This window comes from Odocoileus virginianus, chromosome 17 (assembly GCF_023699985.2).
Source record: "Odocoileus virginianus isolate 20LAN1187 ecotype Illinois chromosome 17, Ovbor_1.2, whole genome shotgun sequence".
NCBI classification, from domain to species: domain Eukaryota; kingdom Metazoa; phylum Chordata; class Mammalia; order Artiodactyla; family Cervidae; genus Odocoileus; species Odocoileus virginianus.
In genome coordinates, this window is record NC_069690.1 from 24,196,443 (window position 1) to 24,268,531 (window position 72,089).

Sequence of the window (72,089 nt, forward strand, 5' to 3'; positions counted from 1 at the left end):
CTGGGGACCTAGTCACATCACCCACTGCTATCAAATCAAGCTGTGATCTTTCCTTGTTCCTCAGGAGAAACCTTGGCAGCATGGGGCACCAGCCTTAAACATGAAATGTTGCACTATTCTCCTCTTGCAGACCCTCTCCCCTGAGGCACTGAGTGTGTTCCCCCTTAGAGTCCAATAGAAGTAAGTTCCGCAGCGTTAGCTCTAGATGTTGGATCTGGGCAATCAACTGCTGGCCCATCACCTCCCAGCCCTCAGGAAGGAGGCTACACACCACATGAGTGTAGGGGCTCAACTGCCTTCCCCCAAAGAGGCTGCATCCCTGGGTCTTTCCTGATTCTGAAGTGGGCAGAAAACCCAGAGACATTTACATCAAGATATGCTGGAAGCTGTACCTGCTTTGATCCCCTCATCTTGGGCACCTTTTCTGTTTTCTTCCTTTTCTCTCCAGAACCTCACTAGTGGCCCTTCTGGGTGTTGCTTTGCCTCTGACAGTGCACCAGGAGCCTCTCCTTAGAGTGCGTTTCTGGTCCGTAGCCCTGTTGTGATAGCCCCCAGTCTGACGGTTCTCAACCAGCAGTTCCAGTCTCCAGGGGGCACATCAAACTCCAGAGTGCAGTTTTGGTTGGACAAAAGATGAAGAAGATGGCGAGTTGTCCTGTAATGTTCTCAACAATTGTCTCTTATCCTGTGGGACTTCAAATTCCAGCTGGACATTCCTGAAGGTGCCAGACTTGTTCACATGTATCTGAACCTAGTACATGAGTACTTTTTCTCTGAACTTTTAATCTGCAGTGAATAGTCCAGGAACACAACTGCAGTGTCAAACCAGGGAATTTTGTTTCTTGTTTTGGTAATGAACATTACCAACATTCACCATCTTGGAAATTTTGTTCATCATTTTGGGAATCATTACTGATGGTAATGATGTTCATCTGAGTCACCAATGTAATACTCCTGTGTGCCTCTGCATGTGTATATGTGCATGTAAACATACGAGGCTGCTTACTTCATTAGGTCTTCTAGGGCAATTATGCCCAGCATTTACATATCAAAATGCATATTGTTTTATTATCATTCATTTCCTTCCACACAGCCTGAATACTATGGGTGCTGAATTAGTTTGAGTTTTAAAAATTTTGAGGTTGGTTCTGTTTTGTCTCTTTTCATTCTAAAGATCATAGAGGGTAGACTGTTTATGGCCACAAAATCCTGCCTCCAAGTGTGCATGTCCTTTGCAATGGGATGCTGCCACTCTTCCTGTTCACAGGGGAAGTCTGTTTCCTCATCTCCTGGAATCTGGGGTGGCCCCGAGACTAGCTTGGATCAACAGATTATGTAGAAGGGATATTACATAGCTTTCAAGGCTAGATCTTAAGCTGCTTTGCATTGTCTGGTGTCAGCCTCTTGGAATACCATCCAGAGACCACTAGGCCAGGTGTGACTTTCCACAGTATGAACTGACATGCACTTGCTGACAGCTAATACAACTGCCAGAGATGAACAAAGCCATCATGGGAAAAAAATTCAGAATCCAGAGTCTCTACAACGTAGTATGCAATGACCAGCAGACAATTAAAATTTGCTGGATACAAAGACACATAAAATGTGCAAATAGTCAAAAGAAAAAACAGTTAATAGAAACAGACTTCAAAATGACCCAGATGTTGGAAGTAGTTGACAGGTCTTTAGAAAAGAAACTATGAAAATAAAGATTTAATCATAATGAGCAGATAGAAGAAAGGAGATTAAAAAAAAAAAAAAAAAAGAACCAAATGGAAATTCCAGAGTTGAAAACTAAAATATCTGAAATGAAAAATTTGTTTATGGGTTTAATAACAAACTGGAGATGCCAGAACAAAGGGTGAGTGAAACAGAAGGTGGATCAAAAGAAATTACCCAATCTGAAGAACGGAGAAAAAAATTAATTGAAATAAAATTGAACATGGTCTCAATGACCTATGAGACAATATCTAATGGCCTATTGTATGTGTAATTGGAGTCTTAGAAGGAGGAAAGAGAGAAGATCAGTCAGAAATAAACATATGGAAAAAACAATGTTGGAAATTTTGTGGAAACATAAACTTACAGATCCAGGAAACTCAGCTAATCCCACAGCTGGATAAATATAAAGAAAACTGCTACCTACACACATTGTCGTCAAACCACTGAGAACCAAAGAAAGGAAAAAAACTTGAAATCAGAGACAAAAACTTCTTTACATCCTGGGGAACAATGATACAAATGAGAGCAGACCTCTCATCAGAAACAATGGGGATCCTAGGACGATGGAATGTGTCTTTAAAGTCAACTCGAAATTCTTTATTCAGTGAAAAGTACCCTATTCATGTAAAAAAAAAAAATGAAGGCAATAGAAAGTCATTTTCAGCTAAAGCAAAGATGAGCAGACCTGCATTTCACAAGATGTTAAAGGAAGTTTTTCAAATGAAGGGAAATGGCACCAGATGGGAACTCGGATATAAAAGAAAGGATGAAGAGCATTGATGATGGTGAAATGTCAGTAAATATAAAAAGGCAATACTTTTCCCTTTTTTGTTGTTTTTAAAAGACAAGTGACTGCTTCAGGGGAAAAGTTTAGCATTATATCATGGGGCTTGTAATGTATGAAAATGGGAAAAAAAAATGAAAATGGTGCAAGAGATGGGTAAATATAATTTTATTGTTGTAAGGTGCTTACACTGTGCTTACACTGAAAAATACCCTGGGTTTGCTGGTGTCCTAGTCTGAGTGATGGGGACAAGCACAGAGCAGGCAGCCCCATCTCTGGGGGGAGATGGAGGAGAGGGCAGGGGGCCAGGAAGCCCCTAGAGCAAATGCTCTGCTCAGGACCGAGATGTTCCTTGGGCTTAGGGTAGACATTTAGGGTTGCTAAGATGAAAAGACTGCATGAGCTTTTCTCTGCGTGGGCACAGAGAAGAGCTAAGTCTTGAACTTTTAGAGTTAACGGTAAACTCTGAGATGAAAATCTCCCTTCCTTACATCTTACAGATGGAGAACCTGAGACCAGGAATGATGAACCACTTTGCTGTGAAGGATTGGCTAGGTAGTAACTGTGTCCAGGATTTGAATCCTTGTCTTCAGGTCCTGAACTCTGCTCTCTCCCCCACGCTACTTCCCTAAGCCTCTCCAGGTCTTCCCGGGAGGGCTGCCCTCCTGGCCAAGCACTCTAGAATCATCTTTGGATCCTCATAAGAGAGACTGCAGGACTGTTAATCACTTAATACCTAGAGAGCAAACAACGTGGTACCATTGACTGGAGGAAAGCATTCCCCAGGGCTCCCAGTACAACTGAGAACCCAGCACGCAGCCTTTATCTCGTTTCCATCAGCATAACCTGCTAGGAAGAGAACATCAAGGCTTCTCCCTGGCACCTTATCACTAATAAGATCAGTCAGATCAGTGGGGTGTGGGGAACCGTGGTGTGAATGCTCAGCGTGGATGGGAGGATGCTGTTACCGTAGCTGCAGCTCATCTAGCTGCCAATCCCATCAGCAGAGGAGAAGCTTTGCTCTTCAGAAGGGGACAATCCTCCGGGTCTGTTTCACACTGAGGCAGGGCCTCTTCCCAGCCTGCTTCACTCTCTGGAGGTGAGGGAGGGAGCGGCAACCCCCCTAGGCTGGGTCCAATTTGTTCCCCACTTGTAGCCTTAGGAAGGCAAAGTGGGGACACTCAGAGCCATACAGAGATTCCACTGGGCTTTTGTCTCTTTACTTCTGGAAGTGTCTCTCATCGTAAATTTTCACATATTGCATATTACATGTGGATTTTTTTCTTACTATAAATAACTTTAAAGGACATTTACAATTTTGCTTTTGAACTGATTGGTTCACAAGTAACTAATTTAGTGTTGGTTATGGAAAAATCCCATGGACAGAGGAGCCTGGTGGGCTCTGATCCATGGGGTCACAGAGTCGGACACAACTGAAGCAACTCAGCGCGCGTGCACTAGCTTTCTCAGACATTCTCCTGAATACTGGGCATTCTTGCAAGGTGACTAAAACTAATCTACACGTTGTTTTCAAATGTAAGGAAACCTTTTACATGTTAAAAAAATTATTTATTTATTTGCAGCATGCCAGATCTTTTAGTTTTGGCATATGAGCACTTAGTTGCAGCATGTGGGATCTAGTTCTTTGACCAGGGATTGAACTCAAGCCCCCTTCTTTGGGAGTGTGGAGTTTTAGCCACTGGATCCCCCAGGGAAGTCCTTCCTTTTGCACATTCTAAATATAGCCACTAATGAAGTCAATCTCCAAGTTCTGTCCTGTAAATTTTTAGCATTCTATTAAATTTGTGTTTTTGGTTTTCTTTTCATATTTTGGAACCAATATCTTTTTTCAGGCCTTAAGGACTTTCACAGGCTCTAGGCTCTCCCCTATCACACCTAGTGGATAAGATGACCTCATCTCAGTTCTGCCCCTTGTTAGCTGGTCACCTTGGGGGAGGAGGGCCTGGCCCCTTCTGAGCCTTATTTTCCTCCGTGGGTCTTTGAGGAGCAGAGTGAAGCTGCCACTGCATCCTCTGTTCCGGGATGTCATTTTGGGAATAGGCTGGATAGCAGGTAGAGCCAATCCAGGTGAGTCTAGAGTTTTGACATACAAAACCTAGGGGGCCAGATTCCCCCTACTTGGCAGGTGAGGGGTTAATCAGGCTGGAATCTGAGCCCCAAACTGGGGCCTCCGTTGCCTGAGCAACAGGTGCCTGCTCTGTGCTGTGACTCAGATGGATGTGGGCTTTGTGAGTGGGCTCCAGCCCCCCAGGACTTCCTGCCTATGACGCTGGCTCCTGATTCAAGGCAAGCAGCCTGAGTCACTGCTGGAACTTCTCCCGCCTCCTCCAGCCAGTCATGGGACCTGCCTCCCCCTCCTAGGTGCTGGGACCGTGGGAGAGGACTCTGAGCACAGCAGCCCTGGGATGAAGGATGGGAACACACCCTTCCTGGCTTTTGCGGGTATGCAGGATGCAACCCTCACTGCTCATCCCCTCACTACAGACCAGAGAATCCCCACCACCCAACACTGTGTCCAGCGGAGCAGAACTTCTCACCACTTCTCCAACATCTGCTCTCCTGCTCCTATGCTGTTGTTTATTCTTTTTCCTCCTGCTTTATTCATCTGGGATCCCGCGGTTGACCATGCCCCTTTCCCTGGGAAGACATCCTTTTTCTCTTTGCCTCTATAACTCCACGCTCATCCCTCTGTCTCAGGCCTTATCTCCTGTCTTGTTTGAATTTTGGCCAGTCCTGCCTTCTCTGTGAAGAGCTCTCTAGGAACCTTTTGGGCCACAGACAGTGGGATGTGTTGCTCTTTGTCCGTGCATGCTAAGTCGCTCCAGTTGTGTGTGATTCTTTGCGACCCTGCACTGTAAGCCTGCTGTTCACCCAAACCCACTTCCCTCTTTCTCCTGGCCACACAGATGGACTACATTTCCCAGCTTCCTTTGCAGTGGCATTGCCCTTATGACTGATTGTTCTAACCACTGGAAGGTGACAGCGGATACCCTTGCACTTTCTGGACTAAGACTGTTTTTTCTTTTCTTCTTGGACACACCACGTGGCTTGTGGGGTTAGTTCTCTGAACATGGATTGAACCCTGGTCCTCGGCAGTGAGGGTGTTGAGTCCTAAACATGGGACCATCTGGGAAGTCCCAAGACTTTCTTTTCTTACTTAATGTTATAAAGGTATAATTTATGTACAATGAAATGCACGCTTTACACGTGTGCCATTTGACGGGTGGATGTCCCCACTACCAGATGGATGTAGACCACCACCACCACCACAATCAAGTTATAGAATAGTTCCATCGTCCCAAGGGTTTTCTTGTGAGCTTTTGCAGTAGACCCTCCTCCCACCCCAAACATAGATATCACAGATCTGCTTTCTTAGATCTTAGGTGCCATTTATATGACATCTTAGACTATGATGTCAACCAACCCTAGACTGGTTTGCATAGTTTAAGATGTCATATAAATGCAAATCGCACAACATGAAATATCTGGCTCCCTACTTTTGCTTAAGATAATGTTTTGAAATCCATCAATGTTGTTGTATGTAGCAGTAGTTTTTTTGTTTTGTTTTATCTTTTTGCTGAGTAGGATTCCATTATATGAATCTGCCACAGTCCCATTAATTTTAAGCATTCTGGTAGGTGTGTCATGGTAGTTTTAATCTGCATTTCCTTGATGACTAAAGCTATCAAGCATCCATTTGATGCACTTCTTGGTTGTTTGTATATCTCCTTTTGTGAATGCTTTAAAAACATTCCCTCATTTAAAAATGTCTTCTTATGATTGAGTTCTAGAAGGTCTTTATATAGTCTGGATGCAAACCCTTTGTCAGATATATGGATTACAAAAATGATCTCTCTGTGGCTTGTCTTTTCATTTTGTCAATAGTATCTTTTGAAAGGAGAAAATTTCATTTTATTGCAGGCCAATTAATTGGTTTGTCAATTTTTTTTTTTTTTGATGATTTGTTCTTTCAGTATCTTGTTTAAGAAATCTTTGTCCCAAGTCACTGGATGAAAAACTTAAGAAAACAGATGTATCTTTCCTCCCTCCTTTGTCCTCTTCCTTTGGCTGGAAGCAGATAAAAACAAGGACCTAAAGAGACGGAGAAGCTTTAAGATGAAAGGAGTTGGGGATCTAATCACTGCATGAAGTAGAGTCCCCAGCCAGGAAGGACCACCTTCCTCGGACTGGCCACAGAAGGCAGAAAGGAACGCCTGCTGTGTTTACACCACTAACATTGTGGGTCTACTTTTTACGGTAGATCGGCCTGCCTGGAACTTATATCTCTCCAGTTGTGCAGACAGAGTTCTTAGCCCAGCAGTCCCAGCAGAGTTACTGCCAATGATGAAAGGACCACCGCCACTCATCACTCCTCTCTGTTCCTAAACGTCCCCATTGACCTTCTCCAAAGAGAGCAGATGGTGAACTCCGAGGAAGATTTGCACCCATCTTCACTGAAGGGTTAAGGTGTGGTACCTAAATAGCATTGAGCTGCGTGAGGTGAGGACAGATGGGGTGCTGTGTTCCCCCAACCCCTTGTGAACCCAAAGTGGAGACGTTATGACCTTCAGCCAAACTGTTATCCTCTTCCTCACTATCTGGTCCCCCATTCCCATCGGTTTGCCTTTTGAGTCTGTATGAATGCACATTGCCTTTAATTTCTGGGGACTGTTCCAACTCTGCCTTCTGTGCTGTTATCAAGTCTCTTAGGTTGGGTCCAGTCTTACTCCCCATTGGATAGGGTGTTGTTGTATCAAGTATTCTTATCAGGTCTGCCTTTAGTTTCTTTTATGCTTTACTTTATTCATTTGAAGTTGTATTTATTAACTATAGGACAGAAGCAAAATAACAATCTATAGACTATATGTAAGCTATAAAAACTATTGATACAATGAATACTGTGTATCATCACCCAATATATGGAAAAAAGATTATAAATACCTTTGAAATTCCCTCTTTGTCCTTATCACTTCCCATCCCCTTCCCTTCCCTCCTAGGGGTGATAACTATCCTGAATTTTATGTTTATCATTCTCTAGCATTTGTTTACAATTTCTCCACATGCTTGTGTCTATTTTTTAAAAGTTTTGGCTGCACCTCGCAGCATGTGGGACCTTAGTTCCTCGACTGGGATCAAACCTGTGCTCCCTGCATTGGAAAGCGGAATCTCAACTGCTGGACTGCCAGCAAAGCCCAGCTTATGTCTTTAAATTGTAATATATGGCTAACACTTTCATCAGTAATGTATGAGCTTAATGAGGAATAATTTACATATCCTAAAATCCACCTATTGTGATGGTATGGTTCAATGATTTTTGGGGGTAAATTTGTAAAGTTGTGCAGCCATCACCACTCTTGTTTTAGAATACTTCCCTCTCTCCAAAAAAGATTCCTAGGGCCCTTTTGCTGTCATTAAAAAAGAATACACTCTAGTGGGTATGAAATGTATCTCATTGTGGTTTTAATTTTCATTTCCTAATGAATATTGATACTGAGCATTTTTCATGTCAGTGACTATTCATCTGTCTTCTTTTGTGCCATGTCTTTTCAAGTCTTTGGCCCATTTTTAAAGTTGCATTACTTGTCTTTTTGTTATTGATTAGTAGGATTCCTTATAGATTCTGCACATGAGTCCCTGGTTAGAGATACGTATCATGAATATTTTTCTCAGTTTGTAACCTGTTTATTCATTTTGTTAATAGCATATTCTGATAAGCAGAAATTGTGGTTCGTTTGACTTGTTAATTTTTCTCTTACGATGCACACAGTGAAAGCTGTACTTCTGACATTTCTGGTTAACAAATGTGTGAGCCACCTCCCAACCCCACCCCCACCAAGTAGTTCTCTGTGACATCGGTTGGTGTCCTATAATTTAACTCAGTTCTGACACTCACTGTCTACCTGGAGATAATGCCAGGTTCTACAGGGTAAGGGTTCAGTCCTCCAGGACTTCCCTGCCCAACTTCAGATGCCAGCTGGAAGTCCAGGTCGTCCCCTGTGCTTCTGATGACTCTATCAACTGGAAGTTTCCATGACCTCCTTCTTTAATTAATTTTAATGAATTAATTTGCTAGAGCAGCTCAGGAAAACAGTTTACTTACTAGATTACTGGTTTGTTATAAAAAGAAAATACAACTCAGGAATGGCCAGATGGAAGAGATATACAGAGCAAGATATGTGGAAAGGGGTGCAAGCTTCCATGTTCCTTCCAGCATCACTCCTCTGGCACCTCCATATGTTCATCAACCCAGAAAACTCCCAGGATCTTGTACCTTGGGGATTCTTATAAAGGTTTCATCAAGTAGGCATGACCAATCATTAACTCAATTTCCAGACCCTCTCCGGATTATGCAGGTTGGACCGGAAGTTCTACATTTCTGATCATGGCTTGGTCTTTTGGGTGAACAACCCCATCCAACAGTCCACCAAGAGTCACCTCATTAGAACAAATGACATTCCTATGGCCCAGGAAATTCCAAGGAATTTAGGATCTCTGAGCAGGAAGCAGACACTTATAAGTACATATTTTTTATCGTCTCACATTTTGTCTACCCAAGTCTCAAAGATGTCATCTTGTGTTTTCTCTGTTTTTTCTTCATGGTTCTAGCACTATATTTAGGTCTCTGATCTATCATTAACTCCGTTTTTGCATATACAGTGAGGTAGGAGTTGAATTATTTTCTTTTTCATATGGATATTCAGTTATGCTTTCACCATTAAAAAGAAGACTTTCTCCTAAGGAATTGACTTGTTCAAAACCTAATTGACCATGCATGTGGGTTTATTTTTTTTTGGATGTCCTATTCTGCTCTATTCACCTTTTAGTTTATTCTTGTACCAAAACCATACTGAATTGAATACTGTTGCTTAATAGAAAGTCTTGAAATTAATTTATAGCTCCCAACTTTGTTCTTTTTCGGTACTATTTTGGTTCTTCTAGGTATCTTGAATTGTCATATAAGTTTTACAATCAACTCATCAGTTTCTTCAAAACTCCTTTTGGAATTTAGGATTGTGAGCTATAGATCAATTTACAGAGAGCTGACATCTTAATAACATCAAATTGTCCAATTCATGAACACTATATATCTTTACATTTATTTAGATCCTTAATTTCTCTCCCTGGTGGCTCAGCTGGTAAAGAATCCACCTGCAACGTGTAAGACCTGGGTCCGATCCCTAGATTGGAAAGATCCCCTGGAGAACAGAACAGCTACCCACTCCAGTATTCTGGCCTGGAGAATTCCATGGACTGCATAGTCCATGGGGTTGCAAAGAGTCAGACATGACTGAGCAACTTTCACTTTTAATTTCTCTCAGTAGTCTGTGGTTTTCTGTGTAGTGGTTGCACCTGGATCATTAGATTCATTCCTAGGCATTTGCTTCTATTAATTACATTGCAAATGATATTTTAAAAGTTCTCCTTTTCCATTTTTTGTTGCTAGTACATATAACAATAATTGACTTCTTATATAGTGACATTATATGCTGCAAAGCCAAGAAGCTTATTTATTCTAGTATGTTTTTTTTGTAGATTCTATGTATAAACACAGTTTTTCTGAATAATGGAAGTTTTGTTTTTTAATTTCCAATATTTATTATTTTTATTTATTTTCCTTTCCTATTACAGCATCTAAAGTTTCCAGTACAATCTTAAAGATAATTATCTAATAATTTTGCTATTGATCTTATAGGAAAAACATTCAATGTTTCACTGTTAGGTACAATGCTGTTATCTTTAGGTATTTTAAAAAATGCCTTTCTTAAGGCTTAAAGAAATTTAATCTTAAGTCATTAAGGAATTTCTTAAAGACATTCTTTCATTATTTCCTTTTAAAAAACATAATGGGTGTTGAATTTTGTCTAATGCTTTTTGTGAATCATATAGCCTTTGATTTCCCCATATATGACCAATGTTGTGAATTGCCTTTTTTCCTTTATTCTGTTACTTTTGTGAATTTCATTGATTTTTCATTAATTTCATTGACATTTTTCAAAATTTTTAACTTGATTTTTTCCAGACATTTTCCAAATGTTAATTAACCTGGCATTCCTGTGATAAACACTACTTCGTTGTTATGTGTTTTTATATTTTATATATAATATATATTTTACCAGTATATTTAATATTTTTATAAGGATTTTATTTTCCCCAGTCGTGAAAAGTATTTTTCATGGTTGGTGATCTATAGAAATCTGTAGAAATTCTTTTTTAAAATAAAACTTTTGCCAATTTTTGGTGTTAGAACTATTCTGGCTTTGGGAGTTTGCTCAATAGTGTTATTATTTTTTTCTTAAATGTTTGATAAAATTCATTGGTAAATCAATTTGGACTTGGAATATCTTTGTGGGAAAGCTTTTGATATGTTATACTTTATTTATAACTTTATTTATATACTAAATTTTATTTAGTATATAAAAGGTTTTTTAGATTTATGCTTTCATGTTATGTTAGTTTTTGGTGAGTATGTTTTTCAAGAAGTTTGTCTATTTCACCTGTCAATTTATTGGCATAATGTTGTTCATAATATTCCCTATTGTTCTTTTAATAGATATAGAATCTGTGGTGATATCCTTTTTTAAATTCTTGATATTGTTAATATGTGTTTTCTCTCCTCTTTTTTTAAAATTAGTCTTCTCTGGGAGGCTCTAAATTTTATTAACCTTTTTCAAGAAACAACTTTGGCTCTGCTTATTTTTACTATTGTTTTGCTCAATTTTTATATAATTGGTTTTCTTTCTTCTTCTTATTTCCTGTTTTCTGCTTACATTGAGTTTCATTTGGTCTTCTTTTTTTGCATCTATAGAAGCCGAGATCATTGATTTTATGCCTTTTTTCTTTATAAGTATAGGTGTTTAGAGGTCTGACTTTTCTTTTAACCTCTGCTTTTGCTCTGTCCCCCAAATTCTGATGAGTTTTGCTTTCATTATCATTCAGTTTGAAATATTTTCCAATTTCCCTTGTTATTTTTTCATTGACCCTTGGGTTATTTAAAAGTGTTTTGTTTAATTTACATTTGGTGATTTTCTAGATGGCTTACTGTTATTACTTTTAAATTCAATTTCATCACATCAGAGAATAAGCTTAGGCTTTCAATCTGAAGAAAAATATTTGAGACGTGCTTTATGACCAAGTATGCAGCCTGTCTCAATGGATGTTTCTTGTATCCTTGAAAAGAATGTGAATTCTGTTGTTAGAGTGATCTCTGAATGTCAGTGAGGTCACAGTGCTGGGTGTGTGCATGCGTGCACAGTCACTTCGGTCGTGTCTGATTCTTTGTGACCCCATGGACTGTAGCCCGCCAGGCTCCTCTGTCCATGGGATTTTCCAGGGAAGAATAGTGAAGTGGGTTGCCATACCCTCTTTCAGGTGATCTTCCCAACCCAGGGATCCAACCCGTGTCTTCTGCATCTCCTGCATTGCAGGTGGATTCTTTACCGCTGAGCCACTGAGGAAGCCCCAAGTTGGTGGATGCTGTGCTTAGTCGCTCAGTCATGTCTGACTCTTTGCAAACCCGATGGACTATAGCCCACCAGGCTCCTCTGTTCCTGGGGATTCTCCAGGCAAAAATACTGGAGTGGTTGCCATGCCCTCCTCCAGGGGATCTTTCCAACCCAGGGACTGAACCCAGGTCTCCCTCATTGCAGGCGGATTCTTTACTGACTGAGCCACCAGGAAGCCCAAGAATACTTGAGTGGGTAGCTTATCTCTTCTCCAGGGTATCTTCCCGACCTAGGAATCGAACTGGGGTTTCCTGCATTGCAGTAGATTCTTTACCACTGAGCCATCAGGGAAGCCTCAAGTTAGTGGATAGTATTGATCAAGTCTGTATTCTTACAGGTATGATGAGTGTGAGGATAGATTAGGACATGCTCTGTTTTGGTGGGATTTGCTGATGATTTATTTGCAGGGAACTGAGTTTTGGTGTAAACACTTATTCAAGATTCATACATGTCACGATAAGAGTTGATCTAAACCAGCAGATGAACAGAGTGAGCCTAGGCTAAGATTGCTTGGTTTGTTTAATTCACCTACTTGCTACAGACCCACTGTATGTCTATCCTATCTCTGGGGAGCTCAAGGAAAGATGGTAAGCTTTCATCAGGAGGCAAGGTATTGCCCTTATTGCCCTGTGATTAAGCAAGCCCAACTCCCATTTCCTTTAGAGCTGAGCATGCTCAATGAGGCAGGGTCCACTCGAGTGGCTTAGATGAGGGACTTGATTGCCTTGGCACTGAGCATGCTCAGTGGGCAGTGATCTGCTCACCTCTAATAGTTGATGTTCTGCGTGATTGTTGGAGTCCAGGAGTTGTTAAAATTCCATTGTCACAAAGTGGCAGAGTTTAGCATTATCAGCACCAAGCGTTCATTGTTCAGATGGGGAACCTGAAGACCAAAGAAGGACAGGGAGTTGGTGAAGGTCATACCATAAGTTGGTGCCAATGCAGGAATAAGTATTCAGGTCTCTTGTTTCCTCTCCAGGGCATGGCCTATTACACTATTTCAGCCATGGGCTGGAACCTGAGAGAGTCCACCATGGCTGACTTCTTAAGGGTATTTAAACAGAGAGGATCCAGATGCAGTTTTCCTTTGGCTTCTTATTTCAGGAAACCTTCTCTCTTTTCCCCCCAACATCCCTGTGAAAAGAGCAGGTGGGAGGAGAAGGGAATGGCCATGGCCATTTCGCTGTCTCTTGGCAGTGTTGGAACCCCCATGAATTGTTTCCTCTGGGGACTGGTTTGTTCAGGGCTGAGGTCACAGTTTGGGAATAGGAGCAGAGGGGAGTGCTGCCCAGAGATTTGTGGCTTAATTGCCCCGAGTGATTGAGAAGGCGAGGATGAGCAGGAAACCCTCTGGGGGAATGGGTAATTGTTTGTGTACAGAACTCATACTGCGCTTGTTACAACATGTTTGCAAGCTGTCATGTATCTATCGGTGGTGAGCGTGCATACGTGCATGTTTTAGTTACAGCAATTTCTTCATCCTATCTCTCAATCTGTCGGAAAGTGGTGTTGCCACAAAGGCCTGATGGTTTGTTTTTTCTGCTTAAGCAAAACGTAAATTATCTGGCCCATTAATATCTGGGTGCTTAAATCTGTTATTAGAGGAGAAAAGTTAAAATCCTGCACCAAGATGAATGTTTGCTTTTAAGGTGATTAATAATGAGCAGCTTCTGGCACATTCATCACTCTGCTAGTGGCCTCAGTCGGGAAAGAAGGAAGGAAAAAGACCAGGAATATTGTGGGTCTGCTGCTCAGTGCCTCACCCCAATGACCCTTTCTATCATCTCCCTTCCTCCGGAACCTTCACTGGCTCCCTACTGTCTTTGCGGTAAAAGCCAAATTTCCAGCTCTAGTGATGGCTCCATCCTATCTGCCTTCCTGGAGCACCTTCCATGTGCCCAGCCCTGCTCTGTGGGGGAGGCAGGAGAAGGCGGGGAGGTACCTCTGCTCTCAGAGAATTTTCTGGGCACTAACAGAGACAGGAGCAGCTCACGGAGAGGCATCAGTGCCCTCAAGAGAGGGTGAAGGAGTTTGGTGTTAGATTGGTAGAAACCGACAGCAAGGGCTGTCAGAGCCAAGAGAGGGAGAAGTCGGTGTACTGGGCTGGATGGTCAAGGAATGCTTCCTGGAGGGGGTGGGCCTCACCTGGGCCTTGGGAAATGAGAACCTGTGGATAATCACAATCAAAGATACTGGTTATTAAGTACCAACACCTCACCTGTTGTGCTGTTCTCAGACTCATCATACTGGATGGACTTAGCATGACCAGGACCACCAGGTATCTGGGGGAAATCTAGTGACAGAAAAAGAGGGAGGCAAACAAAATCACGATAAATGTATAATGCAACCCCCACTACTACCATCATCCTTTAGTGGAGGAGGTGTCTCTTGTTTTTAATCTGCCGAAGACTTATCCTCCCTGGGAGACTCTCTTCTTCCTTCCCCTGTAGTTCTGGTGGAACTGTCAATCCCAGTGTTTCCTGTACAACTCTGCCCACAGGGATTGGTTCAGAGGGAGGGCATGTGACTCAAGCAGGACCAATCAGATTTCTCCTATATGGGATGGTCAGATAAAATACAGGATGCTCAATGAACTTTGAATTTCACATGAAAAACAAATAATTCTTGTAAAATAAGCCTGTCACTAAAGTGCATGGGGCACATTTATACTAGAAAACTGCTTATTGTTGATCTGAAATTCACTCATTGGGCATTCTGTAATTAGAAAAAGTCTGGCCATCTTCTGTGGAATTTGCTCCGGTACTGGGGGCAGTAGGGTCTCCCTTTTACAGTTTGAGTTTATATGTGACTTCCCATATTACCTTCTCTAATTGGATCTCCACATTTTTCTCTCTTATATTTAGTGCCTTTTTGGTGCTTACCACACTCTCTAATCTCTTGAATGTAATTTTTTGTATATACGTTTAATATCTATGTCAGGGGTCCCTGATATAATGTGAGTTCCACAAGGCAAAGGTCCTATCCAAGTGGACTCCAACTGTCCGTCAAGATTTATTTGTGAGGATTCTTGAGTCTTCATTTGATAAGTTTCTCCAGAGAGGCTTTCTATTTGCTTTGACAGTGCCTAAAATCATTCCTTGAGGTTTTTGAGACCTCACAGGTAGTATAATTTTTTTTTATTTTTTAGGTAGTGTAAGTTTGGATCTCAAAGTTGTGGAAGAGGTAGCTTGTATTTACAAGAAACTTTTCCCCTTTAACCAGTGCCAGGGTCAAGAGAGATGAGTTTCCTTGCTGTCTCTTGTGGAAATCCTGCCTTATTTCTTATTCACTTTCTGAGTGTGTAGCCCTTTGGGATCGAAGCTTTAAGTAGGGATTTCAAATCAGAACTCCTGCCTTGGGCTGTGTTTGGGTTTTATCTACCATCCCCTCCAACCTCCTGTGGTCTTCAGTGAAGAACTTCAAAGTCTCTGGGGTTTAGCAGAAACCCTCAGGGAGAAAGCCGACTTTAACACTCATTTTCTTTCCAGACTTCTTATTTCCCTTTATTTTAGGGCTTTGTAGATTTCTTACTTTTGTGCCAGCTCAGTAATGCATTTAAATAGATTAAAAAAAATTCATCCAACCATTTAGTAGTTTCACTTGGGAGAGTCCTTCATGGAAATCAGATCGGTGCTGCCGTTGGAAACAAACCATCATGTTATTTGTTATCAACTCAAGCTAATTTCTGATTAAAACCACTGTGTGTGTGTGTGTGTGTGCGCGCGCGCGCCCAGTCAGTCCTGTCTATTTGCAACCCCATGGAACTGTTCCCAACAGCCTCCTCTGTCCCTGGAATTTTCCAGGCAAGAATATTGGAGTGAGCTGCCATTTCCTTCTCCAGGATCTTCCCGACCCAGGGATTGAACTCATGTCTCTTGTGTCCGTTGCATTGGCAGGCAGATTGCTTACCACCAGGGCCATTTGGGAAGCTACCATGAGCTTTGTCAATCCAGGTGTCCTATTTTTTCCCCCTCTTTGGTGAAGGGAAGGGCTCTCTACTGCCAGCGCATGAGCGTGGGGTGGGGATACCTGGTCCAGTTCTCCTTTCCATAGGGGAACGTGGTCCACCTGAATGACCACTGAACCATCCCTCAGATCACAAGGCAGTTTCAGGTCTGGTGACTCTTGTCAGTAGTGTTGTATCTCTCTAGGGGCTGTACCAGCACCCACCAGGGCCTGGAGTCACAGAGAAGTACTCATTCCCACCAGGCAGAGGGTGGACAGCTCTGGACAGGGTGGACGAGGACCCTCAGTTGGGGGTCCTTGTCTAGTGACTGATACAGGGGCTGGCCCTGATCACCTGGATTCTAGGGAATGGCAGGGATGAGGACAGTCTTGGCTGTGGGCCTGCAGCTGAGCTGAGGCTCTGAGAGCTTAGGGCTTGACGTAAGGGCCCGGGAACCTGGTGAGTGAGTAAGTCTAGGGGTCAGAGAGTCCAGCCTGTGGCCTGGGGCAATGAAGGGGGGCTGTTCTGAAGAATCAGATGTTGCTGGCTCAGAAAGTGAGCACAGACCCTGTAGTAACTGAGGATGTTCATAGACTGGGGGAGGAGGCGCCTTCTATCGTTCTCTGGGTTTCTTTGAAGGTCAACCCAGGATTCAAACTTTGGGTGGCCTCATTCTCCCCATCCCCGTTCCTTCTCTCCCTTTCTCTCTGTCCTTCCCTTGCTACCTTCCTTTAGCTTAAACATCCATTAAGTTTTTACTTACTTAAAAATAACACTCATTTTTCTTTCCTTTTTTTAAAAAATAAAAGTGATATATGTTTGCTATAGAAAACTTAGAACATGTAGAAAAGTACAAGGAGGTAGTTATTGTTTACCCCAACTATTATTTATAACTATTATTTATATTTTGATGTATATATTTATATCTTTACCACATATAAATAGTACATACATAGTTTAATAATTTCTATTGTAAAATTTAAATTTGTTATAAAATTGAATAGTCTGTGGCATTATTTTATAGACTGTTTTTTTCCCCATTTGTTCTATTATGAAATATTGTATATCTCCAAGTGTTCTTTGAAAAGATTATTTCGAATGGCCCATGTGTAGATGGAATGTGTATTTCGAATGGTTCCATTGTGTAGATGGAATATCAGGTATTAATCAAGTATTCTGCATTTGAATGCTTTCTGACTTTTTCAGTCTTGCAAATAGTTCCTTGAGGGACCCTCTTGTGCATAAATTTTTATGTGTAGCTCTGATTTTTTTCCATATGCATATATTGCTGTGAATGGAGTTGCTACTTAATTTTTTGGTACTTTTGATAATCACACGATGTTGTTCTACAATCATATGATATATATTTATATGTACATATGTCACATCAAATGCCAAGCAATACTGTATTCTGCAGAATTGTGCACTAAAAATGACATGACTTCTGGGGAAACCATGGTTAAGGCAGACCACTCAAGATTTATGCTACATTGTAACTGCAACACTAATAAACAATAACACTCCTAATAAAAATGCTATTTAAAAATTAATTAAGTATCCAATAAATAGTGCTACAATGGCATTGCTCGAAAAGTTGCTGGCTGGAAAGGGGTGTAAGGAAGGATAGCGGATGATAAATTACCGTGACAAGGACAAAATGTATAAAGATGCAGAATCACCATGTAATAAGCACTTTCAAAGCACAACAAGCAGCCAAACCCAGCCATGGGGAAGAGCACGGTTGAGTGGCCATGAACTACATCCCACTAGGGCTTCCTGAGCTCAGCTGTGAGAGCATCCTTTTGGGTTCAGCTGCTGGTTCTTGGTGGCTTAAAACATAACCTTTTGGGAAGAATTGCATATGAATCAATGCAACCTCCGGCTTCTATTCACATCCTTACTTTTTCTTCCAGTTGCATCCGACCTCATTCTCAGTGTAGAAACATAGGCTGCAGCTAACAGTCTAGATTGCGAAATTGCAGCCCAGAAAGGCTGCACAATTGACATCCACTGATAGTGTGGAAAAGTCCTTAATTGTAGTCTACACAACACTGAGTATTTGGACCTTTTTACATTTTTGCCAGTTTGATAGATTAGACTTGGGATCTCATTTTAAAATGTGCATTTTTTAATTACCAGAGAAATGGACTATTTTCATGTGTTCCCTAGCCAGTTATATGTCCTCTGTGAATTGTGAGGGCCTGTCTGATGCCTGTTTTTCTATCAGAGTGTTTGTATTTTTCTTATTGATCTTTCTTTATATATGAAGGTTATTAATCCTTTTTCTGTCATGATGCTGTCAAATATTTTTCTCAGCTTGTCATTTGCTTTTCAGTTTTGTTTATGATTCTTTTGAGGTACAGAAGTTTGAAAATGTTGTCATGAAATCTAAAGCTCTCTTCTTTTACTGTTTTCCCCATTGCTTTATGCTTGGAAAATTCTTCCCTGTTCAGTAATCAGTTAAATATTTATGAATATTCTCTTCCAGACTTTTATTCTGTGCCAGTTTCTTTTCTTATATTTAATTTTAAAAATTAGTCTTGGACTTATTCTGTTGGTTAGTGTGATGTGATGATCTAATAATTTCTCCCATATCCCAGTTATCCCCAAAATTTAAAAATTGTATGTATTCCTGTAAATAATCTTCTCATATTTCCCATAGTATATATTAATCTCTTCTTGTTACCAATTAGGCCCATTTAAGGTTGACATATCCTATTGCATTAATCTGTATGGCAGTATTTTCCCTATTTTAGTTATTATAGATTTATATGCTTTTAAAAATATATATTTAATTTGTTATTTATTTATTTGGCTGCATTGGGTCTTAGTTGAGGCATGTAGGATGCAGGATCTAGTTCCCTGATCAAAGATGGAACCTGGGCCACCTGCATTGGGAATGCAGAGTCTTAGCCACTGGACCACCAGGGAAGTCCCAGATTTATATACTTTAGGTATTTAAATATCTCAGAGTGCAATGTCTCCTTACCCTTTTTCACCCAAAGTTTTCTTAGCTAAGAATTTCACTGGTTTCTTCTTCCAGATAAGCTTAAATTTATTCATTGGGAAATTTTATTAGGGTTGTGTTAAACCACGAGTCAGCACTTTTTTTTTCCTTTTTGGTAATGGGCCAAATACAAAATATTTTAGATTTTTGTGGGCTACATGTAGTCTATAGTTCTTCCTCCTCCTATTTATTATTTTTTACATTTTTTCCCACAGATGTAAAATATAAAACCACAGTTTAAGGGCTGTAGAAAAACAAGCTGTGGGCTGGGTTTGGCCTGCAAGCTGTAGTTTGCTGAGTCCTAATTTAAACCAATTGAATGGTCTTGATAGGGCTGCTGTAACAAAGTACCAGGTACTGGGTGGTTTAAACCAACAGAAATTTATTGTCCTACTGTTCTAGATGTTAGAAGTCTGAAATTAGTGTATCAGCAAGCCTGTGCTCTCTCTAAAACCTATATGGGAATCAGTCCTTCTTGCCTCTTCCTGGCTTCTGGTGGTTTGCTTGCTCTTTGGTGTTCCTTAGCCTGCAGTTGCATGACTCCAGCCTCTGCCTCTGTGGTCACCTGGCGTCCTTCCAGTGTGTCTCTGTTTTCACAGGGCTGTCTTCTGATAAGGACACTAGACTTACTGGATTACACTTTACTCCAGTGTAACCTCCTTTTGACTAATTATATCTTCAATATCCCTATTTCCAAATAAGGTCATATTCTGAGGTTCTGAAGTTAAGACTTCACTATATCTTTTTAGGCAGGATACAATTCAACCCATAACGTAAATAAATTTGGGATGAGTACAAGTTGAGTAGAGTAGAAATAGAGAGTGCCAAACCTAACCACTCAACCACTAGGGAGCATCAAATAGACTAGAAATAGATATCTTTTCAATATTGAATATTTCCATCCAAGATTATGTATGTGCTCTATGTTAATTATTTTTGTAACATCAAATCATCCTTGCAAACCTGGTTTATCCCTATATATTCATCAGTATAATTTTAAATTTGTCTTGCCACTATTTTCATAGGAATTTATATCTACCTTCGTAAGCAAGCTCAATCTTTAGTTTTCTTTCTTTTTATGCTATGTTAAGTGTTATTGAGACCATGGTTCCTCCGTAGAATGAATAACTTCATTTTCCATAGTTGTCTACATGGTGAGAGCAGTTTATGTAGCATGGGAATTAATGTTTTCAGGAAAGTCTGAAAGACTTCACCAGTAACACCACCGGATCCTCTGGCCTTTTTTTGGCAGATAAATTTTTGACGGCTCTACAATCCCTATATGGCTACTTCTCCTTCTCAAAGCAGACATATTCAGAGCTGAGTCATTAGAACACCAGGCTCAGAGCTCTAAAAATGCACTCCTGCACCTGGATATACAAAAGGTGCACAGGTACTTGATCCTGAACTCAGAGAATGGCTTTGAGGTCAAGCTGATGGGCTCTGATGTGGGCAGTTCCCGCTGCAGAGTGTTTGTTGATGCGAGGTATCAGGAGTTCACCTGCAAGTGCATTAGCCTGACTGTTGCTGACCTAGATAAATCTGTGTACCCTGGAGCAAGTGTGCAGTGGTCAGAGGGAGCATGGGTGGGAAACTGAATGTGTTATACTCTGCCAATGGATGGTACTCCAGCAATCACTGAAGCAGCAAACTGGGGTCAAGGGCTGCAGAACCTAGCTACCCTCTTCAGTTTCAGTAGGAACCTGCCAACTCAGCCAGCCATCTTTCTAGTCCAGCCTAGCACACCAAGGGCTTGCCTGTTTAAACACTAGTCCTCACCATGTTTCCACGCCCTCCACGAGGCATGGAGTGCACCTACTCCCATTGGGTACCCACCGGCAATTGTGTGTGGAACAGCCCATCAGAATATCGGATTTCTGGCCACTCTTTGGAGCTGCTGCAATCCAATATGTTTTCCCATATGTTTGAACCTTTCTGAAATTCTTCCATCTGTTTCTGGGAAATGTGAAGGAATGTAATGATCTTTTCTGGGGTTATTAAACCGACAGCTGTTGTCATTAATAGAGGACATTCTTTACTGCAGTGAACAAACGCCAGTCATATCTTTAGCCTGTCGTATACGCTCTCAGTTAATGACTAGAGCGTTTGTCTCAAGGCTGGGGTTATGAACATGGGTGGGGGGGTTTCTGTTGCCAGCTTTGAAGATGATTCATCTTCAGACTGTGAATGCCCTCACTTCTTTTCTGTACTCTAGGCAGCTTTTGAGGCAAAATGTATAATTGGAAAAAAACAAAATCCGATCCGCTGCCAGCCGTTGGCTTTCTTTGAAAATGAAGGAGCTTGAGTGCTGAAAAGGAAAGATTACATTTTACTGTGTGTTTCAAATTACGGTTCATTTTTTAGTAGAATGGTAGAGGCAGAGAAAAACCAACTTTTATAGTTTGAATTGAAGGTTATCTACACTGTCGTAGACTGGGACCTGGGAAACAGGACTGGGCACACAGAGAAAGACAACAAGGAAGAGAGGGATCTGCCTTCCACCTGTCCCCTGGGTGGAATGGGCTTTGCTGACTGATAGCCTTAAGGATTGATCTTCCGGGTTCAGCTAGCCTCATAGGGCCTGGTAGCAGAGGGATGGAGGAATTTATTATCTCACCAGGTAAGATTCCAAGATGCAGAAGGTGGTAGGTGGAGTAGGGAGGTGATGCAGTATCTGGGTACAGCCACCCCAGGCGACCTTGTCTAGATCTGCCAGGTTCTCCAGGAGGGGTCCTGGAAGAGTTGGGGCAGATAAAACCATGTTTAGGCCCTGAGAAGCTGGGGTATAAATGAGTAGTGATCAGAGAAGGAACCAAGAAGACCACCTCTACAAACGGGCACTTGGCAGTGGACCCAGGCCCCAGATCCTCCTCCCTGCCCCCCTCCAGCTGCCATTCAGGTCCATCAAGAGCCCGTGGTGAAGCTGGGGGCTCAGTGGTTGGCTCTGGATCTTGGATTCGTTCAATGGGAAGGTTCTGGCGTCTGTGACAGGAGATCTGACAGGTCAGGAGAGTGAACCTGCTTTACTGCCTGATGCCTGAGGTTTCCGCTTGCTCAGGGAATGAGGACCCAAACCCACAGCAGGAAGCTGAGAGGACCCAGCAGTCAGGAGTCAGGGAGACGAAGTGGGGAAGGGAGGGGACAGTGGGCACCATAGGGTCACTGCTGCTCTCCTCCTCTAGTGATAGAAGGTCTCCTCTGATACCTCATTCATCCACCCATTCAAAACCCTGAATGGAGTACTTTCATGGACTGACATTTTGCTCAGTCCTGGGAATATCAAGGGCCTGAGGCCTGCCCCCAGGAGCCTGCAGTCTAGCAGGGAGGCAGACATTCAGACCACATGGTGCCATTGTGTGGTGGCTGCTGGGTAGGGGCACATGCAGGGTGCAGTGAGGCATGGAGAATGGGTGTTAATTAACACCTGTTTTGGTGGATCAGGGAAGGCTTCCTGGAGGAGGCAACATCTCAGCCGGATACAAGAGGGCAAATATAATCCATCCAGTCCACAGCGCGTGGGGGAAAGTTTTGCACAGAAAAGGCAGCAACAAAAAAGCCCCACAGTGAGTAGGACACTGGAGTGGGAATGTAAGGTGTGAGTTGGGAGCAGCCAGAGATGAGGCTGTGTGGGAACCAGATTCTTGGGTGGGCTTTATAACTCGACCTCACCTGAATTTCTAGGCTTGCAGCTTACAATAATGTTTATAATTTGCTGTGATTTTCCTGTTGGCTTTACACTCTACCCTATATGCCAATTAGAATATAAAAATCTAGCAAAGTGTACATAAAAGAGATGTGGGTATTTGCTTGTGAACTGGCTGCTCAGCTTGGAGATTTAACAACTTCACAGTGTCTCCATATCTTATGGGGAGAAAAGAAAGGAAAAAACCATCTCTTGGCATGATTGCCTTTGTTACCATAGGGCCCCCTCCAGGATCAATCCTTTAGGGGTGACTTCTCTGCAGGAAGGGGTCTATCCTGTGATATTTCATGTCTCATCTCTTCCCAGAGTGCTGGACACAAAGATGGCCTCAAAGTGTTTCTCTCCCTCTCAAGTTTCCAGATGATGTTGTGCCAACCATTTGTCACTGGGCAGAAGCTGGGGCCTGGATGTTTCTGGTTGGAGGATTCAGACAGCAGCATTCCCTGCCTCCCACAACCCACTACAGGCTCCTTTGTAATCTCTGAATTTGCACGTGGGCGTAGAGGTGCCTCTTGAGAAAATCCGCCCCCGCCCCAGATTTCACATGAAGTCTCTGGAGTTGGGAGGGATTTATAGACATCAAATAAAATATTTCTCAAAGTCAAGCAATGCTTGAATCCCCTTTTAAAATGGAAATATTTTCAAAGAACCCTTCCCCCACTTTTGTTGAGTCAAGTAATTTCTATTATAATGTTACTTAAGTACATACCAACATGAAGGCTAGAGTAAAAGCCTTCTGCTTATGGCTCTCATATGACTATAAAAGCAAAACAAATGGACAAATTATAGAATGGAAAACTACAAAATCAATAAAATTCAAATTAACAGCATTAATTTAATGGGATGTCATTTTATCAAACCTAAATCACCACGCTGCCCATGAGCAGGGACTGAGTGGGCGGTGCAGCCCTTGAGAGCCTGGCAGGCTTGCAGGAGCTATTTTCCAGCCCCCTTGGTTACAACTCCATGGAAGGGATGTCTTTGGTCTTGCCTTGGCCCAAATGCATCATCCACAGAACATGCAGCCCTCTGTCCTTTTCTTCTTAGCCTGATGTCATTAGCAAAAATAAAATATAACATGGTACCTAAAAGATGGAAAACTATTTTGAAGCCCTGTCCCCTGTCCCCAGCATTCAGGAGGAAGTCAAGAACACTAAGAAACAGACCGATCCTGGCCTTATGGAGCCAGTGGAGAAAACCAGACTTACTTGTGGAAGCATCAGCCACACAAAACTGCCAACCATATGATGTGATCTGGGCCCCAGCACTGAAGTGCCTGAGAAGAAGAGGTCAGATAGACATGGACGATCAGGGAGATAACGGTGGGGACTCTGGGGACAGAGCTGGCTGTGTCACTGGGGTGGGGAACTCCGTCTCTGGCTCTGTCCAGGAGGAGCCACCTCCCGTGGGGGCTTTGGCCAGGATGCTGCCTGGAAGGGTAGGGATGGTCTGCCCTGTGGCACTCCTGCATGCTACTTTCATTCATCCCTGCGTCCTTCCCCTGACACTCAATGGGGCGGCTCTCAGACCAGGTCGCTCCTCCGGGAAGGTTAAGCCAGGAGAATTCAGCCAGTACCAGTAGCATCAGCCCAAACAACAACAATGACAATAAAGGTTTATTTAAACAATAAGCATTTACGTACCAAGTCCCTGAATGAGGTATTGAGTGTGGAGCAATATCGAGTATCCAACGAGAAAGACAATCCTGTGAACAGACCACTGCAGTATGAGAGGAAAACGTGATGAGCCCTTGACAAGAAGGAGGGCAGTTAGTCCTGCTTGCATATGGGCAGAATCTAGGCAGGCTTATAAGAGGAGGTGGCCTCTGAGGGCCGGGTAGAATCTGGAAAGGTGGAGATGAGAGAGGAGAATCTAGAGGGGTGGCTGCAAGAAATCCCGAGAACATAGGGGCTGGAGTCTGGCTTAGGAGAGAGAGGCCAGTCATGGAAGGGCACAGAAGCCTTAGAACTGGTAATGGAATTGTGCCATAGAGGACAGTGATGGCCAAACAGAGGGACTGGGGGTGTCTCCGACAATCAAGGCAGAGCCCTTATGTTTTCCAGGCCTGGACTGACCCCATCTGATCAGTGAGCTGGTTCCATCCCTCTGGGAGTGTGGGCAGAGGGCTGCAGGAGAAGAGGCAGGAGGTGAGGACTACCGTCTAAGAGATGAGACAAGGCTGTGGACCAAGCGGGCAGCCCTGGATGGACAGAAAAGACATGAGGTGACTGCAACCCACGGCTTCCCATCCCCTGTTTGCTCCTGGTCCGCAGATTTGAACACATGCTTCAAACTTCCTTCACCAGTCTCAGGGGCTGGAGATGCCCCCACCTTACATCTGGGAAGAGGTTTCAAAGAGAAGGTTCTTGGAGGATACTCATTACAATCACTATTTGCCACCCTAATCATATCTCCTCCCTCCAAGAAATTCTGATACGTTTTACCTGCTCCCTGTCCCAGTCCGGCAGTCTACTGTCTCAAGGGCCCACCCTGCCCACCCAACCTGACCCTGATCTGGAGAACAAAAGCATTACTAAAGATGGACTGAAGTGCCAGATCCACACCAGGAAGCAGTTTAATGGACAGTTAGCATCCCTCTTCCATAGGTTTGGCTACAAGTCATAGAGCATGAGGTTCTTCATGGTCAGTAAGGAGTTAGGAGAACGCCTTCTGAGAAAGGGGCTCCTCAGGCTCACGATGGGCATCCAGGTGCCACTGGGTTTGCTAATCCTCTTCCCTGTGCCCCACTCCAGGCTTCTCTGGGAAGGCAGCAGGCACCCCTGTGTACTGTGAGCATCCGAGCCCAGCCACACTGCACCGTTGCCTTGTGGCCTCCACTAGGAGCTGCTGGAGGCTGGAGACAGTCATCTGTATCTTGGTGGGATGCCCCCAGCACCTGGCATGGAGTAGATGCCCCATCAATGTTTGCTGAATTGAACTGAATTGAAAGTCTTAGTATGTCGGTGATGGCTTCAAGTTCAGGCTCCAGGCACAGTTGGCATCGACTATGTTTCCATTGTTCAGCATCTCTGCTTTCATCAGGGCAGCCAAGGGGTGTCCTTCTGGCTCTCAAGCCCTCCCCTTTGCAAAGCCCCTGCTGCCCATTTTACCCCGTGGACCACTTAACTTCACTTTCCTGGTCCTTAGTGGTCTGCGCTGACTCTGCCCGTACATTCTTCGATTCTGTTCTGGGTCTGCGTTTGTCTGACCTGGATTTTAGCTGTGATCGAAGAGACTTTGTCCTGCTCCAGTTTCTCTTTGAATCTACAGATGTGTGACACGTTTTCCTCCTGTTTAGCACAGTGAATTCACTCTTCTAGGGGAGCAATGTGCGTGTGTGTGTGTGTGTGTGTGTGTAGAGGAATAATGTTTGCTGTTTAACCACATCCTGCCCACTGCTGTTGGTGGTGCCTTCTGCCTCTCTGGTAGGAAGGTCGTGCTGGAACTGATCTTACAGCTCTCTTTGCAGAACAGACATGCTTAAAATAATTAGTATATAATCGAGATCATTAAAAATAATTTTCCAAGTGTTTTTAATTCATGCTTTGTGTAAGACTGAGAAAATATCATCTATCCATCTCAAAAATATGAGAATGATGGTGGTTTATCTTTTAGGTGGATGGTAGGGCTGATGGTCGTTGGAGATGGTGGTAAACCCCCTCCCAAGATGCCTTCTCGTCTTTACACCATGCTGGGTGTGTCACATGCACTCCAGCACTTATGGATTCTGTGAACTTGGCTGGTTGGGAAGCTGAACTGTTGCCCAGGCACACAGGGGCAGGTGGGGAGGGGGAGGTTTCTGCAGAGCCATCCAGAGATGCAATCTCATCTGTCTTCTATAGTCAGAGCTGGGTAGTTTCTCAGGACTTTCCTTTAAACTCATGTGAAACCAACTTTTCTTTCCCTGTCTGGTTTTAGGGAACAAAAGCTCAGTTCCTATGACTCTCACCCCTGCATTCATTTATTCTTCCTGTGAATATTTATTGAGAACCTGTTATGTGCCAGAGCACTTTCAAAGGGCCAGGGACACACAGCAAGTGAACAGAACTGATCAAAACCCCCTGCTCTCTGGAGATCGACAAAAAAAAAAAGGGGGTCATGAGAGAACTTTCTGGGGGGAGGTAATATGCTGTATCTTGGTAAACGTTTGGGTTATAGAGGTATATGTGTTTATAAAAACTTGTTGAATGATACCCTTGAAATTTATGCTGTCACTTTCTGTAAACTTTGCCACCAAAAATACAAAAGGATTGCACACAAATACTGAATTCTGGTTGTTGATATGCATTCTGAATGTTTAGGGGTGAAGGGTACTAATGTCTGCAATTTACTTTGAAGTGAAACAAAAAATAAGATGGCATGATGGCTGGATAGAGAAAGATAGAGTGATGGTTAGACATTTGCTAAGGCAAATGTTGCAAAATGTTAACGGCTGTAAATCTGGGTGGTGGGTATATGAGAGCTTATTGTGCAATTTTTTTCAACTTTCCTTGTCTGAAAATTTCCATACTGAAATGTCAGAAAAATAAAATAGAAATGAGTTAAACATGAAAACCAAAAAGTCTGAAGTCATCTCTGCCCCAGCCAAGTTTGCAGTTGAGTGGAAGGAGAAAAACAGTATCTAGTATTAGATGATGAAGGTGATGAATGCCTTAAAGACAAACAAAGCAGGGGATGGGATGGGGAATACTGGGGTGTGTGGGAGGCACAAGTGATTTAAAATAAGGAAGGCCTGAGCTGGTGAGGGAACTGGTTGTGGGGGAACCTGGGAGACCATTTCATGCAGGGGGCATAGCACCTGCAGAGGTCCTTAGGTGTGTGGCATGCTCAAGAAACCAGGGGGCCAGTTGGTCAGCAACAGAGGGAGTGAGGAGGATGAGGCTGGAGAGGCACTTGGGCCCTACGGGTACCATGATAACCTTGGCTTCTGTTCTAAGGGAGATGGGGAGGGACATCCCTGGTGGCCCAGTGGATCGAACTCCACGTTCCCAATGCAGGGGCCCAGGTTTGATCCCTGGTCAGGAGACTAGATCCCACATGTCGCAACTAAGAGTTCACATGCCACAACTAAAGATACTGCATGCTGCAACTAAGACCCAGTGCAGCCAAATAAATAATTTTTTTTTTTTAAAGAGAGAGACAGGGAGCTGCTGGAGGGATTTTGAGCACAAGAGTGAAATAGTGAAATAATCAGAGAGAGACTGGGGGATCCAGAGTCACACAGAGTTGGGCGAGGATAAAAGTAACCTCCAGTTATAGTCAAGGCCATAAGTTGGGGCCAAGCCCCAAAACAGACACAAGAACCAGCCCTGCCTTCCAAATTCTGACTTTGCTGGTCTCTGAGCCTGACCCAGGCTTGGCTCCCCGCTGAGTTTTGGAGCAGGCTCTGGTGAAACCTCTATAGGCACAATGTGCCTAGTGATCCTGTCCTAAACCCCCTCTTGGGGCACTGTGGGTGTCCCATCAAAATCTGTCTTCCCAGGGGTGTCGCTGATGTGCCCACAATAGGTCCTGGGCATTCTCCTGGCCTCCCCACTCAAAGGCTTGGCCAGGGTCTAACATCTAGGTGAGTGGGACTAAAGAGAGGTGCATAGAAAGACTATCATCTTCTGAGGTGACTGACCATCCTGGTCCACCTGGGAGTGTCCTGGTTTTAATCCTGAGAAATTCCCCAGTCCTAGGTAAACCAGGACGGTAGGTCACCCTACCTTCTGCCCACGTCACAGTCTTATTTCCTGTCAAGTTTGCTTTTCATTGCACTCTGGACAATTGGTGCATCAGCATACTACCTTTGAAATGCTGGTTTAGGATCAGTGACTGCTTCACCTAAAAAACATCCTCCCATCCAGCTACACCTGTGCCCCACTTTCTGGCATGGGGGTGAAAAATCAGAGACACTGGGTTCCCAAGGAGGGGACAAGTTCTGCCACGTGTTCAAGTGTAATGGGCCAGTATATGGGCCAGCCACCAGCTGGTGAGGCTCGTGGGACAGGCTGCCCTTGGCTCTGACCACCCTAATGACCACAAGGCGCCACTGAACCTGGAAGCAGACAGGATGTCTGCAGAGAACAGACTCAGTGAAGCAAAGCTCCCTGGCAAAGCACACTGAATTCGTAACTCTCATATTTGTGATGGGGCCAGACTTCTCTCCTTGAATCAGACCCAGGGTGTTCAGTGAAAAAAAAGAGAGAGAATGATATTGATTGCCCATGTTTTGTAACAACTAAAATTCAATAATACACCTTGTTAATTTAGTGCAGAAGGAAAAAATTCCCCACTGTAAATACAGGTTACAGGAAACAGAGGAAAAAATTATATCATAACATGTAAAGATGCTAATTCAACATTTTGTACTGTAAATACCATAGCATCACATCAGCCTAGAACATGGAATCGCTTTTCTCTACTTATTGGACTTATTTCTCTACTTATTGAGTCTTATTGAACTCAGCCCTTTTCATCTTCTGATTGGATGGAGACCTTGAATGAAGAAAAGATACATGATCAGAAAGAGGTTTTTTTTTTTTTTTTCAATTTCTTATTTAAAGCTGCAGAATAAAAACACAATTTAAATGAAAGGAAAAGCAAACTACAATTATCTGTATTTAGGAGACAGGCAACGAAGGCATCTTTGTCCTTCTGGAAATAGCATTTGAGGAAAAATTAAATCTTTAGTTTGTTGGAACAGGAGGAGATCAGATATGCAGTTTTGATCAATCCCCAAATTATCTTTTAAGTTGCTGACTTTCTGGGTCACCACACATGGCGTGGAAACCACAGTGGGAGCTACACCAGCTTTTCAGAACCCAGCACTCCTCTCTTAAGGAGACTGAGTGTTTGAAATATATCTGTGATTGAAAATACTTAAGTGTGAGGCCTCCAGCGTTCTTCCCTTTCAAGGTGACAGTAATTGAGGGATGGCGCCATGCAATTCTGACATTTATAATTCGGCGGCGGAAAAGGTCAGCTTCCTTTTGGATGAGCACTGGGGCCAGGGGGAGAGGAGCGCTGAGATGTCACATTACACTTTTTTTTAAAAATATTTTCAGGGATGCTTTGATTAATAACAGCTTCAACTTGCAATATGTAATTATAACCCCCCCCTCCACTGTATGAAGTGACAGACTCTGAAGAAATAAAGCTATCATTTCCCCCACAGAAGGGTTTAAATGGAGGCCCAAGAGAACTTGGGAGAAATCATCTCCACGAGAAAGAAATTCTCTTTCTTCATTGGTGAAGCCTGGTGCAATGGGGGGAGCTGGAATCGGTCTGAGGCGAGATGAGGTAGGGCCTGGAACACCATGTCAGGTGGTTGGGCTTTATCTGGGGGGTTATGGGAAGCCACAGATGAGTCTTAAGCAGGAATATTTATGTGGCTGCGCTGGGTCTTAGCTGTGGCACATGGGATCTTGGCTGCGTCATGTGGGATCATTCGTTGCTGTGCATGGATTCTCTAGTCATGGCTCACGGGCTCACTAGTTTCGGTGTGCAGGCTTAGTTGCCCCAAAGCATGTCGGACCTTCGTTCCCCGACGGGGGATTGAACCCAAGTCCTCGACATTACATGGTGGATTCTTAATGACGGGGCCACCAGGGAAGTCCCCATCAGGTCTTTTTTAGGAGATTCTGACCAGTGGTGTCTGCTTAGATTTTCATGCAGAGCAATCTCTGACCAGATCAAAGCTTAGTCCATGGCCAGGTCTGTGTTGGTTACAGGATTTCTTTTCAGTTTCAAATTCTCAGGAGGGGAGAGTGAATTTGATTAGCTCAGCTTGGGTCAGGTGCCCAGCTCTCCATCAGTCGACCATCTCTGCTCAAGGGGACCCCACTACCATGTACTGGGGTAATTCCCAGAGAAGCGGGCACCGTTATGAACCAGGGAACCACCCCATGCGTGTATATTTTCAGAAGCAGTATAATATCCTTCCTGGCATGATTCCTCTGGTATTTCTGACCCCAAATCTTCCCTCTCATCCTCTCATCCCTCCCCATGGAGATCGATGCCTAGGCTGGTAGACCAGTTGCTTTCTCTAGGGAATGCGGATCCAATGGGAGGCAGGGGTGTTTTTCTTTCTAGTTGGGAGATTCATATAAAGAGTGTTGGTCTTATTGACAAGCATGCAGACACTCCCACAGGCCCCAAGCCTTTATATCTGGGACCGTCCTTTGGGAGACATCATGGGTCTCAGGGTTGCTGCCATCAACCATGGTCCACATCAAGGGCTTCCGTGTGTGGACTGTGTGGTTGGACCAGAGTGGTCAGCCTGTGGATTGGTTATGGCCACTGAGGCATTCTAGCAACAGGAATAATAGAGGCTGTCTGGGGCTTCCCAGGTGGTCTGGTGGTTAAGAATCTGCTTGCCACTGCAGAGAGGGTCAATCGCTGGTCCAGGGAGATGCCAGGTGGCACATGGCAACTAGCTTGGGTGCCACAGCTACTGAGCCAGCACTCTAGAGCCTGAGAACTGCAACTTCTGAGCCCATCATCACAACTACTGAAGTCTGTGCATGTAGAGTCTGTGCTCCATAACAGGAGAAGCCACCACAATGAGAAACCCGAGCACTACAACTAGAGAGTAGCCCCCGCTCTCACAGCTGGAGAAAGCCTGCACGCAGCAACAAAGACAAAGACCCAGCACAGCCAAAAATAAATAAACAAATCTTAAAAAAAAGCAGTGACTGTCCAGATCAATCATATCTTTTCTCTGAGAAGTTTAAGGTCAAGATGCAAAGGGACTCATTGCTTGGTAGCAGGAGCAGAAGCAGAGACCGAGTGAATGGTGAAGCCTCAGAGCTGTCATCCTCCAATTTCTGCAGCTGAAGGTTGATGGGGAACTTGATTCCTCAATGGCTTTCCAGTTCTTAAAGAGCTTTCCAGGCCCTTCGGGATGCAGCCAGGCGTGATGCCCATTATCCTGAGAAGCCTGGCCACAAGTCAGAGACACTTGTCTACCTCATGGCTACACGTGCTCTTCATTGAGTCCTCATTTCTCAAGGTGACTGGAGTCTCTGCTCTTTGCATCCCAGAGAAGGAAGCTGGGTCAAATGTTGAACCAAGCACCTGTACATCTTTCTGCTCCAAGTTCCTGCATGTCATTGGAATAAACAGTTCATAACAGCACTGGACAAGAAGAAGCATGCACTTGGCGGACCAGACGTTATTTTTAAAAAAGCTGTAGAAGATGGAAGGCAAATGGGGAAGAATTAACAGCAAGCACTGCTGCTTGAAAAAAAAATGGTAGTGTGGAGTCTAGGGGGGTGTCAGAGAGGCCTGGGGCTGGGGGGCCAGGAGAGAGCTGAGGGCAGGGCAACCATCAGTGTAAATATTGGGTGTGGAGTGGGCAGGTGGTGTGGCCCCTTCTTTATTTATTTATTTTTGGCTATACTAGGGCTTTATTGCTTTGTATGGGCTTTCTCTAGCTGCAGTGAGCATGGGCTACTCTTCATTGCCATGCATGGGCTTCTCACTGCAGTGGTTTCTCTTGTTGCAGAGCACAGGCTCTAGGCAGGAGGCCTTGAGTAATTGCAGCACATGGGCCCAGTAGTTGCAGCTCCCAGGCTGCTGAGTACAAGCTCAGTAGTTGTGGTGCATGGGCTTAGTTGATCTGAAGCATGTGGAATCTTTCTGGACCAGGGATTGAACCCATGTACTCCTCACTGGGAGGCAGATTATCATCCATGATATCACCAGAGAAGTCTGTGGCCCATCTTGATCACCAGTCTCCAGGTGGAGAGTGATGCTGAGGTTGTTTGGACTTGGAGGGTGATGCCTCCATAGATGAGCTCAGTCTCAGAAGGGGCACAACAGAAAGGGGGTTCACTGAGGCCAGCAATCAAGCTGAGGAAATCTCCCCAAACATGGTGCTCAGGACAATGAATCAGATATTGAGGTTGATTTCAGACCCCAATACCTGACAAACAAGAGCTGGCAAAGAGAATTAAATGGAGGAACTTCTAAAAGAAGTAATAATAAAATAATTTCCAAGGCTGGAGAAAGAGTTTTGTGTGTGTGTGTGTGTGTGTGTGTGTGTGGTGGTGGTGGGGGGGGCTCAGTTTCCTCTTCCTGTAAAATGGGTATAACAATACTTTCTAGGACAGTGTCGTGGAAAGTATTACCAGGTCAGCCACATGGTAAACCTCCACGCCAACTATTAACACTAAAATTGTTCTTATCATTATTGAAAGATGTTGAAGGGCCAAGCTGTTGAGTGAAGGAGGCTTGAAACTCTAGACAATCATAGAAAATTTTCTTAATACCAAGGATAAAAGAGGAATATCACAAACCCTTTCAGAAAGAACAAAAGATCAGGAGAGAAACCGAGCCTCTGTGAAATAACAAGGATGGACCACCTGGATAGAAGAATACATGGAGTCGCGTATTCCAAGTCCCAGGGGAAAATAAAGGCAAAATGACATACCTTGCATAAAATGCCTTAGAAGGTAAAGCTATTTTCAGTTAGGCAAGGATCTAGAAAGAGTGCCTTTCATAATCCATCTGAAAACATTAATAGAGAATGAAAGGTGAGGTGAAGATGATGTTCGGATGAAAGATGCAATGGTGGGTAGAAAGTTAGTGAGATTTAGAGTGGAAGATAAATAATCTTTGATTGTTAAAAACAAGGGCAATCTAACAGTAGAATCCCAGAGGGTATAAATGTGGGAAGAGAGGGGAGAACGGTAGGGGAAGGGAGGATAGGGTAGAAGGATAAGGAGGGGTAGGGAAGGGGTAGAAGCAAGCAAGAATACTCAGTTTTTTTTTCTGTTCAAGGGGAAGGTGTAAGAGACATTCCTTCTGTACATTGATAAATAGTATGTTTAAATATGGACGAGTAGGAAAAAATGTTAGAAAGGGAAATAATGCACATTAGGCAGGGACAGTGTGGTGCAGATACTTGGTTCTTTTGATAACAGGTAGGAGGTGGGGTGTGGGTGAAGGAAGGAAAAAGCAGAGTAAATAGAAAACACAAAATAAAATGACCAGCATCAGAACTCCCCTTGTGGTTCAGCGGTTAAGAATCTGTCCTGCAGTTCAGGGGATGTGAGTTCGATCCCTGGTCAGGGAGCTAAGATCCCACATGCTGCAGCACAACTAAGCCTGGGAGCTGCAACTAGAGAACCTCGAGCACCGCAGTGAAGACACAGCACAGACAAAAAAGAAAAGAAAATGTGTGAGTGACGCAGATATACCCACTGAGAGAAATATCAGGTTGGGTTCCAAAATTTAGCTCCATGCTATTTCCAAGAGGCACATGCAGAACAAAAATGACACAGGGATGTGGAAAATAAAGAGATATGAAGAGCTACACTGGGAAAATCCTAACAATAACAAAAAGCAGATGTTTCTATGTTGACATTAGATAACGTATAATTCAAGATAAAAAGTACTAAAAGGATAAAGTGGGGTGGCTGGTATTGATAGAAGGTCCAATCAACTGAAGAAGATAGAGCAATCATGAACCTTCTGTTACCTAAGACCATGGCTTCAAAAATATAGTAAACAAAAACTGATGGGTGAAAATGCAGGACAAAGCTGATACATCTATAATCAGCAGGGAGCTCTTTATCTCTGAAATCAACAGATCAAGGTGATAAAAATAAGTAAGGGTATAGAAGATTTTATTAACATGGTTATTAGCTGATCATATATATTTGTACATGGATATGTGCATACATATGAAGTTCTAGTCAGTGAATAGATATTATTTTCAAGCACATATGAAGCATTAAATATTCACAAAAACTGACATGTATGAGTCTACAAATTCCAAATTACAAAAGATTAGAGAGCTTAGTAGAAGTCATGGCAGAGAAGGACCCCTAATAAATATTAGCTACTATTCTTTCGCTGCAGTAATTGTTTTTACTGATGCCATGTGCGGTTTTAATAGAAAAAGTACCAAATTTAGAAGAAGAAAATTTGAGTTCTATTCCTAATTATATCACTTACTCTGCCTATGATCTGGGGCAAGGAACAATTAGGAAATGTGTCAATTAGAGTCTTATTATATTTCAGCTGTCATAGTTAATAATTTGTTTCTTTCATTTAAGAAGTTCTGCATGGATTATTTATGATTCTTGGTGCTACTAAAAAATTAAGGGTGTTTGGGTCTCCTTTATCTTATTACCAGTCACAACAGGGACCTAGGCTTCACCAAGAGTGTCTTGGTACCTTTTTATTGTTCAGTTGCTAAGTCATGTCTGACTCTTTGCGACTCCATGACTACAGCATTCCAGGTTTCCCTATCCTTCCTTCACTATCTTCTGGAGCTTGCTCAGACTCATGTCCATTGAGTCAGTGATGCCATCCCACCATCTCATCCTCTGTCGCCCCCTTCTCCTCCTGCCCTCAAACTTTCCCAGCTTCAGGGTCTTTTCCAATGAGTTGGCTTTTTGTATCAAGTGGCCAAAGTATTGGAGCTTCAGCTTCAGCATCAGTCCTTCCAATGAATATTTAGGGTTGATTTCCCTTAGGATTGACTGGTTGGATCTCTTTGCTGTCCAAAGGACTCAAGAGTCTTCTCCCACACCACAGTTTGAAAGCATGAATTCTTCAGTGCTCAGCCTTCTTTATGGTGCCTTGAACCAGAAGATAAGTGGTCTCCCCAGCAGAAGGAAAGAAGAATGCGTTTGTGAGCCTGACAGTATTGCTGCTAGCCATGGAATTTAGAAGTACAATTCAACCCATTTTAGGGAGGTCTTTAAAAAAAAAAAAACCCAAACCAATTAAAACATATGCAAAACTAGAGAGAACGATAGAACACACCCCTAGGTACATATCACTCACCTTCAGTGGTAGTCAATGCATGGGCAGTATCTCAGAAGATGGATCATTAAGTGTAACCTGAATGCAGTCGGTGTGGGATCTCAGGAGGCTTAATAATTCCTGGGATCCAGGGGGCCCTGGTATCAGAAGCAAAACCCAGCCTCAATGCTGAAAAGTGCATGTGAAACTGACTTCTCTGCAGAGCAACTGGTTACCAGTACAGGTGGCATGTCTCTGAGAACCAAGGGGTCCATCCTTGATGAAAGAAACTGTTACGAAGTCCTGTTTAGTGAGCTCTTATCCTGAACTAGACACATGGTTGAGTACTTAACATCCTGACATACTCTGTTATTTGTTCTTATAAATTCTTATGTCTATAACCCGCTATGTTTTACTCCTCAAAAAAACCCTAAAAGGTAGGCGCTTTTATGATTTACAGACTAGGAAAGGAACCTCCATAATTTGAAAGTCAAAGAGCTGGTAAGTGGCTGAGCCTAGACTTGGACCTGGGTCTGACTGCAAACACTGATGCTTTCCATCAATGATGAAAGGATGAGGAAGAGCCTCATCCTTTAGGAGATCTAAGGCAAGCTGGAAGGAAAGTACAGAGGAGGCTCTGAAAGCATAGGTAGCATCACCCACAGATAAGTTTGAGAAGGTCATGAGTTAGCCTCTGATCTGTAAGGAGAACCACCTGGAAGCTTGGCACATGCTTGGCACAGACCATCCGAGCCAGTCTCTGATACTGGGGCTCTTGTTGAGATCCCTGTTGATGTGGCATCTTCTCTGGGTCACAAGGCAGGCTCTTTCTTGTCTTGCCATTTAAGGTGACTCTTTTGTTACTTACCACATGTCCCCACTTTCTTTAGCTTCGAAGTCTCAAACTGGACCCAATGTTTCAATGAAAGCCTCATTTAAGTTACACTGTGGGAGAATTGAGGATTAATACCATGTTTATCGACTGAATTAATTATTGAGTGAGTTCTGGGGTCCATACATAATGATTTCAACATTGTCCTTATTAATGGGTTTTCTCCCTAGGAAATGCAACTGCTATTCAAATTGGTTACCCTGTAGCAGCTACTGGAATTTCAGTGAAGGCCTCATTATTTTTGCATATTTCATGCTTCATTTTCTGCTGAAAATGATCCACATTAGCTAATTGTGGTTGTGTTGTTCAGGTCACGGCTGCACGGTATGAACTCTGTATGGGAGTGATGAATTGCCCCTCCTTTGGGCTCAGAGAATGTGCCTCTCGGCTATGGGGTGGAGGTGGTAGGAGGTTGAGAAGCAGCATCCGAAGGCCAAATTAATGGGAAGTGAAGTTGTTTTTCATTGAGTGATAAGTGGGAGAGAAACCCTTACTCCAGCACAGATCCAGTGGGAACTTAGAGATGTGGTTCAGAAAGACGGACAGCCTTGCTCCCTTTTTCTCCCCAGTGATGGACACCTTTACCCTCTCTGGCGTGTGTCCCTTCATGATCTCATTCCATCCCCACAGTACTCTCTGGGGCCTGGCAGAGCTCTTTATCCTCCTGTCACACTTGAGAAATCTGGGGATCTGTGAAGGAAAATGCCTTGTTCATGGCCACATAGAAACAGTGACAACAGTGACTTCCCTGGTGGTGCGGTGTTTAAAACTCTGTGCTTCCACTGCAGGACGTGTGGGTTTGATCCCTGGTTGGGGAACTAATATCCCATATGCCCTGGGTCCACAAAAAGAAAGAAAGAAAAAAGAGAGAAAACTTGACAATGTCAAGTCTAAGATACCTACTTCAGAGCTCCATAGAGCTGATGTCTTCAGGTAGTACAACATAGCACTTCTTAGTGGATTCATGTCCCAAACACATATATAATTTTTTGACTGCTCAACATTGCTTTAGAGCTTCCCTAGTAGCTCAGCTCTTAAAGAATTTGCCTGCAATGCAGGAGATCCCGGTTTGATTCCTGGGTCGGGAAGATCCCCTGGAGAAGGGATAGGCTACCCACTCCAGTATTCTTGGGCTTCCTTTGTTGTGGCTCAGCTGGAAAAGAATCTGCCTGCAATGCAGGAGACCCCGGTTTGATTCCTGGGTTGGGAAGATCCCCTGGAGAAGGGAGAGGCTACCCACTCCAGTATTCTTGGGCTTCCTTGGTGGCTCAGATGGTAAAGAATCCCCCTGCAGTGGGGGAGACCTGGGTTAAATCCCTGGGTTGGGAAGATCCCCTGGAGAAGGGAATAGCTACCCACTCCAGTAAATGCTTTGGGCGACCTTATGGTTTGACTGACCCCATTACCTGAGATCCAAGACTGAACATGTGACCCAAGCTGGCCAATCAGACTGTTTTATGTCCTGTACCTCAATGATTGGTTCTGACATGACTATGTGAACTAAGCTGGGCAAATGAAATCCTTCTCTGGGATTTTTGCTGAAGCTCCTGGAAAGCTCTCCCTTTTGTAGTAAAACAGCAGATAATGCCACTCTGGTGTGGCATATTACAAGAACAATGTCTTCAAGCAACTTCAGAAAATTAATCTAATAAATTACTTCCTCTTGGAGAGACAAACTAAAAATTCTCTAATAAGTGATAATAATTCTCTAATAGGGGTGTTAATTTCTCTTCCTTTGTGGTGCTGTTAGGTTCTGTGACAGCTACAACATAAATTTGTATAATCTCACACTCTCAGTGGGAAATAATGAGGGGAAAAGTGGTTTTGACAAATAATTATGAATGAACTGATCAGAATACACAGAAGCTGTTACTGTAAATTGAGGAGTATGTGAAGGGTAAATAGGGAACTCTGAAGGCTCTTCTGAGGGTCTCCTGTCTGTCGAAGGCTCAGCCTGTCTGGTCTACTGTGACTCATGAACTACTCACACTCATGAGCTCTCCCCACTGTGGTCACTTCAGACTTGACATTTCTTGTTACTCTGGTGAGTCTTCTGACTCTGCCATGGGCTGGGAGCTGGGCCTGGGACTAGGGCAGGGGTGTGATGTGCGTGCATTTGGGTTCATAGCAGAGACCCTAGAGAATATTTGGGAGACCTTGGGGCTGGAGTCAGAGCTTGGGATTTAGTCTGGACCAAAGATCAGCTTGTTTGGGACATTAGTCATAGCCCAGACAGATGCATATGGCTGGAGGGTGTAGACTTCAGGCAAAGAATGTGTTAGCATGTGTTGGTGGGGGTCAAGGAAGGGAAGACAGCCTTGTTTGGGGAAAGACCAGTACAGGACTGCCAGCTCGATGGAGCAGGAAAAACCTGCACTGTGTTTGATATAAGGTCTGTCCTCCTCAAGTCTGTGACCCTCCCAAGTCTAAGATATTAGAGTTCTCCTGCTTTGTGAGCCTCAGACATTCCTCAACAAGGTCTTCCTCTTCCAGGGTGGGGAAGGCAAAACTGATATTGAACTCATCACCTGTCTCCAACCACATTGCCTTACCTTCGACTACGTCACCTCTCTCTTGGATCACCACAATCTTGAAAGCCAGGAGATATGCTGAACTTCATTCATTCTTTTGCCTAGCCAAGCCTGTCTCTGATTGCAGGTGTGCACGTGTGAGTATACACGTATATGAATGTCTGAGGCAGGTCTGTCATGCCCCTGTTGTTTGCTTTTCCTGAAGATTCTGTGGCCTCTTTCATTATCGCGGGTGGTCACAGGCTCCATCATGCTGAGTGTCCACTAGCATCCATTCTCTCCTTCTAAGCAGAGGCTGGGCACACAGCCACCAAGCTAGAAACTACATTTCCCAAACTGTCTTATGGCTGGGGAAGCCAAGTGACCCATGTGACAAATTTGGGCCAATCAGAGGTGAGTGGACGGGTCCACCATCTAGGTCATGCCTTAAAGGTATGACCAGGTGACCTAGATTCTCTTTTGTCATTGGATTCCCCAGTGACAAACCGTGGCAGCGGACACCTTGGATATAGAGATGGACGCCCCTTGTCGAGGACGCTGGCGCTGAGCACCCTAAGTCCCTGAATGACCTTGGAGGGAGCAGCCGTTTATCCTTTCTAGACTCCCACTTGCCTTTGTAAGAGAAATGCGTTATTTAAGACACCGCGTTGCTGAATATCCTTGTTATGGCGACAAGTCTGTACCCCAGCGAGTACCCCATGCTTCCACCGTTAATGCATGGTGAAGCCGGCAGCATCCCTTCCCGCAAGGAATCTTCAGAGCTGTCCTCTCATCGGATCTGAACAGTGGCCCCCGTGAGTCAGGGAGGGCACCTGATAGGCATCACCTTTTGCAGATTGGGAGACTGAGGCCCAGAGAGGGCTGAATTTTATCTAAAGTCGCAGGCGCCGAGTGGAGACAAGAACCCAGGTCCCTGGGCTCCCAGTGTAGTGCCTGTTCAATACTCCAGACGATTGCCTGGAACACTCCAAATCAAGACCATAATGTTGTTATTAAAATATTTACTTGCATGAAAAATTTCTATTACCTGAAACTCATGTATTATAGATGGAATCAGTAGCTTAGAAGGAAATAAACAAGAAGAATCACTTTAATAACAAAAGCTATGCAGATAAATTCCTCATTTCAGCAAGCTCTTGGCGGGCCCAAATAAATATATCATTTTTATCAGGCAAGCGCTCTAGAAACAGCGTCTTCAGGAAATACGTCAAAATAATCTCTCTGACTGCACTCCTTTCTGGAGGAAAGAAATAGGATGGTGGCAGCAAAAAAAACCATCAAAAGGAGTTTCCTTACTACAGCACGAAGTGTCATAAAGAAGGGTAATGAGAAGGCTGGACAAGCTGATCTCCAAATTTCTTTCCAGCCTCACTAGGGCATAGCAGGAGAGTGAGACTGCAAGTCAGAGGTCAAGATTGCACTTTCTTATTTTGTGACTGGGTGACATTAGGCTAGTGGCTTGCCCTCTCTGAGGCTCCACTGGCCTACCTCATGGAGCTGTTTATGTATGGACATTTCTTATCAAGTGTAGAGTGCTATTTACAAATAATAATATTTGTAAATATTTTCATTATGTTAGTTAAGTCATAGAGAGGAGGTGTAAGGGAAGAGAATTTTGGAGAATGAGGGTCTGATAACCATTGGCTGAAGAGTGTGTACATCCGTGTGTGTGTGTGAGTGTGCACCCTTGCACACTCCTATCTGTGTCCCCTCCTGTGGAAGCATCACTATGCACCCAGACCTCACTAGTTGAACCCAGAGCCATCTCAACCTCTTGCTCTTCATCTCTTTTCGTGAACAGTCAATTCCCATGGAGCCCTGGAATATCTCTGTCCCTCATTCCTTTTCCCTGCGCCAGCCCCTGCTCTCCACCCTCGCTGTCACTGCCTTAGACAGAACACCCCCGTCGCTGATTGCTGCCTCAGTTTCTGTGTAGAACTCCCTGCCCTGGTCTTTCTCCACACTTGTGACTGGTCTGAAATACCCACAGCACAAATTATGTCGCTCTTCTGCTCTAAAACCTCCCATTGCCTACAGGATAACATCCAGATTCTTCACCCTGATGCTTCAGTTCCTTCATACCTGTCCTGCCCCAACACTGCCCAGCACTGGCAAACGACTCAGCAGTCCCCCACATGCCCTGTCTTTAAAGCTTCCACATCGCTCATGGTCTGCTCTGTCTGCAACTTTCTCTTTTTCTGGGATAGCAGCTCTTCTTTTAAGGAGCAGCTCGAGTGTCTCCTCTGTATGACCCCTTCTGGACCACCATGGACAGAGGCATAGGCTCTCTGGCCTGTGTTCTTGTCATGGACTCCAGTCCACACCCAGTGGTTCAGACACACCCTCTGGGGTATAGTTATCCAGCTGTTCATCCCAGAGTCTGAGACAGGAAGGGGAAGAGGGAGCAGAGAGCCTTCTGTTCTACTCTTAAGGTGCAGCAGCCCTGCCAGCTAGTGAACTGTGGGCTCTGATCAGCCAGGCCAACATCTGCATGCTTGGGAAGAACTAGGAAGTGGGCATGCAGAGGCATGAATTTGGGGGAAAGAGGTGAAAATGTCCCTCCTTTTTTCACAGTAGCCTAATGTTATTTGGTGACTTGGCAACTGAATAACAACAACAAATGTTTAGTCATGAAGTCGTGTCTAACTCTTACGGCCCCATGGACTGTAGCCTGCCAGGCTCCTCTGTCCATGGGTTTTGACCAGCGAGAATATTGGAGTGGGTTGCCATGCCCTCCTCCAGGGGAACTTCCCAGCCCAGGGACAGAACCCAGGTCTCCTGCACTGCAGGCAGATTCTTTACAGCCTGAGCCACCAGGAAAGCCGAGCTCCTCCCCATAGTAACCCCCATTCCTCACCAAACCATTAGACTCTTTATCAGCAAAGGAAAGAAAGTAAGATTTTCTTCTGGAATCTCATGTAGTGCTCTTGTGTTCTGATAGGCTCCCAACATTTTTAGAAATAAAACATCTGACTGTTAATAGTGAATCTATCTTTATGTGTCCCCACAAGCATTCTTCCCACATGAAGGCAAGACAACTTCCAAATATGCGTGTATGTCTTTGCCACAAAGATTAACAATGAAAGATCTAAGCTCTGCTCATATTAATGTTCCTGACCCCAACAGGAGGCTGTAAATATGCAAAATGTCCTCAGGTGGCTCCATCTCCAAGTAGGAAGATGCCCAAGGTCTGAGGTCAGAGATTCAAAACCACTACTCTGGACTTTGATGCTTTGTTCTCTGCATACCATCTTCTTGTGTCTCTGTGTGTGTGTGTGTGATGCATATGCATGCATGTGTGTACACATGACAGAGAGCATACATGTGCCTGTGTCAGTGCATACATGTGTGTACACAGACACTTGCCCCATGTGCACACATGTGTGATCCTGTGTGTGACGACCTTGTAGGTATAGGAGTACATCATTAGTCATTTTCAGCCAAGGGCCTGCAGGATCCCAGAGCGGGGCTGAATTCCCATGAAAACGCCCATGTACCTCGAAAACTCACCTGTCAAAAGCAGAAGGAATTTCCAGTCATTCCTCTCAACTCATGCACTTGACCGAGGAGGGACTTGGAAACTGTCATCAGTTATTCTATTAGATGTGCCCAACAAAATTGTCCAACTAACACAGTGATCGTACCATGCATAATACACCAGTAATTAATCCTGTAAACTTACTTTCTGAACAACTCTCATCTATATTTTACGATTAATTAGGAGACCCACAAGGGATTGACTCTGAAGAAGATAATTACGCCTCTTCCCAGGGTTTGAGGGAGCTTTGCTAGTCAAGAAGCATCTTATTTTCCCCGGGAAATTAAACCGGGGCTCCATTATCTGATCGCTTCTAAATGAATAAAGGACTGGGTTTTGACATCGTGGTCTCATTTCGGCAAGAAAGAGACAAACTGACAAGCTGTTTTGTCACATGCTTGTTTGAGCAGAACATTTTGAGAAATGTCTCTGGGTCTGTTTGGGAAGGGGAGCTGCTGGGCAGGAAAAATGTCCAAGATGACCAAAAGTGACGGGGCTATTTGCCAAGTAATCACCCCACGCTGGAGCCCAGGGAAACAGGAAATGTGTTTCTATTTTCTGCTCTTGAGCCAGAGGGGGCTTGTTCAGGGTGGGGAAGCAGAGTGCATTTGGTGAAAAATTATGACAATTCTATATGGCTATAGATGTTAGTGTCCACAGCGATATGAAAGCAACTGGTTCTGCCTAATAAAATTTGCTAATCAGTAGTGGGCTTCTATTGGATGACTTTCCAACTCCCACATCTCTCATATTCCCTAGAAGCTGTCCTTCTGACTCAGTGATTCCTGGCAGCCTTTGCTAACCCTGGACAGAGTTGGTTGGTGAAGAAGGCACAATTGATCTGACCAATCGGATTCTCTCTACCAGAAACTGCTACTTGTGAAACAAGGTATTCAGAAATTAGGAGCCCTTGGACTTGAATGGCACTTGGTGAGGACAGTCCAGTGATGGGCTCCTCCTTTTTGGAGTAAAAAGAGGAAAAGGAAAAACCTGAAGCCAGGCTTTGTAGCCAGACATTTCTGGTTGGCTCTGACTCCTGGATCTGATTCCAATCTCATGACCTTGAGTGTGTGACTTAACCGCTCTGATTTCAGTTTCCTTGTCTGGAAAATGGAAAATTGGTAAAGAGAAAAAAGATTGCTATTTCAGCAACTATCATTGAATCACTCTTGCTGGTTGTGAAATTTGTCTCTAGGAAAAGTAGATGTTAATGAAGTCATAGGATTTGAAAACATAGGCTTGAGGATATGACTGGACATTCACAGACCAAGAGAAGGAGAATTGCTTTGTCTTGCTTCATGAGCTAAGAATAGTAGTGTTTCTAGAAGGCCTGGGCTTAGGGGAGAGGTTGCTCCTCATGGGAGTAAGGAGAGGCACTACAGAAGATGGGGCAAGCTGGGGTCTCTGCAGAGCTTTTTCTGGTTTCTTTCTCTAAAGCTGCTCTCACAGAACTCAGAACCCAGATTCGGGAGGCTAGCAGCTCTCATATTTGCACATCCTTTTGTCTCAAAAGCACAGGCAGCAGGACTCTGGGTTGGGCTTTTGCCAGAAAAACAGGAGCCTGGAGTGTGAGCGCCACAGTCCTTTGGCAGGCTTCCAGCCCTTAGACGGGCCAAGTCTAGCCCCTTTAGTGGAACTTCAGCCAAGAGGCTAGTCCCTTTGGTGGATGGACCACCAAATCTTTCTGGTAAAAGGACATTCGTTTTTTTCAGTCTTCCCTCTTGGGGAAGTGAACTTATTCTTTAGTTCATAACTCAAGGGGTCTCAAGTCTCCTCAGCAGCAGACAAGTTTAGGGTCAGTTGCCTCTGTCTTTTCCACTTCCATCCCCCACCGCATCACCTCCTTAATTTTTTCCCAAATTCTCAAGGATAGAATAAAATCCCTCAAATTCATCTCCCTCCCCATATTTCCAGCCCCAACCTTGACTGAATGCTTTCTAGGCATACTGCACAGCAGCCATCTGAGGACTGTCTCCTGGATCTCTTCCTGTTTCATGATTTATTCTTTCATTTATCCCGAGCACATCCTCAAATAACTTCCTAAGAAAGGATACATGGAAGGTAAATCTTCTGAGTCCTTGAATATCTTAAGAGGCCTTTATACTCTTCTGGCATCTGATAGATACTTTAGCTGAGTGCAGAACTTTAGGATAAAAATTATTTCCCTTTAGCACCTTGATGGCATTTCCCCCCATTGTCTTCTGGCATTTGATGATGCTGATAAAAAGTTTTTGATGCCAGGTTGATTTTGTTCTTTTGTGAGTGAAATTTTATCTCTCTCTCTTTTTCTGGAACAAAGGTCAGCATTTTTTTTTTTTTTTAATTCTGTTAAGGGCCAGATAGTAGACTTTGTGGGCCATATGGTTTCTGCTGCCACTGAAGAACAGTTCTACTGTTGTACTATGAAAGTAGCCAAAGACAATATACAAATGACTGGGCATGGCTATGTTCCAATAAAACTTTATTTACAAAAACAAATGGCAGACCACATTTGGTACATGAACTGTAGCTTGCTGACTTCTGCTTTAGAAGAGCATGCTTTTATCCTTGACATTTTGAAATTTCCTAATGAACTATCTATAGATTGTTCTTTTTTTCATTGATTATGCTTGACCACCTGGTAAAAAGTTCTGATACTTATATTCTTCAAATCTGATAAATTTTCTTGTTTTATTAAAAAATTTTTTTCTCTCTCCATTTTCTAAGAGTTCTGTTAATTATCCAATATCCACTGGACCTACTAGATTTCTTTAGTATGCTTCTTATTTTTTCTCTCTTTTTTTGTTATTATATTCTGAGCTATTGGATTTGACTTTTAAGAACAATCCTTTTATATATTTAAAAGATACTTTTGGCAATATATTTTTAATTTCAAAGTGTTCCTTATTGTTCTCTGGTTTTTCAAATTTTGAAGAAGCATTTTATTTTATAAAAGATGCAATATCTTCTGGATTCTCCTCAAATGTACTAGAGTTTTGTTTTTTAATTTATCTTCTATCTCTTGAATTATTTCTGATTCCTAAGGATTGGGTTTTCTCTTTAATATTGTTGATTCCTTCTCTTATACAAATTTTTTCTTTAACTATCTAGTGTTCTGGTTGACAATTTAGATTTATAATTAGACAATTTATATTTAGAATAAACTATATACAGTTGTTCAGGTGCTTTATAAATATGAGGAGGGCATGTCGAATTGTGGAATTTGCTTGATCCCTAACTGCCAGATGTGGAGGTCTGTTTTTCTGGAGTGTAGTGGCTTTATAATACACCTACAAATTTTTTTGGCATGCCATCCTTCAAGAAGTCAAACTTAAATCTGCTCTTTTTGAGTGAGGGTTGGGCTTAAGAATTGATTCTAATGAATAGAATACGGCAAAAGTGACTACATGTGACTTCTAATGTTGGGTCATAAAAGGCATTTCAGTTTCCTCTTTGATCTCTCTGTTGGAGGGAACCAGCTGCTATGTCAAGAGGACACTGAAGCCGCTGGGAGAGAGGTCCAGGTGGTGAGGAACTGAGGCCTCCAACCAGTACCCAGTGGAGTGAGCCATCCTGAAAGCAGATCCTTCAGCCCCCGTCAAGGCTTGAGATAGACTGTAGTCCTGGTATCACCCCAGGTGCAACCGTATGAGATACCCCAAGCCAGAACTGCTAAGCTACTCTGAAATTCCCAATCTGAAGAAACTGAAAGGTAATTAAATATTTGTGGGTGTAAGTGGCTAAACTTCGGGGTAATCTGTAATGCAGCAGTAACCAACATATGGCCATCATTTTCCCTTGAGATTGGCTCTTCAGTGTTTTGCCTAGATATATGTACCCGGCTGGTAAGTTTTGTTTCAGGAGTGAGTTCAGATGTTCTCTATATAGATAATTAGCTAATCTATGCTGCTTTGGGTCCATATCTCATTTTCATTTATATGTGAAATTTCTGAGTCCCAACTACAGAGTTCTAGAGGGCAGATTGTTTTCTGGGTTCTGTCCATTTTCATGCATATCCTGAGTGGGGTCTTCCACGCTGCTTCACACAGTGAAGTTACCCACATGTGCCCACTTTCCAGCTTCCAGAAATTAATTTATGTGCTCACCTCCTGTTGTCTTTATGGATATGGATTTTAATGGGCTCTCAGGTGAGACAGGAAATGAATGATTGTGATTAATCTACAATTTTTGGTACCACCTTGATAGAGTAGTATAAGGTCTAAAATTGGAAGCATACCAAGAAGATCCATGCAAAAAATCAAGATAAAAAGACTCCTGGCTGATTTTCACATCACAAACATTTTGTATGTTTTCCTTTCTAACCCCAGAGTTTACATGTCTCAGTAAGAGGGTTGGCCCTGGTTACTGCAGAAACCAAAGCATAGTTTGCCTCTGCTAAACCTTTTATTTCACACCGACAAGTCAAGTTTGTCAGCTTCTTCTGTGTGACAAAATCTTTGATGAAGACCAGGAATCTTAATGAAGAAATAATTAGTTTTAGGAACCTAAGTCGACACACAAGCACAACTAATGCCTTTTTAATTGCTTTTGCTCTCACATCTTTAGCAAACACATATCCTCTTATCTCACAGAATCACAGTTATCTATTATCTGCAACACCGGCACTATGGGGAATGTCTTAGGAATGCTGCAGGGTAAAGACCCCAGCCTTTGATTAATCCTTTTGCTAATGTTCAGACCACCTCTACAATTCTAGGGACAGGAAGTCTGATCCATGGACTCTAGAGATACTTATAAAAATGGGGTCTCCTGGACTAGAACTTAAAAAAAAAAAAAAACAAGGACACAAAAGATCCAGAGATTTTTAAGGAGCAGACTTAGGAGAGGGGGGAAGAAGGATGGAACTAGAAATATCTTTTGTTACTCCTTAGTTGAAAAAAATCTATAGCTCAGTCTCCAAACTTAGTCATTAACTCTATGGAGTGAAGCTCATTTTCTTTGTTCTTTAGTTTCAGTGTGAAGGTTACATTTCTTTGTTCTTATGTATTTTTTGTGTGCTGTGATACAGACAGTGAACAAGTAATCCAATAAAAAAGAAATTGTGCAATTTGACGGGTATATAACATGAATAGATAGGGTGCTGTGACTGAGTAAAATGAGAGAAACCTTTTGGGGAAGTGAGGTTGGGTGTCTGAAAATTGTACATGAAAGGATCAAGAATTAGTTCTGAAGAATGGGGTTATTTAGTAGGGGAGATTCACTCTCTATAGTCCTTAAATGTTTCAGTTTTTCCTCTTAAGATTGTTGCTTTTGTAATAAAAATTAAAAGGATACTTCTATTTGGGGAAGTAAAGTATCTTGTTCCAAAGCCTGGTGTCTTTTGTGTCCCTTATTTATTTTTCACTCACTCATTCAATCAACAAATATTACTGATGCATTTACTTTGCATCTGTGCTGGGCTCGATTATGAATAGGGAGACTGAAAGAAGCAGTGCCTGGCTATGAGGGTCTTGCAGTCCAGAGAAGGGTCCAGCAAGTGCCTGGCCAAGAGGAGCTGCTCAGAAATTAATGGCTGAATGAAAGAATGAACAGGTCATTCTATGCACAATACTGCATAACCTGCTTTCCCATATATCCTGGTTTTGTAGTCATCTTCCTAGATGAATGAAGTAACTTGAGGGCAAGGATTTCTGTCTGTGACATCAGCATCTACCACAGCACCTGGAACATAGTAGGAACTCAACAAAGACTTGTTGCTTAAAAGTGCTTTAAAGCATCTCTATAGGATGTCGTTGTAGGGCTATGCTCTGTAACAAAAAGCAAGCTTGTCTGGTAGTCTGGCTGTGACTTTGGACATGTTGCTTAAACTCCCTTGAGTCTTAATTTTTTCAACTCTACAATGTCAGTAACAGCATATATCCTATAGAGTTGACAAGGATGAACTAAAACGAAGCCTTAAATGATCTGTTGGTGTCTTGTACCTGTAATTATTGTTTAGTCTCTCATAAGTTATTTCCAACTCTGCAACCTCATGGACGGTAACCTGCCAGGCTCCTCTGTCCATGGGTTCCCGGGCAAGAAAACGAGTGGGTTGCCACCTCCTTCCCCAGAAGATCTTCCTGACCCAGGAACTGAACCTGAGTCTCCTGCATTGACAGGAAGATTCTTGATCACTGAGCCACCAGGGAAGCCCAGGCAAGTGATAGTGGTGGCCATTTAGCTTGTTTTCAGCTTTCCACCTTCTGGTAAATATACGTTCACACTTTTCCAATTATTTCCCTCAATAAATTTATATTCATGGAGCTGCTGAGTCAGGGAGCATGTACAATTTAAAGTTTGATGTATAGCAACAGGTCAGACTTGGGAAAGTTGGTGCCATTTACAACATCACCAATCCTGGCATAATGATAAACCTTTTCCAACTGGTGGGTTCAGACGACTTGGCAAGGTCATGTTATTCTGCATTCCTTTGATCTCAGAGGAGGCTAAACATCACTTCATCTGTGTAACCTGTGTGAAGGCCAAGGTCTTGGGGCCCAGCAGGAGGGAGCTTCATCAAAGAAGCACAGACAAGTAGCCCAAAGTAATTAAAAGGGAATCAGGCTTTACTGGTATCTCTCAGAGAACATTAAAGGGGCTCTAATTCATAACTTAAAAGGACTCTTCTCAAAAGCTATTCCCTTTCCTCCCCACTTTTCTCACCCCTGCAGACAGAAGTGGTTCTAGAGGGCCAGGGGGTGGGGGAACATTCTTTAACTTAATAAACTGTGTCCTTGTCACATGCATTTCACTTCTTTTGTAAATTGCTAGTTCATGCCTCTGGATCTTTCTCCTATTGTTGCATTTGTGTTTTACTTTTAAACTTTTTTTTAAGTTATTTTTTGCCTGTATCACATGGCATGCAGGATCCCAACCAGGGATGAAACCTGTTCCTCCTTCAGTAGAAGCTCAGAGTCCTAACCACTGGACCGCCAGGGAAGTCCTTGTATCTTTCTTTTTGATTTGCACAAATCTCTTTACACATCTGCTGGGACCAGATCAGGTAGGGGCCTCCCTTTCAGCAGATACGAGACAAAGCCCCATGTCCTTGGCATGCATCCTCAACTGTGGGCTGCTGGGAATTCTTGTTTCTTGGAAGAGACCCTGAAGCCTGTACATTTTCTTCTCTCTGACTCTTCCCTGCCTCTACCCGCCTCTTCTAGCCTCTTAGGGATATCTTAGGATCTTAGGGGTATCTGTGTATGGAGAGCAGTGGAGTTACCATGGAGACATAAACTACATTAAATCACATTAGTGGATTGTGGCCTGCATCTTTTTTTTTTCAAATAAAGCAGACTAGACTAGACTAGAAAATATCAGAATGTAACACAAGTAGTAAGAACAAGCATTTAAGAATTTAAAAAATATACATTTATTTCTTTATTTTTGACTGTGCTGGGTCTTTGTTGCTGCTCACCAGCTTCTGTAGTTGTGGTGAGTGAGGGCTATTCTTCTTTGCAGTTGCAGGCTGCTCGTTGTCATGGCTTCTCTTGTTGTGGATCACAGACTCTAGGTGTGCAGGCTTCAGTAGCTGTAGCACACGGGCTCCATCAGAGTTGTGGCTCACACAGGCTTCGTTGCTCCTTGACATGTGAAATCTTCCTGGACCGGGGACTGAACCCGTGTCCCCTGCATTGGCTGGCAGATTCTTATCCACTGCACCACCAGGAAAGTCCCAAGAATAAGTATTTTTAAAAATGAAACATGTATATATGCATATGCTGGGTCATGCTGTGCAAATTTTACTTTGGGTTTTTCTAAAAAATAATTGGAATACAGTGAATTGATGCTTGTGGTATTGGGCTAAGGGTTTGGGGCTCTAACTTTTGAGATCATGCTCAGTGAGCTGATCTATAATCAGTCCTCCACTATCTACTCTTATTGCCACACCAGTATCCTGTTTCAGTTAGCCCTCCTCTCTTCCTACCCAATTCAGACCATGTCAAGAGATTGTTGGGAAAACCCAGGTCACCTGTTCTTCTTGCAGCTCACACGTGCATTGTCCCTGGCTGCCACCTGTCATGTCACTTCCTGCTTCCTTGCTCTAGGTCTCTGTTGCCTTGAGCCTAGAGATTTTCCTGGACTCTGTTGAGAAAAGTTCCCTCCTCCTTCTCAAAGGGGCCTAGCTTTTTCTTATATGGATCATGAATTATTCTTTTACTGACAATTTTCTCTCCATCCATTCAAAGGAGAAGCTCCAACTTCCCAGGCATTCTTCTACTTTTCTGTCTCTAGCTGGCATTGCTGGCTGTTGCAGAGCTCTGCTCAAGCCTGAATGTTATGTCCACCCCCACCCCCCCCTTACCAATTCACTTGTTGAAATCTAACCAATGTGATAGTGTTTGGAGATGGGGTCTTTGGGGGGTGCTCAGGTCATGAGGGTAGTGCCATCACAAATGGCATCAGTGCTCTTATAAAAGAGACCCCAGAGTGCTCCCTCAAACCTGTGCCATGTGAGGGCACAGCAAAAAGCAGCTGACAGTGAAACAGGAAGCAGGCTCTCATCAGACTCCGTATCTGTTAGTGCCTTGGTCTTGGACTTCTCAGCCACCAGAATTGTGAGAAATAAATTCTTGCTGTTTATTAGCCACCCCATCTATGGTATTTTAGTTTTAGCACCCTGAGCTCAGACAAACTCTAATTTTTCTCTTTCTTTGGTCATTTCAGTATAGTTCTGGGAAGTTGAAGGACTTTATAGGATTCTGGAGGCACTTTAATTTCCCCATATTCATTGCTTTCTTACTCCCCTTCTGTTTCTGCTCATTGATCACTAGTAAAACTCTTAAAAATGCAAAGGATCCATGCCTGTCTTTGGGGATATCAAGAAAAGAAGTGGCTGTCAAGGCTGGTTCTCCAGCTGCATCAGACAGAGGAAGAGCCTGAAAGAAAAAAACAGGGTGGGGCGACTGCAGGAGGCTGTGTGTTGGTTCCTTTCGGGCTTCCTGGTGGCTCAGTGGTAAAGAACCCTCCTGCCAATGCAGGAAATATGGGTTCCATCTCTGGGTCAGGACGATCCCTTGGAGGAGGAAGTGGCAACCCACTCCAGTATTCTTGCCTGGGAAATCCCATGGACAGAAACGCCTGGTGAGCTATAGTCCGTGGGGTTGCAGAGAGTCCCTCCTGACTCAGCGACTAAACAGTAACAACTACAAGTTAGAGTCCAAGATGACTTAGATGAGTTGGAACAGTGGGTTGAAATTAAGGAAGAAAAGTAGAAGTTCAAGGGGTAAGCCCAAGGAGTGTAAACACCTACACTTAAGTCTTAAAACTCAACTGCATACATACAATGAGGATGAACAGGTTTGAAGCATTTCACATGAAGAAGACTCAGGGTTTTGCTCATTGGCGTGACAAAGTTGTCGACACTTGAATGTCATGGAGAGGCAAGTGATGCAGGTCCAGGCAGGCTGGAATTCTTGTCCTTCCTGGACTTGAACTGGTCTCACATGGAGGGAGTCATATATCCATTGCTTGGGGCCACCATGTAAAGACACGTACTAGATATGGGGAGCTTGTGGAGCAGAATGACAAGGACAGAAAAGGCCTAGAAATCATATCTTGTGAGAGGTGGTTAGAAAACAGTATTTCATTTGGAAAGGAGAACAGTTGGGGAGAGGGGGACAAGTGTAGCCGTTGGTTTCACCTCCATCAGGGCCTGCCATGAATATGATGTATCCATTTCCTACTGCTGCTATTGAAAAAAGTGACCACAAACCTGGTGGCTTATAAGAGCATTAATTTATCATTCAGTTCTGGAGATCAGAAGTCTCAAGGGCTGAAATCCAGGTGTTGATCGGCAGAGCTTTGTTGCTTCTGGAGGCTCCAGAGGACAATCTGTTCCTTGTCTTTTCCAGCTTCTGGTGGCTTTTATGGGCTTCTTCCCTATTCCACCTGCAAAGCAGCAATCTTTGTTGTTGTTGTTTTTTAAAGGGGGAAAGTAATATTTTATTGTTTTATTTATTTAGTTGGCTCCATGGGTCTTAGTTGCGGCATGCAAGATCTAGTTCTCTAACCAGGAATTGAACCCGGGGCCCCCTCCACTGGGAGCATAGAATCTTAGCCACTGGACCACCAGGGAAGTCCCAATATTTTATTTTTTAATTTAATCTCTATTTTATATTGGGAGTACCATTGATTAACAGTGCTGTGTGCATGTGGGGTGGACAACAACTGGGCAGCATGTCCCCCTTGATGTCCCAAGCTCTTGTTCCACATACATCATCCTGCAGCCCTTGGTGGCTTGAAAGGAACAGATTTGAACAGATAGCAGTGGCTTTGCAACATCCTGGGTCCTGGAGGTGAGTCTAGCCATAAGGAGAACCGGGTCGGAGTGGCCACCACCCTCTGCCATGAAGACTCTCTCCTGCTGCCCGGAAGGCCTGGGGCCCTGACCAAGAGGTCTTCACTGGGAATACACTCTGCTTGGAGCTGAACGGCCTCGCCTCGGTCACTGAAAGCATGTTCTAAATACGGCTCTTAATTGCTCCTGCACGGGGCATGCTCGGTTCGGGGCCCATGACAGATGGAGAGGTGGACTCCCCAGTGGGTCTGGAGTGTGGGCTTTAGAGAGTGCTAACGTTTCTCAGATCTCCTCTGTGAAGCGCCAACTGTGGCAACACCGTAGCTCAGGCCAGGAAATGGAAACACACTGCCAGGTGGTGGGACAGGCTGCTGCTTAATTAAGGAGCCTCCCCAGTTTGTGGGTGACAGGAGTGGCTTGTAAATAGTTTGGGCACCTGCTGTGTCCACGTGCTGTGGGAATGCTCCTGCACCCTGTGTGAGGGGGTCCCCAGAATGATGGTAGCAATAATATGTCTTTATTGAATGTTTATAATCCACCAGGTGCCGAGCACTCTCAGGCGCTTTACCCTGCATTCCTGTTCAATTTTCTAACAACCCTATACATAGTTGCTCTTATTAAGCCTGTTTTATAGAGGGGAATGCTGAGGGCAGAGGTAAACTAAATGGCTTCGTTTCACATAGCTGGTAACAGTAAGTCAGCTCTCAAAGCTTATAGATAGCCAACCTTGAATTCAAGGAGATCAAACCAGTCAATCCTAAAGGAAATTAACCTTGAATATTCATTGGAAGGACTGATGCTGAAGCTGAAGCTCCAATACTTTGGCCACTTGATGTGAAGAGCTGACTTATTAGAAAAGACCCTGATGCTGGGAAAGATTGAAGGCAGGAGGAGAAGGGGACAACAGAGGATGAGATGGTTGGATGGCATCACTGAGTCAATGGACATGAGTTTGGGCAAGCTCCAGGAGATGGTGAAGGACAGGGAAGCCTGGCGTGCCGCAGTCCATGGGGTCTCTGAGTCAGATATGACAGAGCAACTGAACAACAGCAACCCTGAATTCTGAGCCTCAGCTCATCATGGGTAAAATAGGGTGATTCTATGTACCTTACAGGATGATTGTGAAGATTAAATGGTATGTGAACAAAAATCTACCAGTTTAGAATTTGCCATTTATAAATGATTCAGTACCTTTTGAGTACCTATTAATGGTTAATTTTATGTGTCAACTTGGCCATGGCACCCACATATTTGGTCAAACATTGTTCTAGGTGTTTCTGTGAAGGAATTTTTTTTTATGATATTGACATTTAATAGACTTTAAGTAAAACAGATTGATTACCTTCCATGATGAGGGTTGGCCTCATCCAATCAGTTTAAGGCCTTAGCAGACCAGAAAACTGACCTTCCCAGAAGTAGAAGGAATTCTGCTAACAGACTGCTTTTGGACTCAAACTTTTCCTGGGTCTTCTGCCTGCTGACCTAACCTATCAGATTTTGGACTCACCAGGCTCCACAGTTGTGCATACCCATTTCTTAAAATAAATTTCACACTCTGTCTCTGTATATATATGTATTCATACACACATCCTGTTGGCTCTGTTTCTCTGAAGAATCCTGACTAAAACACATGCATAGGAGGCTGTTTTAGTAATATATGGTTCATCCAAGTGGAATAATAGTCAACTCTTAAAAAGAATAATTCAGAACTGTGTATTCTGATGTAGAAAAAATATTCACCTAAAAACAAACTTTACTAAGTACATGATTACAGTTTTAGAGGAAAAGCAACCTGAAACACATATGTGTGTACATGTTTATGTGTGTCTATGTGTTTAGAGAAGGGTGTGAAGCATACACATCAAGTTGTTGATCACCTTGAAGGACGATGATGTTGCCTGTGGAGCTGTTCTTGGGGTAAGGAGGGATATTTGCTTTTTCTTTCAATACTTCTTTAGGGTTTAATTTTAGCATATCTTATTTTTTTCTTTGCAAATACAATAAAGTAGATAAGGATAGTATGAAAAATGTGTTAACTTTGAATCTGCCCACCTGTATCTGCAGGTAGTGGGGACCTCATAGCATAAGTCTGTCTATATTCATTTTATGCTGATCTGTATTGAGGGAAAGTTCTGTCTGGAGGAAACTGACTTGAGCTGACTTTGATTACTAAGGGTCTTTCCTGCACAGTACCCTAGTCTAAACAAATGTCCAAGGCCAAAAGTGGTTCCAAAGGAATCTTCTTCCACAATCCTGGACCTGGTTTCTGGGGTTTGGGTAAGTTTGGTGGGCTTCCCGTGTGCAGCTGGAGAAGCCAAGTTGAGCTCCCCATTGCTGGAAGGTGCCAAAACTAAGGCGTCCCGCCTCACAGCAAACCACGTGGAGTGCCTAGTGCTAGATGCTGTCCCGGGTGCTGAAAAGTCCCCTCTGACCAAGTTTCAATTCACCAAGAACTCTGACTAAAGGTTTACCTGGGAGGAGCCATTCCTGCAGCCTAGAGGAGGGGAACTGGCTGATCAGAGTGGCCTGGCTTTTGGAATGTGGCCAGTTGGCATTGTCAGAGAAATGTTAAGGAGTTTGAACTTCTTGCCTTCAATCCTTTTGCAATGTCAGCTGCTCACAATTGGAATTGGCTGTTGGTTTGAGTGACTTAGTTGAATCAATGTGTGGTGCGTTCCTTCTGCCAAAACCCATCACCCACTTCTACATCCAATGCAGACCAGGGCCTTCTCACCCCAGACTATGCGTGTATGCGTGCTAAGTCACTTCAGTTGTGTCCAATTCTTTTTGACCCTATGTACTGTAGCCTGCCAGGCTCCTCTGTCCTTGGGGACTCTCCAGACAAGAATACTTGAGTAGGTTGCCATGCCCTTATCCAGGGGATCTTCCCGACTCAGGGATTGAACACGTGACTCTTGTCTCCTGCATTGGCAAGAGGGTACTTTACCACTAGTGCCACCTGGGACACTAGTCTGGGGAAGCCCACCCCAGACTATGGAGGATGCCAAAAGGAAGCAGCAGAAGCCCCCATACCATACCCAAGCCAGCAACCTTGGAGCAACTCAATCCAACACAGTTTCACCTGAGTATAATTCACAGTTGTCAATTACAGGCAAGGTCCTGCTCAAGAATCATAGTTTGAGGAAAATCAGATAGTTCAGGCAAATGCAGAATCCCAACATCTACATAATGAATGCATAGGCATGAAATGCCCATCAGAACCACTTGAGGAGGTTTAAAACATGCAGGTGGCTGAGCCCAGACACCTGTATTTTCAAAAAATTCCAGTTGAGAAGCACTGCGCTAGTACCATGGGATGGATGTTTGTTCTATTAGCTATGCCTTGTGTCTAAAATGCTGGGTGCAAAGCAAGAAGGGGTGAGTGCTGATGCTAGTGGCACTGGCCATGTCATGGTGGGGCTGGCACTCTGAAGACCCAGCTGCAATGGTTTCCAAAAGGGTATCCTCTTGTATCCCACATCTATCTTTTTTTTTTTAAAGGCAACCAGACCCAGAGACATATTTTCAATTTATTTCTTTAAAAATTTTTTTAGATTTATTTTTGACTGTGCTGGATCTTTGTTCCTACGCACAGGCTTTCTCTAGTTATGTTGAGTAAGGGCTACTCTCTAGTTGCAGTGCACAGGTTTCTCAGTGCCAAGGCTTCTTTTGGGAGCACAGGCTCTAGGGCACACCATTAAAACTCTAGACGTTAATAGTTGTGGCTCTTGGGCTTTAAAGCATAGGCCCAGTTGCCTCACAGCTTGTAGTATCCTCCTGGACCAGGGATCAAACCAGTGTCTTCTGCATTGGCAGGTGGGCTCCCAACCACTGGACCACCAGGAAGGCCTATATCCTACATCTTTTCTGTATCTTGGGGAACAGCTGATGAGAGAGTGACAATAACTGCACTCACTGTAATTATTACTGTAATTACTACTCTTATCCTAGAGAAGCCAGGGTGTGTCTGGATAATAACAGGAGTCTAGGTAGTGGCTGGAAGGCACAGGTGGTTGAGATGTAGGTCAAGTTTCTGAACCAGAGCTGATCTTCAGGATGATACATGCTGGGATTGGTCCTTCCACATTTCCTAGATGTGCAGAGGAGCCGGTGGGTGAGAGAGCCAGAGCTGGGGCCTGCAGTTTTTGTAGGTAAAGAGCAGTGTCTGGGTATCAGGAGATCAAGGCAGTTAGCCCTGGTGCTAATAGTAACTTGCTTTGAGACTGTCAAAACTGCTTTCCTCCCAGCTCTCCCACGCCTGGACTTTCATTGAACTGTGAGGAAATTGTTAACACAAGTTCATGTGCTCAACACACAGAGAGACCAAACTGAAACATCAGAGTCTGGAGCAGAAAAAGGTGTATTGTAGGGCCATTAAGGAGACAGGTGGCTTATGCCGTTAAAAGCCTTAAGTTCCTACAAGGGTTTTGGCAAAGCACTTTTAAAAGCCAGGTGAGGGAGAGGAGTTGCAGGATCTGTGATCCGCTCTGCACAGTTCTTTGCTTAGCTGATGGTGAGGTAGCAGGGTGGTGTCACAGGGGTGAACATTATCAGTCCTTGGGCTCCAGGAGGCCTGAGGGTATGTGCTCATGGTCGTCAAATCAAGTAGTTAACATCTTCGATTTATTGGAGAGGGTGGGAGGTTTTACATCTGCAAAACAACTCAGGGAAAGTACATCAAATACTATTAGCTAGGTACTTCAGAAAAAAGCTAAAGCAGAGGATATGGGGGAGGGCCTGTTCTAGGAAGGTCCCACGGGGTCCTGCATGCAGTCACTTAGTCGTGTCCAACTCTTTGTGACCCCATGGACTGTAGCCCACCAGGTTCCACTGTCCATGGAATTTTCCAGGCAAGAATACTGGAGTGGGTTGCCATTTCCTCCTCCAAGGGATCTTCCTGACCCAGGGATCAAACCCACGTCTCCTGCGTCTCCTGAATTGCAGGCAGATTCTTTACTGCTGAGCTACCGGGGAATCCTGTTTGGTTACAAAATGAGGCCAGGTGAGTTTTTACATCTGCTACCTGTTTTCACTAGTTTGTGATTCTTTAAAATTCAAGATACAGTAAAACAAAAGCAACCCAAATTATCACATCCAGAGAACATCTAGTCTTTTCATAATTTTAAAAATTATGCAAGTAATACATGCTTATTATAAACATTCAATGGACACAGAATTATGCAGAATATGAAGTATTTTCTCTGCTTCTGTATCTCAGAGGCAACAACTTTTAACAGTTTGGGAATGATAATTCCATTTTAAAAATTGGGAATCCCAAAGATTTAAAAACTAGAAGACTAGGTTGACCCTGAACTCAGACTTCAAAGCTGCTGACTGCTCGCTACAGTTCTAATGTGAGCCCCTAGCCTCTGGGTTTTGTTAGGGACACAAGTGACAAAGGCTCGGGGCTGGGTGGAGGCACCAGGAAGTGCCTGTCACATACCCTTTCACAAAGACATTGATTGTGAGTTACAAGCCATTAGGCTGGAAATTGTATTTGCATGTTAATTCTTTAAGCTTCAAATCTTTTCATCCTGGCCTCAGGCTCTTGCACAGTTTGCTAAAGAAATTCTGTCAATTCACCTCATTTTACCTGTTCATGACCTGTGACTGGTTGACTCGGGTTTTTGGTGAGTGAGTGTGTGCATGTGCACCGGCACAATTAACTGGGGTAGAATTTTGGGAAAGAACTGTTTTTCTTGGACTGAAACTGGCTTTCATCCAAGATGGTGCCCAAGGGCCATGTCCACAGAATCTGGAATGATCTGGTTTTTTTTTTTTAATCCTATTAAAAAACTTTTTTACAGTGTTGTTTTGGTTTCTGCCATACAACCACTGTGAATCAGCCATAATTATACATACATCCCCTCCCTCTCAAGCCTCCCTCCCCTCTCCCCATCCCATCCCTCCAGGTCATCACAGAGCGCCAGAATGGGCTCCCTGTGCTACACAGCAACTTCTCAGCAGCTATCCGTCTGATACCTGCTAGTGTGTATATGTTAATGCTATTTTCTATATTTGTCCCACTCTCTCCCTCCCCCATTGTGTCCACAAGTCCACTCTCTACATCCATGTCTCCATTCCTTCCCCGCAAATAGGTTTATCAATACCATTTTCTAGATTCCATATATATGTTAATGTACTATTTTTGTTTTTCTGATCTTTGTGGTGGTTAAACACTTTGATCTAGAGAATAACAGCTTGCCCTGCAGAGAGACCTCCATGCCTTTGGGGGGCGCTCTTGGGAGGGGGATGAGCTTTGAATTCAGCCAATGTGGAATGTGCCTTGATAGGAGGCTAAGAGGGGTGAGTCTTACCCACAGGTAGTGGTGAGTGTCAATCTTTTCTGTGACTAGCTGTCAACTATGGACCACAAGGGCTTCCCTGGTGGCTTAGATGATAAAGAATATGCCTGCAATGCAGGAGACCCAGGTTAGATCCCTGGGTTGAAAAGATCCCTTGGAGAAGGAAATGGCAACCCTTTCCAGTATACTTGCCTGGAAAATCCCATGGACAGAGGAGCCTGGTGGGCTACAGTTCGTAGGGTCACAAAGAGTTGGACACGACTGAGTGATTAATACACTTATGTACCACAAAACCAATTTGTGCTGATGTGCTAAGGTCCTGGCCTTACTCTTGCCTTCAGAGATGGCCAGACTTAGTGGCTCCATTTATAATTGTGTTTTAAAAATAAAACAGAAACATACCATACATGTTATTTTCTATATTGTTTTTCCCTGTTTAATATTTTATACATCTCTTTGCAAGTTGATACATATAGACTTGCTTCATTCTTTGTAATAGCTGTGTAGTATTCCATAGAATATGAAGTTTCCAGTTTCCTTTTTCTATGATGACCAATTCTACAATAAATATTCTTGCTCATACAGTTTTGGGAAGGGTGCTTTTCTGTCGGTTGGAGAGATTCCCAGAAGCACATTGCTCTTGGGTCAGAGAGACTCCATATCTTTAACTTTAATAAATCCTGCTAGATTACTTTCTAAAACGGTTGAAATAATTTACAGTTCCAACAGGGTTTAAGAGTGCCTCTTCCCTCACATTCTTGCCAGCATTAGATGTTATCAATCTTTGTAAATTTGGAGGCTGAGAAATAGGATCACATTTTTGTTTTCATTTGCACTTCCTTGAAAACTAATGAGCTTTTGCTTTAGTCTTCAATTGTGCTCTATTATCTTTGCATTGATGCATTGTCTTTGTGGAAGACTTGAGTTGGAATTGCATGTAAAAACAGAAGGTGATGACCTTTGAGAAGGTCAAACAGCTGGAGAAGTTTGGGTGTGTCTTCTAGACCATTCTCCAGGCCACACGAGGGTCCCTGGTAGTATCTGGTTCTATTTCAGACATACAGATGAAAGGATGGGATTATGGTCAACAAACTAGGACAACTTAGAAAAATGGAATTGAGGTGACCTTCTCCATAGTCAAAGTTCAACACAGATGGATGGGCTTTTCCAGGAGGTAGTGAGTTCTTCATTCCTAGGAGGATTTAAGCAGCTATCAGAAGACCATCTTCTATTTACTTATTTTGGATAAAGTGGTGAATAAGATGGGGATGCTCTCTGCCTTCCTCAGTCTCAGAGTCTAGTGAGGAAGTCATATGCCTAATTATGCATGATTATACATATGTGTTTAATTACAAATAAGACAAACACTAAAAAACATGCAGGGGAAAGTGTTTATTTAGGTCTTCTGTTCATTTTTTGATTTGGGTTGTTTGGGAATTTTTTGGTTGAATTGTATGAGCTGTTTGTGTATTTTGGAAATTAAGCCCTTGTTGGTCTCATAGTTTGCAAATATTTTCTCCAGTCCATAGGTTGTCTTTTCATTTTATTTATGGTTTTCTTTGGTGGCTCAGAGGTTAAAGTGTCTGCCTGCATCTGCCTGCAACGTGGGAGACCTGGGTTCAATCCCTGGGTTGGGAAGATCCCCTGGAAAAGGAAACGGCAACCCACTCCAGTATTCTTGCCTGGAGAATCCCACGGATGGAGAAGCCTGGTGGGCTACAGTCCACGGGGTCACAAAGAGTCAGACACGACTGAGTGACCTCACTTTCTTTGCTGTGCAAAAGCTTGTAAGTTTGATTAGTTGTTTTATTTTTGCTTTAATTTCTATTGCCTTGGGAGAGTGACCTAAGAAAACATTGGTGCAATTTATGTCAGAGAATGTTTTGCCTGTATTCTCTTCTAGGAGTTTTACAGTGTCATGTTTTTTATTTAAGTCTTTAAGCCATTTTGAGTTTATTTTTGTGTATAGTGTGAGGAAGTATTCCAACTTCATTGATTTACATGCGATTGTCCGGCTTTCCCAGCAACATTTGCTGAAGAGGCTGTCATTTCTCCTTTGTATATTCTTGCCTTCTTTGTCAAAGATTAGACAGTAGGTGTGTGGGTTTATTTTGGGGCTCTCTATTCTGTTCCATTGATCTATGTCTGTTTTTGTGCCAATACCAGGTTGTTGTTCCTTTTAAATTTTTATTTATTTATTTATTTTTGGCTGTGCTGAGTCGTCATTGCTGTCCAGGCTTTTCTCTAGTTGTGGAAAGCTGGGACCACTCTCTAGCTGCAGTGCCCAGGCTTCTCGCTGTGGGAGTTTCTCTTGCTGCAGAGCATGGGCTCCAGGGTGGACAGGCTTCAGCAGTTGTGGCGTGTGGGCTCAGTAGTTGTGGCTTCTGAGTTCTAGAGCGCAGAGTCAGTAGTTGTGGTACATGGGCTTAGTTGCTCTGCAGCATGTGGGATCTTCCTGGACCAGGGATCGAACCTGTGCTTCCTGCATTGGCAGGCAGATTCTTTACCACTGAGTCACCAGGGAAGCCCAACCACGTTGTTTTGGTTACTGTAGCTTTGTAATATTGTCTGAAGTCTGGGAGGGTTTTGGCTTCAGTTTTGTTCTTTTCCCTCAGGATTGCTTTAGCAATTCTGTGTCGTTTTATAGTACCAAAGAAATTTTAGGATTATTTGTCCTAATTCTGTGAAAAATATCATGGGTAATTAATTGATAGAGATAGCATTAAATTTGTAGATTGCTTTGGATAGTATGGCCCTTTAAAACATATTTATTGAGTCTTAGTTGTGGCACGAGAGATCTTTTAAGTGCATAAGTTCTTCATTGTGGTGTGCAGGCTTCTCTAGTCACAGCACCCAGGCTTAGTTGCCCTGCAGCATGTGGGATCTTAGTTCCCCTAACAAGGATCGAACCCTCTTCTCCTGCATTGTAAGGCAGATTCTTAACCACTGGACCACCAGGAAAGTCCCAGTATGGCCATTTAAATAATATTAATTCTTCCAACCCAAGAGCATGGGATATCTTTCCATTTCTTTGAATCATCTTTATTATCAGGATTTTATAGTTTTCAGCATATAAGTCTTTCATCTCCTTGATCAGGTTTGTTTCTAAGTATTTTATTTTTTTAATGTGACGTTAAAAGGGATTTTTTTTTGCCTGTCCGATAGTTCCTGGTTAGTGTAAAGAAATACAGCAGCTTTCTGTTGGTTAATCCTGTATCCTGCTCCTTTGATGTGCAATGATCTCCATGGGCTGCTAACCAACCGTTTACAGATCTCAGAACAGAGGGCAGACCACAGTCCTCCCTAACAAAGAGGATGCCTGCATGACTTCTCCTTTTCAGTCCTCCAGGATCTGCTAAGAATGCCTGCAGTAGATGGAATATTTGCCCCCTCTCCCCAAGAGACAAACCATGTCCTAATGCCAAGGATCTGTGAATGTCACCTGATGAGGCAAAATTAAGGGTCTTGAAAGGAGTTTACCTTGGATTATCTGTGTGCTAAGTCACTTCAGTCATGTCTGACTCTTTGCAACTCTATGGACTATCGCCCGCCAGTCTCCTCTATCCACGGGATTCTCCAGGCAAGAATACTGGAATGGGTTTCCATGCCCTCCTCCAGGGAATCTTCCTAACCTAGGGATAAGACCTGTGTCTCTTTCGTTTCCTGCATTGGCAGATGGGTTCCTTAGCACTAGCGCCACCTGGGAATCTGGGGACTCTAAATGCCATCACAAGTGAGTGAAAGTCAGTTGTGTCCTACTCTTTGCGACCCTGTGAACTATACAGTCCATGGAATTCTCCAGGCCAGAGTACTGGAGTGGGTAGCTTTTCCCTTCTCCAGAGGCTCTTCCAACTCTAGAGATCAAACCCAGGTCTCCCACACTGTAGGCAGATTCTTTACCAGCTGAGCCACAAGGGAAGCCCTAAATGTCATCACAAAGATGCATATAAAAGAGATGCAGAGAAAGATTTTATTAAAAAAAATATTAATTTATTTGGCTGTGCTGGGTCTTATTTACAGAACATGGGATCTTTGATCTTTGTTGCAACATGGGGGATCTAGTTCCCTGACCAGGGATCAGACCTGGGTACCCTGCATTGGGAGCAGAGTCTTAGCCACTGGACCACCAGGGAAGTCCCTAAAAGAGAGATGTTATCCAGACACACAGAGAAGGTGATGTGAAGGTGGAGGCAGAGATTGGAGTAATGTAGCCACAGTCCCGGGAATGCCAGGAAAGCCAGTGGAAATTGGAAGAGGCCTGAACAGTCCAGCTTCTAGAGTCCACAGAGAGAGTGTGGCAATGATGATGCCTTGGTTTTAGACTTGAGTTGTGAGAAAGTATATTTCCAGTTTTAAACCACCAAGTTTGTGGTCATCTGTTACAGGAACCAATTGCAGTATCTAAGACCTGAGCTTTCCAGCCACCAGATGAGAACTCAAGTCTGGGACGTGTCTCTATGGGACAGACCATTGGCAGAGTCTGTTGGGAATGACAGGGAGCGGGCTTGGGGGTCACAGTGTGCAGGGCGGCTGGGGTGGTGGTGGGCACAGCTCTGCTGAGAGTCAGCTGAGCCCCAGCATGAAGTCACAGGCTCTGCTATGCTATGTTTAGTCGCTCAGTTGTGTCCGACTCTTTGTGACCCCATGGACTGCAAACCCCCAGGCTCCTCTGTCCATGAGGATTCTCCAAGCAAGAATACTGGAGTGGGTTGCCATCCCCTCCTGCAGGGGATCTTCCTGACCCAGGAACTGAACCAGGGTCTTCTGCATTGCAGGTGGATTCTTTACCAGCTGAGCTACAAGGGAAGCGCAAGTCACAGGCTACCTGGAACCAAACTTCTGCTGCATTTGAGAATCCTGGCCACTTCCCCTGCAGTCAGGAATAGGGCTCTGCCAGGCAGCTGGTGTTTTGAGGGGGAAATAGGCATGCAGGGCTTCTGGCAGCGAGATGGGGAAAGAAATTGGAGGCAAAGGAGGGAGTGCAGGACTGGCTTGGCGGCAGAGCTGGTGCTAATTCATTCCAACAGCCTTTCCTGTTGCCTCAGCCTTTTCCAGCCTGCAAGGTGTTCTGTTGCCTTCCTCTGCAGATCTCGGCGGGAGAGCCCTGGGAGGCAGGCAGGGAGGGTGCTGTAGTGTAGGGAAGGCAAGGTGGGTGTCACTGGCCTGGGCCTCACAGCTGGCGAGTAGGGGAGGCGGGAGCAGCTGCCTCCAACCCGGTGCTCATTTCTCAGCTTCAGGGAGCTAAGAGTTGAATTCAGGCAGGTGCCACCAGGCAGGCGGGACATCTGTTTGCTTCAGGGGACAGCTCCAGCAATACATGGTGCTTCTGGGAGGGGCTGTTGTAGGCTGAGTTTCCCAGGAAGGGGACGGAGCATGCACACTGTTAACCAGAAAGAGTTTGGGGGAATTTATGTCTAGGGAAGGGAGGATAAGGAGGCGGGACCAGGCAGAGGGATGGCTGCAGTACCCTCTTCCTCAGCCAACCCCAAAGAGAGCTCGGGAACCCCTCTTCTCAGAGCAGAGGACCTTCAGAACCCCAGAAGCCCAGGAAGGCAGAAGGAGCTTCCAGTATGGCTTATTCCTATCTTCTTGTTGTAGAAGATAACAAGGATGCCCAGGCTCAGAGGATGGCAAGGATGTCTCCAAGGCCACCCACAAGTTTGACAGTGCCCGGCTCTGACAGCTCCCCCATGGATCACTCCTTGGCTCCTTCTCTCTTCAGCTGAGCCTGTCCCTCCACCAGCAGTGGCCCCTGATTACCCCATCCGCTCCTTCACCCGCTCAGGTCTCTTCCTCGGCAATGACAGCTTCACTCTGCAAGGAGAACTCAGCGGTAATTGACAAGCCCAGGAGCTTCAGCATCCCCCGAGCCCCTGAGAAAATCACAGGGTTTGAGGTCAGAGACACCAGGTTATTATTTAAATTTTAAAAACTATTTACATTTATAAAAATTATAAAAATGTATATTTATATTTTATATTTCACCAGGCTATTATTTTATATTGGCTACACTGAAAGCTCTTTGAGGATAGATTCAATATTCTCATCCTCTTCACTTCCCAGGAGAGCTATTAGGATAGGGCTGGGAATACCGTAAGCATCAGCAAACACCTTAACAAAATGAGAGGAAAGAGAGAGAGAAAGTGTGTGTGTGTGTATCCTTTTCAGTTAACCACAGTTAACCCTTGTTATGAAATGTAACAGCAGGACAACTAACATGGCCTGAGTACCCATCCCGTGCCAAGCACATCTCACTTGACCCTCCCAACAGTCCTATGAGCAGGTATTATGACCCTCATTTTACAGGGGAGGAAATTGAAGTTCAGAGAGGTCAAGTAACTTACCCAACATCACACAGCTAGCAAGCGATGGAGCCAGGACTTAAAGTTGAGACCGTGGCTTCAAAGCCCATGAACTTCTCCTGGGCCGAGAGATACTTTGCAGTCTCTGCTTGAGTCCTGTACCCCAAGGTTGCTGAGTTCAGAGCCACTGGCAGATGATTGGTGGGGTCACTGATATCACCCCAGCCTAGGAATGACTTATGGTTTGGACAAGAGGTGGGTTAGAACTTTTCTGTCTAGAAATGTCACTGACCAGTCATAACTACTTAGAATAGCTTTGCTTTGGGTGTGTTCAAAAGCTTTTCCTGTGGTTGTTTGTAATATATGTGCAGTATATGTCACTTCTTCCACAGTGAGGTGTTGGGAGAGATCCCCCAGGGGTCTCCTTCAGCCCCTGTAGACACTCCAAGAGCAGCTTAGGAAGATTAAAAACTCCCACTGCTACCGACCCCCCAGCCTTCTCCTGGGTCCCGTGGTGGGCGTGTGACACATTGCTCAGAGCTCCCTTCGGAAATGAAGGAAGATGTCCATTGACAGATGAACGGATAAAGAAGTTGTGGTATATACACACAATGGAATATTACTCAGCCCTAAAAAGGAACACATTTGAGTCAGTTCTAATGAGGTGGATGAACCTAGAACCTATTATACAGAGTGAAGTGAGCCAGAAAGAGAAAGATAAATACTGTATTCTAACATATGTATATGGAATCTAGAAAAACGGTACTGAAGAATTTATTTACAGGGCAGCAATGGAGAAACAGACACAGAGAATAGACTTATGACATGGGGAGGGGGGAGAGGAGGGTGAGACATATGGAAAGAGTAACATGGAAACTTGCATTACCGTATGTAAAATAGATAGCCAACGGGAATTTGCTGTGTGGCTCAGGAAACTCAAACAGGGGCTCTGTATCAGCCTAGAGGGGTGGGATGGGGAGGGAGTTTCAAAAGGGAGGGGACATATGTATACCTATGGCTGATTCATTTTGAGGTTTGACAGAAAACAGCAAAATTCTGCAAAGCAATTATCCTTCAATAAAAAATAAATTAATTAAAAAAGAGAGAGAAGTGAAGGAAGAGTTCCTGGCTGCTGAAAGCCTCTGAGGCCGAGAGCCCTGACTTGGCATTCAGAGATTTACAGCTGCAGAAAGACACTGTACCCAAGATTATGCCCCTTTCTGATTTTAATTTTTTTTAAATTTTACTTCCTATTTTTAAATAGCTTATTTAATTTTTGGCTAGTTAGTTAATTATTTTGGGGGGGTTGTTGCTATGCATGGGCTTTCTCTAGTTGCAGCAAGTGAGGGTTACTCTTCATTGCATTGCTCGGGCTTCTCACTGCTGTGGCTTCTCTCGTCATAGTGCAGAGGCTCTAGGCACACGGGCTTCAGTAACTGCAGTACTCAGACTCAGTAGTTGTGATGCACTGGCTTAGTTGCTCTGAGGCATGTGGAATCTTCCCAGACCAGGGGTTGACGCTGTATCCTCTGCACTGGCAGGTGGGCTCCTATCTACTGGAGCACTAGGGAAGTCCTCTGTATTTTAAATATTGTTTTAATTTTAAAGTTTTTGTTATTTAAACATTTTTTAATTGAAGTATAGTTTATTTACAATGTTGTCAATTTCTGCTCCACAGCAAAGTGACTCAGTTTTATACATATATTCATTCTTTTTAAAATATTCTTTTCCATTATGGTTTATCCCAGGAGAGTGGATATAGTTCCCGGAACCATACAGTAGGTCCTTGTTTTTTATCCATTTTATATGTAATAGTTTGCAACCACCAACCCCAAACTTTCCATCCCTCTCCCTCCTCCCCTCCCCTGTGGCAACCACAAGCCTGATCTCTATGTCTGAAAGTCTGTTTTTGCTTCATAGACATGTTCATTTGTGCCATATTTTAGATCCCACATATAAATGATATCATATAATATTTGTCTTTCTTTTTCTGACTTACTTCACTTAGCACGATAAGCTCTAGTTTTATCCATGTTGCTACAAATGGCATTATTTTGTTCTTTTTGATGGTTGAGTAGTGTATATATATGTGTGTGTGTGTATATATATATATATATATATACAATGGATATATAGATACAATGGATACACACACACACACGCACACACACACACACGCACACACACACACACACATGCACACACACACACATATGCAATGGCAACCCACTCCAGTACTCTTGCCTGGAAAATCCCATGGATGGAGGAGCCTGGTAGGCTGCAGTCCATGGGGTCGCGAAGAGTCAGAACGACTGAGCGACTTCACTTTCACTTTTCACTTTCATGCATTGGAGAAGGAAATGGCAACTCACTCCAGTGTTCTTGCTTGGAGAATCCCAGGGACGGTGGAGCCTCCTGGGCTGCCGTCTATGGGGTCGCACAGAGTCGGACACAACTGAAGCAACTTAGCAGCAGCAGCAGCAGCATATATCACATCTTCTTATCCATTTATCTGTTGATGGACATTCAGGTTGTTTCCATGTCTTATATGTTCCTTTCTAGAACAGTGCACACCCAGTGATCAACACAGGGTGAAAAGACCCGGCCTTCTGTCCCCAATTTGACATAGCTGTAAATGGTTACCTAGCTATGGGGTTGGCTGAGGCCATTGTTGAGGATGGCTCTGCCACTTTTCTCCCCCTGTCCAGCCCCCCTTCCTTCCCTTCCCTTCCACAAACACAAGTGCCCCCAGACTATGAAGACCTTTGAGATGACGTTCAGTTAAGCACACCCCTCTTGAGCGCAGTTGCACAGATTGTAGACTGATAAAGCCGCCCTGTGCAGACCTGTCCACTGCAGAGTGACAGCCAGCTCTGTGAGGCAGCGAACTGTGGGGTGATGAGGGCGGGCCTTGAGTATCAGGAGAGAACCGTGTTCAAGTTCACAAGCTGCGCGCATAGGATTGCTTGTCTGGGGGCGGTGACTGAGTGAGCCGGGAACCTTCTGACCTGGGGCCACCACTGCCAGGCCTGGCCCTGGGAGGAGCCCTTCGGTGTCAGGGCTTCAAAGCAGCAGCAGCAGCAGGTTAGCAACAGCTTCATCATTCCCCACCGCGTAGGGAGTGAGTCTTTGCTCAGGGGCGTCATCTTTCCTCAGATCCTCAGCTGTTCAAAGCCTCTCCTAGGCAGGAGGCAGGGCTGGAAAAATCTTCTCGGCAGAGAGGAACAGAAAAGGGCACCTGGGAAACCTTTGGCAGATTCCTGAGGTGGTACAGTCTTGCAAAAGTGATCAGCTTGCCGGACAGACAGAGCTGTTGAGGGGCGGGAGAAATCATGGCTTCTGGTCAGCAACCAGCAGCCTTCCCAGACCTGCCAGCTCTGGCCAGAGGGAGATCTCTTCACTGGTTCCAGCATCATGACTAGGGCGGCCTGCTTGACTCCCACCACCCCCACTTGGCACTCTGTCTGGACTGGGGACTCAGAAATCATCTTCAAAAAAGATCGATTCCCGGAGCCTAGGACCGAGGGTCTGGCATACAGCAGGTGCTCAATAAACAGTAATCAGTACTGTTGAGTTGCTCAGAAGCACTAGCCCTCCTCCCCTGACATCATTTCTTCAGCCCCAGGCATGGGGAGAGCCAGGCAAGACCCACATCCCCCTGCCCATCCCCCCTCCCCATTCCCCTGCCTATCCTTTCCTTCCTCTCCCACCTTCCAAATCTCCGGGGGTTCTAGGGTGCACGTGTATAGACAGATCTATTGTTAGATAAAAGCATCCTTGAGGAGGATCTGGGGAGGACTAGGTCTTTAGAAGCTGAATTTTCTGGCACCAGGCTTGCTGTACCCTCAATATCTGAAGGTCTGACCTTCATACTCTCAGTGATGCCTGCTGTCGCTGGTGCCACAAAATCCAATTTCAAATAATAACATTTATTTGAATATCACCGTCTCTATCTCTGTCTAATTTTTATCCCTATCATTTCTTCATGCTTCTGTTGACAACATCTCAGGTTCTCCAAGATGGTCATAAAATTGAGTCAAGGTACATCAGATTTTCTTCCCAGGAGTGATAAGTGCAGTAGAACAGAAATCCTCTTAGTGAAGAAAAACATGTGTTCATTTTTATTGTTGAAAAATGTATGCAAAATTTCCATGATACAAGACACTCGTTATTAGCCAGTAACTTTTATTATGAAGGATTTTTTTTTCCCCCAGCAAACTAGAAACCAATGAGTGTTTTCCAAGGTTGGGGAAAGACTAGTCAGACAAAGGTCAAGGGGAGATTTGTCACCAGAGTTGGTCCCTAGCTGAGCAAAGCTAGGGGACTCCTGGGGGTGCATTCCTTAGTGTGGTCACCGGGGACCTGGGTGTGTGTCCAGTGCCTGAATCCTAATTTCAGCTTCATCACTGGAGAAGGAAATGGCAACCCACTCCAGTATTCTTGCCTGGGAAATCCCATGGACAGAGGAGCCTGGCAGGCTACAGTCCATGGAGTCACAGAGTTGGACTTGACTTAGAGATTAAACAACAACTGCAGGCAGGGCCTTGGACATTCCGTTTCTGGTGTGGGTCTGTTTCATTACCTGTGAAATGAAGCCCTCCCAGAAATGGGCACAACCAGACATTGCTGGCGATGGTGAGAATGACCATTCTAGAGAGAGCAACTAGCTTGGCGACATCCAACAGAACTGAAGTGCATCCTAACCAGAACCAGCAGTTTCACTTGGTGCTTTCTACTCTAGGAAGAGCCTTGTGTGTGTGTGTGTGTGTGTGTGTGTGTGTGTGTGACAGTGAAAGTGTTAGTGGCTCAGTAATGTTCCACTCTTTGCAACCCAATGGCTTCTATCCCGGCCAGACTCCTCTGTCCTCGGAGTCTCCAGGCAAGATTACTGGAGTGGGTTGCCATTCCCTTCTCCTGGGGATCTTCCTGATCCAGGGATCAAACCCAAGTCTCCTGCACTGCAGGCAGATTCTTTACCATCTCAGCCACCTAGTGTGAGTATGCAAGGCTGTTTACCTACCGCAGCATCAACTGTCAAGACAAATGACTGGAAACAACCTCGCTTTCAGACTAGGAGAGGGGAGAGTGAGTACAGTGTGGTACAGTCATATAATGAGATTAAAAGCAATTAAAAGCAATGAACTAGATTCATGCAGCCATGTGGGGAAATCTCAAGATCATCATATGGAATGAGAAGTGAGCTGCAGAAAACACTGAAGAATGGTTAAGTGGAATATTCTACCCCTGATGCAAATCAACACACACATAGTGATGGTACATATCACCATAGATTCATATGTCTACACAAAACATTAACCATTGAACTGGAAAGGGGCACATCAATTCCTGATAGTGGTTGCCTTAGCAGGAAGAAAGAAAGCAGAGTTGGGAATGAGAGAAGTGTCATAACTACACTGTCACATAGATATGAGATAGAGGTAAATATATCTATTTTTTACATAAAAGGAGACAAGGCAAGTAACATTAACAAATTGTCAATTCTTGGTGATGGATAGATAAGTAAGTGTATGTGCATACTGGCTATATGTTTTTCCTACATCTCTAAATTTTTTTCAAAAAAATTTTAAAAACCTATGCATGGAAATAACCAAGAAGGACTCTTTGGTAGGAAGAAAGTAATTCAGTCTCTTTTTGGTTCCAATTTGCCAGGTCTCTAGGGCTGAAGAGGGGGGTGAACTGAGGGGTCCATGTCTCTTGGGGTTTCCTACCCTGGAAGCTCCGCTCACAGCAGCTCTGGTCCATCTATCCAAGCCATGGAGACCTGTGAGCAGCTGGTGTTGCCAGGACGTAATCCACAAGCAGGAGAGGAAGGGATGGTGGGAAGCAGGAAACTGAGGCTCGGACGGCTCAATGGGAGAATGAAGTGGCAGTTGGAGGAATCAAGTTTGGGGGATCCCACTGGGGTTTTCAGGGTGATGCAGAGAGACATCAGGAGTTGTGGGCCTGGGGGTATGCAGATCATGCTCTTTAGGGAGGAGAAAGCTCGGTGTGCCTGGAAAGTGGAATGGGCAGGAGAGGAAAGGAGGTTGGAGATGCATGCATGAGCTGGATTATTAAAGGGCTGTGAGTGCCACGCCTGCCAGTGTGGGATCCATGCCGGAGGGCCAGGGGAGCAGCAAATGGCTTTAGAAGCATTCCCCTTGCAGCTGGTGTGGAAGATGGGCTGGAGGGGAGGCCTGAGGATGCTGAGCAGGTCGCTCTTGTCCAGATGAGCATCCATGGGTGTGGCACACATGAATTGGGGCAGCACCAGCAGGAAAGAGAAAAGGAACCGATCAGCAGACAAGATGACGCTCGTGGCCAACACCTGTGTTACAGGTGCTTTGGGAGGCATAGAGCTCTGTGCTTTACATGTGTCACTTTGTAAAGTCCTCCCAACAACCCGAGGAGGCAGGTATTGTTTCTGTCATCTCATTTTACAGATGAGGAAACTGAGGCAAAGGAAAGTTAAGTAGCTAGTCTCCAGCCCCTCCCCTGGTAAGAAACAGAGCCAGGCTTTTGACCCAGGCAGTCTCCATCCTATCAACCCTGAACCACTGCAGGAGGCTGCTTCTGGCAGAATGATGCCCTCTTTGAAAAAAGACCCTCCAATAAAGGGCTGATGATACCCTAATGCTGTCTCACCTTGAAGTGGTCTTTTATCCAACCTCGTCATAGAACTGCTCTGTGAGTGTGCGAGGCTGGTGTCCAAATTCCCATTCTAGAGACAAGAAAACTGAGGCTTAGGTGGGTTTACCCTAAGACTTCCCTGGTGGTACAGTGGATAGAGATCTGCCTGCCAATGCAGGGAACAC

General features: G+C 44.0%; 1 long non-coding RNA gene across 1 annotated transcript; it reads left to right on the plus strand.

Moving 5' to 3' along the window:
- Positions 1 to 4,741: 4,741 nt before the first annotated feature.
- On the plus strand, positions 4,742 to 25,035 carry LOC110130690 (uncharacterized). The gene is made up of 3 exons (XR_002311933.2): positions 4,742 to 4,969; positions 23,817 to 23,975; positions 24,750 to 25,035. It is a non-coding gene; the product is annotated as an uncharacterized lncRNA (long non-coding RNA).
- Positions 25,036 to 72,089: the final 47,054 nt, after the last annotated feature.